Source organism: Schistocerca americana, chromosome 8 (genome assembly GCF_021461395.2).
Source record: "Schistocerca americana isolate TAMUIC-IGC-003095 chromosome 8, iqSchAmer2.1, whole genome shotgun sequence".
Classification (NCBI taxonomy): Eukaryota; Metazoa; Arthropoda; class Insecta; order Orthoptera; family Acrididae; genus Schistocerca; species Schistocerca americana.
In genome coordinates, this window is record NC_060126.1 from 196774174 (window position 1) to 196846262 (window position 72089).

A 72089-nucleotide genomic window follows, 5' to 3' on the forward strand; every position below is an offset into this window, starting at 1 on the left:
GCTTCACCAGATGACAAGTGTGACACCTGTCAAAAGTCAGTGTTTCCAAACACTACCACATAACTGGAAACCCAGGGTCTTTCATCAGTGTGTACTATCTGAGGGACTTTTTTGTGTCAAAGGGTGAAAATCAGCAATTGGTAATGCCTTAAACCTATGAGCGTTGAGGTGTGTGATCTGTAAGTACAAAATATAAATTCTGGTAGAAAAGCAAATGAAAAATCACAAAATAATTTCCTTTACAAATTTTCAATATTGTCTCACTAAGAATACATAATAAAATAATACAGCAGTACTGTGAAAGAATACAAATCAATGAACATGGAAATTATACATTTCTTTCAAATATGAGCATCTTTGAACTGCTACCTGGAGTGTGCACACAATATATTACCTAAAAATAAATAATTTATCAGCATGCTGTGAAAATGCGAATCAATTCTCTCTCTCTCTCTCTCTCTCTCTCTCTCTCTCTCACTCACACACACACACACACACACACACACACACACACACAATTATAAGTGCAATAATAAATAAATATAGATTTGGCAACAGATATGGAAATTACTGCTGCCATTTTACAACAAGAGAACCCTTCCTGACAGAGACACTGTTCAAAATGCAAGTTAATGAATGACATATGACATCACATATGACCAGGAAATTGTGCATAGGACCACTACAGTACTACATTCTTACAGAATAAAATAAAAACATCGACAGTTAACTAATGTTCTAAATTTTTATCTTGTTCTGCAACACTTGGTTCTATTTCCGTTTCCACTTTGATCTGCTGAAGCCAATGCTCCACCTGGGATGGCCTTCGTTCAGTTGCATTCTCTGTGCAATCCTCATTCTGAAAGGAAAGAAAATGACTGCTACTATTATCCATTTCAACTTATTTTCTCCTTTTCTCTTAATTGCCACGATATCTCAGAGCACAATTCAAAGTTTTAAGAAGTTTTACTTCTCAATTCCAAGCAATATCATTTGAGACTGATGATGGAAACATATTGAAAATCTCAAACTTTCACCACCCATACAGCAATTAAAATGTATCTTCATAATAAATACTCTGTATTAAAAGTATAATGGAAAAAAATTAATGGGAAGAAGAAAATGGTGAGCAATCAATTTATAGTGACACCTACAATTAAAACAGCACCTGTTCGACAAAGGTGCTTTGTCTTCTCTACCTGTAATCTCAGTATCTGCTTTTCAAATGTATTAAAGGCATTTAATGCAGAAACATACACAATCTTTAAAGCACCAAAGTCGCAAGATTAAAAACATAATGGACATCTTTTGTACCACCAATAATTAAAAGCAAGATGAAGGAGATAGGGAAGTCAGCAGGTGGGCGTCCCCAGGGCTCTGCAAGCGACAGGAAATGTCACACCCATAGCTGTTCCACACCTGATCCATCACAGCCAGGAGCACCCACTTGTCAACAAACTGCATCCAGAATAGAAAACTGGGTGTGGAAGAAAGGAGGCAAACTGAATCTAAAAGTGATTAAAATAGAGTAAAAGATGAATAAAAGAGTAGCCTGGTCAAGGAAATAGGGTTGGGGAAACCCCCAGACCTAGCATACAGCAGAAGATGCCCCATCTGCACCCATCCTGTCCCTGCTCCGTACATAGATTAAAACCTTATAACTGACAATAAAAATCACTTTCACGCAGAAAACCGAGGGAACCAGTTCAACTTCTGTCAATTGTTCACCAATATTAGAGGTAATGAGTGCAGAAGTCCATACTTAGCACAGAGGGCCAAAAGGAAGTGGAATTTCACCAAGATGTGAGCTACTGTCGGCAAGGCTCCACAACCAGAATGTGGGAGTGACTTGTTACATACAAGAAAACTATGGTTTGGCACTGTATGACCAATGTGCAGATGATATAGGATTGTGGATTCCTTCCAAGAGAATCAGAAGGAAGAGCACCCTGCTGCAGTTGCCTCCTTGATTGCGCAGCTTATTAGAAGGTGCAGTAGCTCACCAAATGTCGTGCCATTTCCGAGAAAGTAGACACCTCAAGTGTACTCACGTATCTGCAGTGGCAAAGCGAAATGGGAGTGAGTAAACGCTCCTCTAGCCATTTGTTTGGCCAGTTCATTCCCCAGGATACACATATGAATTGGGACCCAGAGAAAGACAACTGAGCAGGCAGCACAACACAAGTCAGCAAGAAGGTCGTGGGTAAAGGAGACCATAGGGTGGCATAACCAGTATCAGTCAGTAGTATCTAGACTGCTTGTTGTTGCTGTGGTCTTCAGTCCTGAGACTGGTTTGATGCAGCTCTCCATGCTACTCTACCCTGTGCAAGCTTTTTCATCTCCCAGTACCTACTGCAACCTACATCCTTCTGAATCTGCTTAGAGTATTCATCTCTTGGTCTCCCTCTGATTTTTACCCTCCACGCTGCCGTCCAATACTAAATTGGTGATCCCTTGATGCCTCAGAACATGTCCTACCAACCAATCCCTTCTTCTGGTCAAGTTGTGCCACAAACTTCTCTTCTCCCCAATCCTATTCAATACTTCCTCATTAGTTATGTGATCTACCCATCTAATCTTCAGCATTCTTCTGTAGCACCACATTTCAAAAGCTTCTATTCTCTTCTTGTCCAAACTATTTATCGTCCATGTTTCACTTCCATACATGGCTACACTCCATACGAATACTTTCAGAAATGACTTCCTGACACTTAAATCAATACTGGATGTTAACAAATTTCTCTTCTTCAGAAACGCTTTCCTTGCAATTGCCAGCCTACATTTTATATCCTCTCTACTTCGACCATCACTAGTTATTTTGCTCCCCAAATAGCAAAACTCCTTTACTACTTTAAGTGCCTCATTTCCTAATCTAGTTCCCTCAGCATCACCCGACTTAATTAGACTACATTCCATTATCTTTGTTTTGCTTTTGTTGATGTTCATCTTATATCCTCCTTTCAAGACACTGTCCATTCCGTTCAACTGCTCTTCCAAGTCCTTTGCTGTCTCTGACAGAATTACAATGTCATCGGCGAACCTCAAAGTTTTTATTTCTTCTCCATGAATTTTAATACCTACTCCAAATTTTTCTTTTGTTTCCTTTACTGCTTGCTCAATATACAGATTAAATAACATCGGGGAGAGGCTACAACCCTGTCTTACTCCCGTACCAACCACTGCTTTGCTTTCATGTCCCTCGACTCTTATAACTGCCATCTGGTTTCTGTACAAATTGTAAATAGCCTTTCGCTCCCTGTATTTTACCCCTGCCACCTTTAGAATTTGAAAGAGAGTATTCCAGTCAACATGCTAGAAACATAGGTTTGCCTATCCTTAATCTTTCTTCTAAGATAAGTCGTAAGGTCAGTATTGCCTCATGTGTTCCAGTGTTTCTACGGAATCCAAACTGATCTTCCCCGAGGTTGGCTTCTACTAGTTTTTCCATTCGTCTGTAAAGAATTCGTGTTAGTATTTTGCAGCTGTGACTTATTAAACTGATAGTTCGATAATTTTCACATCTGTCAACACCTGCTTTCTTTGGGATTGGAATTATTATATTCTTCTTGAAGTCTGAGGGTATTTCGCCTGTTTCATACATCTTGCTCACCAGATGGTAGAGTTTTGTCAGGACTGGCTCTCCCACGGCCGTCAGTAGTTCCAATGGAATATTGTCTACTCCGGGGGTCTTGTTTCGACTCAGGTCTTTCAGTGCTCTGTCAAACTCTTCACGCAGTATCATATCTCCCATTTCATCTTCATCTACATCCTCTTCCATTTCCATAATATTGTCCTCAAGTACATCGCCCTTGTATAGACCCTCTATATACTCCTTCCACCTTTCTGCTTTGCCTTCTTTGCTTAGAACTGGGTTTCCATCTGAGCTCTTGATATTCATACAAGTCGTTCTCTTATCTCCAAGGGTCTCTCTAATTTTCCTGTAGGCAGTATCTATCTTACCCCTAGTGAGATAGGCCTCTACATCCTTACATTTGTCCTCTAGCCATCCCTGCTTAGCCATTTTGCACTTCCTGTCGATCTCATTTTTGAGACGTTTGTATTCCTTTTTGCCTGCTTCACTTACTGCATTTTTATATTTTCTCCTTTCATCAATTAAATTCAATATTTCTTCTGTTACCCAAGGATTTCTACTAGCCCTCGTCTTTTTACCTACTTGATCCTCTGCTGCCTTCACTACTTCATCCCTCAAAGCTACCCATTCTTCTTCTACTGTATTTCCCCCATTCCTGTCAATTGCTCCCTTATGCTCTCCCTGAATCTCTGTACAACCTCTGGTTCTTTTAGTTTATCCAGGTCCCACCTCCTTAAATTCCCACCTTTTTGCAGTTTCTTCAGTTTTAATCTACAGGTCATAACCAATAGATTGTGGTCAGAGTCCACATCTGCCCCTGGAAATGTCTTACAATTTAAAACCTGGTTCCTAAATCTCTGTCTTACCATTATATAATCTATCTGATACCTTCTAGTATCTTCAGGGTTCTTCCAGGTATACAACCTTCTTTCATGATTCTTAAACCAAGTGTTAGTTATGATTATGTTGTGCTCTGTGCAAAATTCTACCAGGCAGCTTCCTCTTTCATTTCTTAGCCCCAATCCATATTCACCTACTATGTTTCCTTCTCTCCCTTTTCCTACACTCGAATTCCAGTCACCCATGACTATTAAATTTTCGTCTCCCTTCACAATCTGAATAATTTCTTTTATTTCATCATACATTTCTTCAATTTCTTCGTCATCTGCAGAGCTAGTTGGCATATAAACTTGTACTACTGTAGTAGGTGTGGGCTTCGTATCTATCTTGGCCACAATAATGCGTTCACTATGCTGTTTGTAGTTGCTTACCCGCACTCCTTTTTTTTATTTATTATTAAACCTACTCCTGCATTACCCCTATTTGATTTTGTATTTATAACCCTGTATTCACCTGACCAGAAGTCTTGTTCCTCCTGCCACCGAACTTCACTAATTCCCACTATATCTAACTTTAACCTATCCATTTCCCTTTTTAAATTTTCTAACCTACCTGCCCGATTAAGGGATCTGACATTCCACGCTCCGATCCGTAGAACGCCAGTTTTCTTTCTCCTGATAACGACATCCTCTTGAGTAGTCCCCGCCCGGAGATCCGAATGGGGGACTATTTTACCTCCGGAATATTTTACCCAAGAGGACGCCATCATCATGTAATCATACAGTAAAGCTGCATGCCCTCAGGAAAAATTACGGCTGTAATTTCCCCTTGCTTTCAGCCATTCGCAGTACCAAAACAGCAAGGCCATTTTGGTTAGTGTTATAAGGCCAGATCAGTCAATCATCCAGACTGTTGCCCCTCTTCAGGAACCACATGTTTGTCTGGCCTCTCAACAGATACCCCTCCGTTGTGGTTGCACCTACGGTACGGCTATCTGTATCGCTGAGGCACGCAAGCCTCCCCACCAACGGCAAGGTCCATGGTTCATGGGGGGGGGGCTAGACTGCTTATTGAGTAAGTATATATTACAACATTGTCAAAGGAGGCCGTATAATAAAATGGAGAGCTCTGCTAATACGTGTCAGCTCTGCCATAAACACACTACACATTCCTGGCAGGAAATGGCGTCCCATACTGGCAAGAGATGTAAACACATATCCCATCTGATCAACAGTTTTAGAGGCATATGTCATAAAAGATAATGGAGCCTGTAACTCTTGAAAAACTGGACACAAGAGGAGCCAAAGAGATTGGTCATCATTTGTCACCTGGGCACCACTCACAGGGGAGCACACAAAAAAAACACAGGGAGCACAATCCACGGAGGGGAGATGGAGCTCTTGGCAGAGGCAACGAGGTGCATTCCAACTCATAGTCCCACCAGAGAGCGGATATCAGGATGATGATACCCCTCATATGTAAAGAAAATGTTGATTGTCGAATGGTGATTGCATAGGAGACCAATAGCTGGTACCATTGAATCTTAAGGGGGAAGAACCCTGTTTCAGCAAGGAGGCTGTCTATGGGACTAGTTTGAAAGGCACTGGTAGCCAGATGCATGCCATGATGGTGGACTGGGTCTAACAGTTTTAAAGCTGAACAAGCTACCGAGTCACAAACCGTGCAACCATAGTTCAGGTGGGACAAAACGAGGATCTGGTAAATACAGATAAGAGTAGCACAATGCGCACCCCAATATGTGTGGGCACATAAGCAGAGAGCTAGTCTTCAGCTAGATGAATATGGGTCAGCTTGGTCACCTTTCTATCAGAAAGGAGGGCCAAAAAACAGGACTGTGCTACAACATTCAGATGCTGAGTACCTAGGTAGGATTCTGGGTCAGGAGGTACTGTGGTACAATGGCAGAAATGCATGATCAACATTTTTGTAGGAGAGAACTGGAAACCATGGAAAGGGCCCATGCAGAGCCCACTGCATTGCACTTTGGAACTTGCATTCAGCAGTAGCTACCAAGTGGAAGCTACGACCAAATGCAAAAATTGTTGATATACAACAGAGGGGTGACCAGCAGCCCAACAGAGGTTACTAACCCATTAAAATGGATGATGAAAATAGTGACACTCAACACAGAGCTCCATGTGATGCTATTCTCTTAGATCTGGGGAGTGAAGTGCCAACTCTAATATGTAACAACAGGTGGGATAAAAACTGTTGTTGTTGTTGTTGTTGTTGTTGTTGTCTTCAGTCCTGAGACTGGTTTGATGCAGCTCTCCATGCTACTCTATCCTGTGCAAGCTTCTTCATCTCCCAGTACCTACTGCAGCCTACATCCTTCTGAATCTGCTTAGTGTATTCATCTCTTGGTCTCCCTCTACGATTTTTACCCTCCACGCTGCCCTTCAGTACCAAATTGGTGATCCCTTGATGCCTCAGAACATATCCTACCAACTGATCCCTTCTTATAGTCAAGTTGTGCCACAAACTCCTCTTCTCCCCAATTCTATTCAATACCTCCTCATTAGTTATGTGATCTACCCATCTAATCTTCAGCATTCTTCTGTAGCACCACATTTCGTAAGCTTCTATTCTCTTCTTGTCTAAACTATTTATCGTCCATATTTCACTTCATACATGGCTACACTCCATACAAATACTTTCAGAAATGACTTCCTGACACTTAAATCAATACTCGATGAATAAAAATCGGTAGAGATGGCCTTGAAAGCCATAGTCCTGAGAAATGAGTAAAGTGTGATGATGTTGAGTAGTGTCATACGCCTTATGCAGGTCAAAAAAGGCTGTGACAAGGTGTTGGTGTTTATAAAAAGCCTATGAGATTGCTGTTTCCAACCTAAGCACATTGTCAGTTGTGAACTGTCCTTCCAGGAAACCACACTAATAGGGAACAAAAGGCCTGGAGATTCGAGAACCCAGCATAATCTGCGGACAATCATCCTTTCAAGCACTTACAGAGAGTGTTGGTCAGACTAATCGGCCATTAACTAGCAAGAGGTTGAGCTCTTGCCTGGTTTAAGGATTGGAACATCTATACATCTCGCCATTGTGAGGGGAAGGCATCTGAAAGGTAAAGACTGCTGAAGACCCTGAAGAGATATTACCTTTGGGGAACATTCAGGTGTTGGATCATCTGACTGAATTTAATCAGGGCCTGCAGCTGTGTCATGGAGTGAGGCAATAGCCTGAAGTAATTTGCAGTCAGTGAAGAGTTCATTATAGAATTGAGGTTGGTGCAGGGTGGAACATAAGGGGATGTCTTCAACTTGACACTTCTGCAGTAGAAAGGTAACTGCATGGGAAGACCGTGCCAATGCTGTTGCAAAGTGGGTCGCAAGCTGTTCTGCAAGTACCACTGAATTGGTACAAAGACAACCCTGTAGGACAAGACCTGGAGTAGATGTTGAACATTGGCACTCCTAAGACCACAGAGATTGGCCCACACCTGACATGAAGATGCATACATCCATGTGTTCCAGCATTCCTACTGACTGCATCTGATTAAATAGCGAGTCTTAGCACAATGTCGCTCAAAAGTGATAAGGTTGGTCTCGTAGGGCATTGTTTGAAACTTTGCAGGGCTCATCAGTGATCCTGAATAGCTACTGCAATGTCATTGGTCCACCACAGCACTATCCAATGATGGGGTGAGATCAGTAGAAAGGAGAATACCAGTTCCAGTGGCACAGATGATTGCGCCTGAAATGACTTGCACAACCTCATGAATACAATCTGACTGAGAGGCATACAAAGGCCAGTTGACTCTTGTGAAGTGCCCAGCATGATACTCTGTCTGTCTGATGGTGGCATAGAAACAAAAGACACTTGATAACTGGGACAAATTCCAGGCTGAAATGGAGAAAATTAGCAGCAAGTCTGCTTAGCATAACAATTTAAGAAAAAGGCCAAACATTATGGGGAAACAACACAGTGTAATATACAAAATGTTTTGGGCCTACGCCACACTGTGAATCTGAAAATAACAGAAGTTGACAAAATCTCACACTTAACGAAAGGAATTGCAGGCGATATGAACTAAGCATTCCTGGAAAATGATGCCATGACAAAAGAGGAATTCATCAAATGGTGCCAGTGTATTGAGGAAATGCAACAGATGATGAATTAGACAAAAAGAGGCATGACTGACTCCTAAATTTGTTTCCTATGGCAGTTGCAGAAGACCACCACAAAGTCTCCTCTCTCATGTGTCAAGTAGTAAGACAAGAGAGACAGCAGTTTATGGCAGTCAGAAGTGTTAGACTGGATATACAAGAGATAGCAGCAGTGAATGTCAGGCTTATGTTCCAGGATGTAATAGAGAATACTGAGGAAGATTTGTATCGACCTTTAGCACCAGTCCCATCACCAGTCGAGTGGGACACAACGAATGGATTTGGCCAACTTGTACTTATACCGCAGCCATCAAACAACATCTAGCATATAATCAACACAAGTTCAATCAGCTCTTGGGCCACGTATAACACGCTGCAGAAGCACAGGCATTTGAAGCACAAAGGACAACATGCCAGTATGTTTTCACTGTGGACGCCCTGAATGCCGTAGAGAAAGAAGATGAATATCAATAACTATCACACCACAAGAAATCAACCATTATAACAGTCAGCCAACTGAAGACGATTATAATCTACCTGCCAGACATAGCACACCATTGTACCATGAACGAGGTCACATGCTGTAGGCACTGCTTGTCACTGTACAGAGTTACCAGCCATTCACCTAGCCGCTGAATTCAGGAAAACTACACAAGGCGATCATCTATGGAGATGAGGCTGCCACAGATGAAAATAATCCATGGACAACAATTACCACAATGTCACGAAATCTGATCGATGTCATCGACAGCCAAGCTCCTTGTCGACTAGGATATTTTTCTTCTGTAGCATCTAATGCTTATTGTCACCAGCTAACAAAGACTATATTCCATGACAGAAAAGTGACTGTGCATGCGTGCGCGCACGCACACCCACACCTACTCTGCCTTGGATAATTGTTTGACACTGAAGACACTGTTATCCTACCATAATAATTGAGACAACTTTGATTCATCAGTCTACAGAAACAGGTAAAATATAAAGCTTTTCTCAACTGCAAAAAGCTACCCAGGCTCCCAAAATAAATCTACATAACCATGATGATTATAGGGGTCACAAGTAGTCAAGAAGAACTGTTGATCACTAATTAACAGAAGTAGCCATAACTTACCTCTAATCATATGTGCATAGGGACAGCCGAACCAGTCCAGGAAGGGTGGCTTAGTGTCAATAATGAAGAATCACATTCTGCTACTATAACAGCCAACACAGTGAAGGAAGCTACTATCAAACTGCCAATTTGGATCTGGAATAATCCAGCAATAATGTCAACGAGTGACAGCCATTCTGCGACAATGTTGGGATACTTTCAAATTTGGAATTGAGGAAAGATAGACCAAGAGGTCCATAGCAAAACACCATACAAACACTGGGTATCATCCATCAATTAATCAGCACTTGTATAGGTTGTTGCCAACTGAACAACATATAACTCTGGAGGAAGTGGAGGAGAAGATGCTGCAAAATTACATAACTAAACCTTCAGTGAATCCTTGGTCCTCTCCTTTGGTCTTTCTGAAGATGAAAGATTTCAGTGTTTCTGTGTCAACTACAAACTGAACAAATTCATAATAAAAGATGTCTTCCTGTTGCCATATACTGATGACATCCTAGACTGCCTGAAAGGGGCAAACTATTTCTCAATTATGGTCATGTGATAGGCTATTGGCAAATGATGGCACAGGCCAGGTAGAGACTGCCTTTACAACACCTGACTGCTTCTATGGGTTTACTGTTATGCCATTTTGATTATGAAACACTCCAGCCACCTTTGAGTATATGATAGACAACCTCCTTTGAAGCCTTTAATGGATGATGTGTCACTGCAATCTGGATGACACTATCATTTTTAGAAGACATCTGAAGAACATCAAGTCACCTGACAACCAAGTTGACGTGTCTTCAGACCACAGAACTCTGCCTGAATCCGAAAAAGTGCTTCTTGATCATCCAAGAAAAGAAATCTTGGAGCACCTAGTTAATGGCAATGGGGTCTGTCCCAATCCAGAGAAAGTAAAAGCAGTCAAAGATTTTCTAACTCCTTGGTACATTCATGATGTGAGAAGTTTTCTCAGAATGTACTCATACTACCGGCGATTTATAAAACAGTTATACATCAAGGCACATTCCTTGCAAGAATTACTGCATGGAGACATCAAATTTTCCTGTGATGATATGCAAGAAGGATTTTTCTTTGCCCTTGTGGAGGCACTAATCTCTTCTCCAGTTCTGGCGTTATATAATGTTAATGCTAAGCACACCTTCACACAGAAGCTGGGAGTTTTAGGATAAGTGCAGTTCTAGTGCCAAATCAGGAGGTGCTTTTGCTTCCACAGTACTCTCCCAGTCCCAGATGAACTACTCTACAACTGAAAAAGCGTTCCTTGCATTGTCTGGGTCATCGATAAGTTGAGTCATACACTCCTGAAAATGGAAAAAAGAACACATTGACACCGGTGTGTCAGACCCACCATACTTGCTCCGGACACTGCGAGAGGGCTGTACAAGCAATGATCACACGCACGGCACAGCGGACACACCAGGAACCGCGGTGTTGGCCGTCGAATGGCGCTAGCTGCGCAGCATTTGTGCACCGCCGCCGTCAGTGTCAGCCAGTTTGCCGTGGCATACGGAGCCCCATCGCAGTCTTTAACACTGGTAGCATGCCGCGACAGTGTGGACGTGAACCGTATGTGCAGTTGACGGACTTTGAGCGAGGGCGTATAGTGGGCATGCGGGAGGCCGGGTGGACGTACCGCCGAATTGCTCAACACGTGGGGCGTGAGATCTCCACAGTACATCGATGTTGTCGCCAGTGGTTGGCGGAAGGTGCACGTGCCCGTCGACCTGGGACCGGACCGCAGCGACGCACGGATGCACGCCAAGACCATAGGATCCTACGCAGTGCCGTAGGGGACCGCACCGCCACTTCCCAGCAAATTAGGGACACTGTTGCTCCTGGGGTATCAGCGAGGACCATTCGCAACCGTCTCCATGATGCTGGGCTACGGTCCCGCACACCGTTAGGCCGTCTTCCGCTCACGCCCCAACATCGTGCAGCCCGCCTCCAGTGGTGTCGCGACAGGCGTGAATGGAGGGACGGATGGAGACGTGTCGTCTTCAGCGATGAGAGTCGCTTCTGCCTTTGTGCCAATGATGGTCGTATGCGTGTTTGGCGCCGTGCAGGTGAGCGCCACAATCAGGACTGCACACGACCGAGGCACACAGGGCCAACACCCGGCATCATGGTGTGGGGAGCGATCTCCTACACTGGCCGTACACCACTGGTGATCGTCGAGGGGACACTGAATAGTGCACGGTACATCCAAACCGTCATCGAACCCATCGTTCTACCATTCCTAGACCGGCAAGGGAACTTGCTGTTCCAACAGGACAATGCACGTCCGCATGTATCCCGTGCCACCCAACGTGCTCTAGAAGGTGTAAGCCAACTACCCTGGCCAGCAAGATCTCCGGATCTGTCCCCCATTGAGCATGTTTGGGACTGGATGAAGTGTCGTCTCACGCGGTCTGCACGCCAGCACGAACGCTGGTCCAACTGAGGCACCAGGTGGAAATGGCACGGCAAGCCGTTCCACAGGACTACATTCAGCATCTCTACGATCGTCTCCATGGGAGAATAGCAGCCTGCATTGCTGCGAAAGGTGGATATACACTGTACTAGTGCCGACATTGTGCATGCTCTGTTGCCTGTGTCTATGTGCCTGTGGTTCTGTCAGTGTGATCATGTGATGTATCTGACCCCAGGAATGTGTCAATAAAGTTTCCCCTTCCTGGGACAATGAATTCACGGTGTTCTTATTTCAATTTCCAGGAGTGTATTTATTTGGCAAACCATTCACCATTGTGACGGATGGCCATTCTCTATGTTGGCTGACAAGCCTGAAGGATTTTCTGGCTCAAATGCCGATATGGGTGCTTTGGATCCCGGAGAATGAAATCACAGTAGTATACAAAAGTGGACACAAACGCCATCACACTGATTGACTACATGGAATTCTTTGGATGAACACAGCAGCATGGATGACATCTCAGTCATCACTGCATTAAATGACATTGCTGCTGAATAGGGGGAAGATCCAACACTGCTGAAAACCAAAGGAAGAACTGACCAAAGGACAATTCCATTGTGTATGAGGAACTATGACCCAAGAGGGTTGGAGGGGGGGGGGGGGGATGGTTGCTTATAATTCAAGCTCATCCAAGCCTGGTTATCCTGAAGTACTTCCACAAAGCCCCAACGTCTTATTACCTTGGATACATGAAGATTTGAGGCAGAATTAGATGCAGGTGTCACCGGTCAGGTATCTACCTGCCTGTAAAGACGCTACATGGACCATTGTAAGGAATGCCAGCAATGGAAGTATGTGCTGCATAATCCATCAGGTCAGAATTGACCTCTTGGTGGTGGTTTCTGAAGTCAACAAATGAAGATCTATGGATTGACTACCTCACCCACTACATTGTCATCAAAGCTGTGTCAACTGCCGCAATTCAAGAAATTTCAACGCTCCATTTTGAAGCACACAACATTCTGTATGATTATCCCCAATCATGGAAAACTTTTCCAATATAGTCTGATATCACTAGAAATTTCACAATGCAACATCAACCACAGGATGACAATTGCATTCCACCTACAAATGAATGGCTTCACAGAACACTTTAAAAAGACACCAGTAGATACGCTCTCTATGTACATTGATACTGAACAGAGAGATTATGATAAAATACTGCTGGTCAAGATGTTCACATTTAACTCTGAGAAGCAAGACACTACAGGCTTTACTCCATTTTTTCTGCTCCATGGTGAAGAGGCCGAAACAACATTGGATACACTGTTCTTGTTTCAACTACAAAATACTCAGGATGACTACGTGAAACCCATCATCACCATGATCAAAAAAGGCAGCTGGCTCTCTTACAATGCCTGGATGCCTAGGAAATGGGCCGAGAGCACTATAACAGACATAGTCCAGGAGACTCGATATGAAATTTGACGTCTTCGCAGAAAATTGGCCCATCTGGAAAATTATTGAAGCACAACCTTGGGCGTATCATCACTTGTCAGATGTCACACACACAGTCAAGGATTATGACTCTTCTCACAAAGACAAATGCACAGACATATTATCCATGTCCATTTGCCCTGAGGCACATATTGTAAAAGAGGGTTTCTCGTTCAAGGAAACTGAAGGCCTGCTCGATGATCACAAAGCTTTGACTGGAGGTGCTGCCTTTGAAGCTCTTCACAGCAAAGAGGATGTGACAACATGACCAGAACACAAGGATTCTCCAGTTCTACCATACAAAGGACCACTGACAAGATCTAGAACAAGTATATTGTCATCAGGTCCAATGATACCTTCTGAAACAGCATGTTGCTATTTACCCAGGAGATGGAAGAATGCCACGAGCTGTGCTGCAAGGAGCATAGAGTAATGGTTGGTGCTGCTAGCTGGCTTGCTATGGGCAGCCAGTTCAAATCCATTCACTAGAAAATGTTGATTTAGTACTTCTTTCTAGAAGGTTCTCAAATTTTCTTATGTTTATAATATTTGCATGTTTCAAATGTTCGACGTTTGTATAAACAGCAGCACTCTTCTTCTAGATGGGGGTTCTGCTCTGTCTGTAAGTTGCTATCCATAATAAATATACTTTCAGGCTGTGTGTTAACTGATTACGCTGCTTTGAATTTATATTTGATTGTGATTCTGATGTGGCCATCGGTACCCATTTCTAAAAACTGTTCTCAAATAAGTCCCTTTCACAGACATCTTGTCTGCCTTTTCAACATTAAAGTGTTACATAACTCAACTAGCTTGATTACAACTCTGAATGTTTTCTGGACGTGAAATAAGGATACAGTGAACAATTTTCTCATGCATACAATTATTTCAACCACAAAAATTTTCTACAATATTTCACACTGAATACATTATTGTTGTTATTATTATTTCTTTCCTTTCTCAGACGTTATGTCTGGTTAAAAATGGAAAGTGACGCGGACCTTGATCAAGCGTGACTTCCTTTTAACTGTACGGTATATGTTACATTGCATTTAGGAACTTTCGGGTAATTGAACATGTATCAATAATTACAGATTTCTGTAGTTGTATATATACGTTTGGATGTAGCTGTATTGCATTGATGTACTGGTGGATTTTGTGTGGTATGACTCCTGTAGTTGATAGTATGATTGGTATAATGTCAACTTTATCCTGATGCCACATGTCTTTGACTTCCTCAGCCAGTTGGATGTATTTTTCAGCTTTTTCTCTTGTTTTCTTCTGTATATTTGTTGTATTGGGTATGGATATTTCGATTAGTTGTGTTAATTTCTTCTTTTTATTGGTGAGTATGATGTCAGGTTTGTTATGTGGTGTTGTTTTATCTGTTATAATGGCTCTGTTCCAGTATAATTTGCATTCATCATTCTCCAGTACATTTTGTGGTGTATACTTGTATGTGGGAACGTGTTGCTTTATTAGTTTATGTTGTATGGCAAGTTGTTGATGTATTATTTTTGCTACATTGTCATGTCTTCTGGTGTATTCTGTATTTGCTAGTATTGTACATCCGCTTGTGACGTGATCTACTGTTCCTATTTGTTGTTTGCAAAGTCTGCATTTATCCGTTGTGGTATTGGGATCTTTAATAATATGCTTGCTGTAATACCTGGTGTTTATTGTTTGATCCTGTATTGCAATCATGAACCCTTCTGTCTCACTGTATATATTGCCTTTTCTTAGCCATGTGTTGGATGCGTCTTGATCGATGTGTGGCTGTGTTAGATGATACGGGTGCTTGCCATGAAGGGTTTTCTTTTTCCAATTTACTTTCTTCGTATCTGTTGATGTTATGTGATCTAAAGGGTTGTAGAAGTGGTTATGAAATTGCAGTGGTGTAGCCGATGTATTTATATGAGTGATTGCCTTGTGTATTTTGCTTGTTTCTGCTCGTTCTAGAAATAATTTTCTTAAATTGTCTACCTGTCCATAATGTAGGTTTTTTATGTCGATAAATCCCCTTCCTCCTTCCTTTCTGCTTAATGTGAATCTTTCTGTTGCTGAATGTATGTGATGTATTCTATATTTGTGGCATTGTGATCGTGTAAGTGTATTGAGTGCTTCTAGGTCTGTGTTACTCCATTTCACTACTCCAAATGAGTAGGTCAATATTGGTATAGCATAAGTATTTATAGCTTTTGTCTTGTTTCTTGCTGTCAATTCTGTTTTCAGTATTTTTGTTAGTCTTTGTCTATATTTTTCTTTTAGTTCTTCTTTAATATTTGGATTATCTATTCCAATTTTTTGTCTGTATCCTAGATATTTATAGGCATCCGTTTTTTCCATCGCTTCTATGCAGTCGCTGTGGTTATCCAATATGTAATCTTCTTGTTTAGTGTGTTTTCCCTTGACTATGCTATTTTTCTTACGTTTGTCTGTTCCAAAAGCCATATTTATATCATTGCTGAATCCTTCTGTTATCTTTAGTAATTGGTTGAGTTGTTGATTTGTTGCTGCCAGTAGTTTTAGATCATCCATGTATAGCAAATGTGTGATTTTGTGTGGGTATGTTCCAGTAATATTGTATCCATAATTTGTATTATTATTATTATTATTATTACTATTACTATTACTATTACTATTACTACTACTACTACTACTACTACTATTATTTCCAGTTCCATAGTTGAGCGGTCAGGGCAGCAGAATATCGTGCGCAAGGGGCCCAGTTTGATTCCCGACCTGGTCAAAGATTTTATCCAATCAGGGACTGGGTATTTTGTTGTCTTTATCATCATTTCATCCCCATCAACACACAAGTTACCAAAATGGTATCAACTAAAAAAACTTGCACCAGGCGACCGGCTATCCAACGGGAGGCCCTAGCCACATGCACATATCATATCACAATACTAGTACTAATACCCTGTATTATTATAAATCAATTTATCATCAGGAAAGCCTGAAGATGGTAAGAAGTCAGCTTGCCAAAATATCACCATCTGGACATGGCCATACGGCTGAAGAAGTATTCGATATTGCTATTATTATTACTGAAACTGCGATGAAGAGTTCTCTCATTGCCAATAACTTATTCTTCCTGTACTTTACAGATGGAAGGACGACTGCCATCACATGGGGTAATGACAGTAAATGCTGCCAATGAGTGTTACCAAAGTTTACCCTTTGTGATTCATATTTAACACAACATTGCAGAAACCACTTGTACAGTTTTTCATAAACAACCTTGTCACTGCAATCACTAACCAGGCCTAATCCTTAACTTGACAATTACATTTCAGAATTTTTAGATCCAGAAGTCTGCACCACTGGCAACACTGTAGGTAGCAACAACTTGTAGGTGGTGTACTCTACCATTCACACAGTATGTTTTTGGATGTGCCAGTGGTCTATCAGTAACGGGAACATTAAATTCACAAAAATATGTGACTATTACAGAGCATCCATAATTTATGTCTCTTTTTGACATGCCAGCAGCACCAGTTCCACCCAAAAATATTTCCGTAACATATATCTGACTGACTGTTCATATATGAACACCTCTTACTCCACAGTTTTACAGGACCTCCAATGACTTAGACATTATCTTTGCAGTAACCACCCCTCCCAGTGCCTGCTTCTAGCTTATCAGTTTGACAAGAATGAAGAGCTTTATTACTATGTACTTCACATGGGTAGTGTGTACTGCAAGGACAGTTAATACTGTATAGAGAAAGTCTGATAGAGATGCAGACATGACATTCGCTTTTGGGACACACGACCGGATGTGAATAACTTTAAGTTAATTACAAATGATATGGGAGGTATTAAACTAGCTTTTACTCAGAACTATCTATTTTGAAAGTTACCTAGTGTAGAAGCATGCGAAAATTTTGTGGCTTTTGAAGTCACTGTCAGCAAATTTCAACAGACGAAACACTTAACTACTGATATGTTGATGTCTCTTGCAGTATACGGTAGGAGAAATCTGTAAGCATATAAACTGCTGCATTGATTACAATAGACTTGAAAATTCTAATGCATTAACATTTGGCATTATTAGCTTATGTGGAAAGTAACTACAAGATGTGCTTACTCTAAGCATTACAAAGCAGTAATCTATTACTAACTGATGACTTCAAAACGGATTGTGTCCATGTGCAATTTTGTGTCATTTGAGTAGACAAGTCAGAATAACTTCTTATTGAGACCAGGTTGCCACAAGACTTACCAATCACATTGGAAACAAAATTTCACAACAGGTAATTACTCGGCATAGCTCTTATCTACTTTACTACTTACTCTATCAAGTAACATGCAAAGAAGAAGACATGATTTTCCTAACTACAACAGTGCGAAGCTTCGAATTTTAATGTACAACAGACAAGACGTGTCAAACTCTATGTGACAGTCAACATTCTGAATCTTATTGGTGGATGGACTGAAATTAATTTCCATGTTGCCCAAAGAGACATATTCAGCTGCATAAAGAGCACTACTAAGGCCACAGTCAGTTTTAAGAATTACACCACAATAATTCTACATAAATTCTCTGTAACTGTGAAATTTGTCTTTAGTGTGAAGTGAGTAAGATGTAAATTTCAAACTATATGAGCTACACAGTTCAGCACTACTTGTCTAGTTCACATTAGTAAATCACTACAGGCAGGCATCAGTCCATCTGAACACAATTCCTAGCTACACTTCTCTACACTTACCCTAATAATAAAGTTAAGTAAGATTTCGCTAGATATCTTCTCAATATTGCTTCATTCAGCTAAGCTGCTGACCACAGTTCATCTCAAATTGTACTTAGCAGTGCAAGATTTTTTGGATCCATTAAAGAAATAGATTGACCATGGAAACATTATTCCTGTTATCAGTAAAGCTGAGACTTGGCAACACTAAGGGAAATGTTCGGCAACTCTTACCATCTACCAATTTCCTAGTGTGGATTTAAATTAACTTGATATTGTCTTGTGAATACAAGAAGATGATACTCTGAATAACACACATAATTCTGACCAAATTTTGTCAGAGAGAGAGAGAGAGAGAGAGTGCAGAATATGAAAGTCATCGGGGCACGACTCAATCTGACTGAGCAATTTACTATAAATTAAAACAAAATATGTTTTGTGTCACATCTGGAAAGTAATCATTACAAGAAAATTGCTATTGTTGTGCAGACAATCTCGGCTTCTATCTACGTTATGCTTGGCTGTAAAAACTCCATTCACTGAAATATATCATCATAATTTCTGTATGCAGAAGTCAGACTCTCAATGATCTTCTAGGTCATTGAGAGTTTTAGCATACCTCCACAACAGACGAACCACTTTCTCAACTCACAACCAACTCTGGAGTGATAAATTAAGTACACATTATCATATACAATGAGGTTCTTTCACACAGTATGGTGGAGGACACAGCGATTCAATTGTTGAGCCAAAAATCTGTAGAAAAAACAATCAAACCTAAGAGGATAATATACTAGTTCCTCCTCAGTGTGTTTCAGCACTGTCCACTTGGTTACAGAAACCAACAAGAAATGTTTTCTATCCAGCTGCTTTTCAGTCTATTTGAAGTATCTGCACAGCCTTCGGACTACCTGCACTAGAGAACTCGTGTAGCTGTCTGTGCAAGATGTGCACATTGCTACATGGCCATCTTCATACGCTTCTATGACAACATCGAGTATTAAGCCAATATTACACTTGTTGGTGAAGAAAAAGCAAGACTATTCCTCACACCACATTCAAAGGATTTCCTTACAAACCTTCTTCACGCAGCATGTTGATGTTCATAAGAGGGGGTTGAACTGGTCTTTGTAAGGGATACCTAGAGGCTAATCTGATCACGTGGGCATAGTTGCATATGGTCTATGTCAACACTTCCCTCCAAGTTGCCTTTGAAAAGTCAGTACGCACTTCTGTTGCAGCCTCTTGGGGATACCTTGGAGCCATAATTTATAAGTAGTGGACACAGGTATATTTGTTAATCATAAGCATCATTATGAGAGGGATCTTTGATGTTGTGTGTTTCACAAAAGCAGTGGAATGTTCAGATGATATAGCTATGGCAGTGTCATCTGAACATTTTGAAAGTTACCTAGTGTAGAAGCACGTAAAAATTTTGTGGCTTTTGAAGACATTGTCAGCAAACTTCAACAGACGAAAGACTTAACTAGTGATATGTTTATGTCTCTTGCAATATGCAACTTCTTTTGCTCACAACCCTTCTTTCTGAAAAGCAACAATGCACCACTGATCTAAGCACAAAATAGCACTTCAAGGCATTCTGACAGCCTGAACAGTGCACATTAGCTGTAATGTCCCATTTACAATTGGGGACACAGTGCGCACTATTTACTTTTACCTTTATTACTCACTCTTTACAGACGAATGGAAAAACTAGTAGAAGCCAACCTCAGGGAAGATCAGTTTGGATTCCGGAACACGTGAGGCAATACTGACCTTACGACTTATCCTAGAAGTAAGATTAAGGAAAGGCAAACCTACGTTTCTAGCATTTGTAGACTTAGAGAAAGCTTTTGACAATGTTGACTGGAATACTCTCTTTCAAATTCTGAAAGTGGCAGGGGTAAAATACAGGGAGCGAAAGGCTATTTACAATTTGTACAGAAACCAGATGGCAGTTATAAGAGTCGAGGGACATGAAAGGGAAGCAGTGGTTGGGAAGGGGGTGAGACAGGGTTGTAGCCCCTCCCCGATACTATTCAATCTGTATATTGAGCAAGCAATAAAGGAAACAAAAGAATAGTTCGGAGTAGGTATTAAAATCCATGGAGAAGAAATAAAAACTTTGAAGTTCACCGATGACATTGTAATTCTGTCAGAGACAGCAAAGGACTTGGAAGAGCAGTTGAACAGAATGGATAGTGTCTTGAAGGGAGGATATAAGATAAACATCAACAAATGCAAAACGAGGATAATGGAATGTAGTCGAATTAAGTCGGGTGATGCTGAGGGAATTAGATTAGGAAATGAGACACTTAAAGTAGTAAAGGAGTTTTGCTATTTGGGGAGCAAAATAACTGATGATGGTCGAAGTAGAGAGGATATAAAATGTAGGCTCCTGATCCTATATATTATTTCTGGGAATTGTTTTTCCTTTGTCATCATAAAAAAAATATTGAAAGCACTACTGCTAAAACATAATTCTGATGTCACATATGCTTTCACAGGGAAACAGTGCAATGCTGTTTTCATTTAGGACATGAAACTACTTACTTGGTTATTAGAATTCATATCCTCTACCGTTACTCCTGCATCCGCTCCTTTTGAAGGCATATGACAAAGATTCAGACTCGTGCGAGGTGTGAAGCCAAATCGGATCACTTCCTGTTCAGCAGTGCTTTCTGACAATGACTTGTATGATGACATGTGATCCTCATTTGCATCTTGATAATCTTCCAATCTGCAGTAAGTGATCAACATTTTTAGACAGTAATATCAATACACAAAACATTCTTGAAATATTGAACAAAAAAATTATTAGCGGCAGTCACATTTTTTACCTGTAAGGTGTAGAGTATGATGCTTCTGTACTGTCCATGATAATTATGGTCCCTCGGTTTACACTGACTTTACCAAATGATTGTATAGCATTGAGCAGTACTTCCTCTTCTTTCAAATCAGCTTTCACTTGCATAGGGGGTTTAGGCATATCACCTCTAAAAACAAATTGTTGATGAATGTGTCGATAAGCTGACTTTGCAAACATTACAAGTATCTTATTTGACAGAAAAGTACTACAGCTCACAGCTAAAAAATTCACAGACTCAGAAAGTGACCCAACATACTGCTAATATCAGAAGTCTCATTGTTGGTAGGTTTCTTAGTATCACAATCAGCAATAGAGAATATCATTTTTTAAACAATCAAGAAATATCAGCATTACAAAATTGTGGCATAAGCACTATAAAAACAACAGATAGCAAAAGGAGAATGTGGTAGTACACCACCACCACCACCACCACTACTACTTCTGGGAACATCAGCAGCAAAAGTATGAAGGCACTCATAATCCAAGTTATTAACATCACTGCACAAAAATTAAGAAAGGTGTGATTACAATTTTTTAAATAATTAAAACTGCTTATGGCATACACGCGCACATGCCCCCCCCCCCCACCCCTGTACACATTACTGTGATCATCCATTCCATTGCTGATTCATAATTATTGAAGGTTTTTTAAAACTGTTTGCAGAACATAAAAATATGTCCTTTTGTCGAAAATGTGCTTTTGGTGACAAAAATATGGATTAGCTTGTAGTTGCACGGAAAACTTCAACAACATACATTTGTATTTTATTTCTTTATCATGTACCGAAGCTGCTTGGTCATGGAATGAGTTAAAACATGGTTTACAAAATGCTGATTACAAAAGTTGCAAAAAATTGAAGAGTTAATAAAATATGAAAAATAACATTACAGAGAAAAGTTCTTGACTACAACAAGAAACTCCCGTACAAAATTGAAGTGGTGCGCCACAAGGAACCTTTGAATATAGACATGAAGACTTTATAATTATCACACTCTTTTTGTTGTGCTGATAGATAATGAAAATGAACCCTACCAAATAGTGCAGACCTTTCTGTTCAATACTCTGAGTGTTATCCAAGTGCAAATTATTTTTCTGTCTAGCACTCACCGAACATCTGAATGATGTAGTTTCTTCTGATTCAGTCAATACTGTCAACAACAAATCACATGATGGAGTACACATATAGGGATGAGAGTCAAGACTTCTAGGGCACTTCAAGAATGGTCTCTACAGAGTTAATGACCTGAGAACATTGATCTGCTTGATTACCTATTTCTGGGCTCAAAAGATCTGGTGTTGCACTGTTGTTGTTGTTGTCATAGTTTTCAGTCTGAAGACTGGTCTGATGAAGCTCTCAGCACTAGTCTATCATCTGCATAACTACTCCAGCCTACACACATTTGAACCTGCTCACTGAATTCAAGCCTTGGTCTCCACAACAACTTTTCCCTTCCTCATGTCCCTCCATTACTAAAATTCCTTGATGCCTCAGGGTGTGCCCTATCAGCCGAACCCTATCTTTTTGTCAAATTGTGACATACATTTCCTTTTTCCCTCAATTCAATTCAGTACCACTCCATTAGTTATTTTCTCTACCCATTTGAAAGTCTGCATTTTATATCCTCAGTACTTTAGCAACTATCAGTTATTTTGTTATCCAAACAGTAAAATTCATTAATATTTTTACTGTCACATTTTCTAATCTAATTGCATTAGCAATGTCTGATTTAATATGACTGCATTTCATTATTCTTGTTTTACTTCTGTTGATGTCCATCTCACAACACCTTTTCCACACACTATCTATTCTGATATAACTAAATCTTCCTTGAGACATTTGAATCTCATCTTTTATCTACGATAATGATAGGAGCTGAAGAAATGAATTAAAATTTGTGCCATGGCTGGGACTTGAACGCAGGTCTCCCTGTTCACTGGGCAGGTGTGCTAGACACTACACAACCACAGCATTATAGCTATCACAGCTGCATAGGCTATTCAAGTCAAATGCCTTCCCTAACACAAACTCCAATTCACATCTTAAGCTTATTTTCCCCTTCTTAGATCATCACTGTTGCCAAGGCTCTCCAGTATTGGAATAGCAACCCAGTGTTGGACACAATGGGGAAATCCTTCCTGTTCAACTGTCCTTCCAAAATCTTTGCTGCCTTCAACACAACTGCAATAATATCAGCAATTCTAAAAGTTTAATTCCCATTTCAAATTTCTCTCTCTCTCTCTCTCTCTCTCTCTTTTTGCTTAAAAGCACAGCACAGATTGGATAACATCAGGGATAGGCATCAGCAGTGTCTCACTCCCTTCTCAACTGCTGCTTCCATTTCATGTCCTCTAAGTCATAAGTACAATATGGTTTCAGCACAAGTTGTAAATAAATTTTTGATCACTGTATTTTAACCCTGTTACATTCATAATTTTAAAGAATCAAAGAATATGTTCCCATTAACAGTGCACAGAGTTGCCCCAAAATATATAACTGAAAGATGTCCTCCCCTAAAATTAGTCACTATAAATGGAAGAAAATACAGCTGGAATTTAACTAGTACTGCTAACTCTGCAACAAAAATATTGTCCCTAAATAATATGCAGAACAGTTTACACAGAATATAAATCTTGAAAATATGTACTCGCATTTATATAATAAAGAAAATCATGTTCTTCACCTACAGCTAAGGACAAATTATTTCCTTCTGACTGGGAGGGTGTAAATGTGTCATTGCTGTAGAACTGATTTAGCAGAAATTTGCTGATACCCATTTCTGAGCAGTGTTTCTTTTTTCTTTCTTCGATTTAAAGGATTTTCTCCTGAACAATAAGAAAACAGACTGCAAAGGGATGGTTTATTATAATCGTTTGTTTGTCTCTCACCTCCTTGGCAGCCATTCAACTTTGTCATTCCTTCAGATTCAGACATCCCCAGTACCCAGCAGGATGACACTGTCTTACCATTCTATCACAAGAGCAAGAGAGAATAATAATTACTTTAAAGGCACCTATGGAATTGTAAATATGGCACAATTCACTCCTTGGTAAATTCTTGACTACTCCTGCAACTGGGCACTTCATGAAAACTTAAGATTTACAATAATGGAGGTGGTGGTATGGCAGTGAGAAAAATGACTTGCTTTTGTATCCATCAAGTGAGAAAGCATACCAGTTTTTCATCAAAATAAGGCCTATAAATCTCAATGCATTTCTAAACATTTGAAAGTCTAGGATATAATAACAACAATAATATGCGAAACATAAATTGCTATTCACCACTCAGAAGAGTCATTGAGTCACAGACTGGCACAATGGAAAACAATGGTAGAAACATTCAGCTTTAGGACAAAGTTCTTCTTCAGAAGTAGGAAACACACACAAGCACAATTTACGTACATGAAGCCAATGTTGTCTCTGGGCACTAAGGCAGAACTGCAATTGTGTCAGATGTGAGAAGCAGTCTAGTTGGGGGTACAGAAGAGGTACAGGTTGGGGAGGGCAAGGGGTGGGGGAAAATGCTAGTGCTGTCTGTGGGAGCATACAGGGATGCAATAGTGACAGGATAGAGCCGCTATGTGCAGCACTAGGAGGCCGTGCTGGGTGGGGAGGGGGAATGGGAGGAGGAAAGTGGTGAGAAGAGAAGTAGACAAGGACAAAGGTGTACATATGCATGATGGCAGGACAGAAAGCATGGAGTAGGAGAAGGAAGTATTTGACACCATTCCCCATGGCAGACTGCTAATGAAGGTACAAGTACATGGAATAGGTTCACAGATATGTGTGTGACTCCAAGACTTCGTAAGTAACAGAACCCAGTATATTGTACAAACAGTGAACAGTCAACAGACACATCATCAGGACTGTCCCAGGGAAGTGTGATAGGACCACTTTTATTTTCCATGTACATCAATGATCTGGCAGACAGTGTGAGTAGCAATCTGTGGCTGTTCGCTGATGATGCTGTGGTATATGGGAAGGTGCCATCATTGTGTGACTGTAGGAGGATACAAGATGACTTGGACAAAATTTCTGGTTGGTATAATGAATGGAACCTAGCTCTTAATGTAACAAATGGAAGTTAATGCAGTTGATTGCGAAAAACAAACACGTAATGTTTGAATACAGCAACAGTAGTGTGCTCCTTGATGGGCCACATGGATTAAATATGTAAGTGTAACATTGCACAACAATATGAGATGGAATGAGCATGTAAGAATTGTAGTAGGGAAGGCAAATGGTCAACTTCAGTGTATTGGGAGAATTTTAGGAAAGTGTGGTTCCTCTGAAAAGGAGACCACATATAGCGCACTATTTCGACCCATTCTTGAGTACTGCTTGAGTGTTTGAAATCCACAGCGGGTTAGATTAAGGGAAAACATTGAAGCAATTCAGAGGAAGACTGCTAGATTTGTTACCGGTAGGTTTGAACAACATGCAAGTGTTATGGAGGTGCTTCGGGAACTCAAATGGGAATTTCTGGAGGAAAGGAATCATTCTTTCAAGAAACATTATTGAGAAAATTTAGAGAAACAACATCTGAAGCTGACTGTCGACTGGTTCTGCTGCCGCCAACATACAATGTGCATGAGGATCATGGGGATAAGATATGAGGAATTAGGGTTCATAGGGAACCGCATAGACAATCATTTTTCCTTCGCTCTATTTGTTAATGGAACAGGGAAGTAAATGACTAGTAGTGGTACAAGGTACCATCTGCCATGCATCATACAGTGGATTATGGGAATGAAGGATATGTTCCAGGGAGAGCTTCCAACTGCATTGTTCAGAAAAAAACTTGTGGTGGCGGTGGTGGTGGGAAGAATCCAGATGGCACAGGCTGTGAAGCACTCATTAAAGTGAAAGACATCACGTTCGGTCGCCTACTCAGTAACTGGGTGCTCCAGCTGTCGCTTGGCCACAATTTGATGGCTGCCATTCATTTGGACAGATAGCTTAATAGATGACATGTCACACAGAAAGTAGCACAATGGTTGCAACTTTGTTTGTAGATACCATGAGCATTTTTACAGGTAGCACTGCTTTTGATGAGATGGAAGATACCTGTGACAGGAATGGAGCAAGTGATTGTGGAAATATGTGTTGGACAGGTCCTACATCTTAGGATTTTGCAGAAATATGAGCCATGACACAAGAGGCTGGGAGCAGAGGTAATCTTGTCCATCTTACTCCACTCCTGTGTTCTCGAGCAGCACTACCTAATAGGAAATTGCTATTAGTCTCAACAAACAATGACTCTTGTTAAACATAATCCTGCCACCGATCTCTTCAACTGGTTTGTGCAAGTCAGGGCGTTTTCCCTGTAGCACTTTGTAGGTGATTTTATTGGGGTGCTAGAAGAACAAAGAAAAGTCTGTGGAGTTTTCCTTGAGCTCTCAAAGAGATCTGATTGTGTGTGTCACAGCACACTAACACAGAAAAAGAAGCATAAAACAAGTGATACTCTAGTTTTCAGTTAGTAAAGTTTGGTGTACTTTAGGGATCAATCTGGGGCCGCTTCTTTTAAATTTGTATGTCAATAACATGACAGCAGCAGTAGTTGAGACTGCAGTAGTGTTCACACATGATACTTCAATCACAGTAAAAAATAACTAGCTAAAAGGCCTAGATTAAAAATTCCGGTGTGTAAGAGAGAGAAAATTGGTGAGTGCACAGTGTACACTACAGAAGTAAAATGAGGAAAGTGTAAACTTCTGATAACGTGAAGATGAGAGTGTTAACTTCTGTGTCGATAGCAACATGTTGGGATTAATGTTTCTATCTCACCCACCTTATGTAAAGGAAATCCTGGACTAGTATTGGGCATTTTATCTAAAGGTGAGTAAATTAAGTTTTGATTAAATTAGGTATCTCTGTGTACATTATATGCATAAAGATAATCAAAATTGTATGTGCCTTGAATACACCTACACAGTGGAAATTGTCTACAGATAAATTAATTTATTAAGAAGTAACAAACTGTGTACAAGCAGCTAGTGTCTTTACAGATCCACTATAAATGGAAAGCATTCAAAGATATGGTCAACATAACACATTGACCTGCAAGGCTTTGCCTGCTCTGTCACTCAGAATATTTTACCATTAAAATGACAAATCACAGGGAGATGTAGTCAGACTGCATGCATCTGGCAACAAACAATGCATAGTCTTAGACAGATGGGACCACAAGGTGAGAGGCCATGCATCAGTTACACAAATCTGCAGCATTTGCTCTATTTGGCCATATACTTGTTATTAATTATTTACTTACACAAATTTTCAATGAAATACACAAATCAAGATAGTCCTAAAAGAGATTTTTTTTTAAATAAGTATTTTCTTTCCTGGCTTCCCAGATTCTGGCTAAGATAAGCCTGTTCTGGTTCACCATACCGTTCTTGAGCTGCCCAATAACCACCTTTCTGAACTTTTGTAGTGTATGGCCTGCTTCACGATTTGGTCCCCAAAATAAACAGAATGTGTTCCTCCTATTTCTTTATTTCATGCACTTTTCTCTGTTATATATTTAATCCAAAATTCAGCCATTATTGGGATGTTGCTGATTTAACTCTCTTCTGCTGTAGTCTTTTACAGCTCTAAAGAACTTCATCTCTGATGTTGCCAACTGCCTACGATTCATCCTACTTGGAGCTAAACATTCTGCTTTACACAAAAAGGTTGCAACTGCCATTACTTTCTGTAATTTCATTTGTACACCTTTCTCCACTTTCACTTTATGGGTTTTTATAGTTGTCCCAACACCAAGTGTCAGTTTTGTTTGCTTATATCCTTATCTTGTTCATAGCAATATTATTAGAAGGAAAGTTGCATCTCACCATATAGCAGAGATGCTGAGTCACAGATAGGCACAACAAAAAGACACACACAATTATGGCTTTCAGCCGTTAAGACCTTCGTCAACAATAGACACACACACACACACACACACACACACACACACACACACACACACACACACCTGCAGTAAGGAGACTGGAGTGGGGAGAGGGAGGGATAGTATGGTGAGGTGGTGGATAGAAGTGCTGTAGGTTAGACTGAGGGTAGGGGAGAGGTGGTGGGGGGGGGGGGGTCAGTAGCGGAAAAGGAGAGAAATAAAAAGACTGGGTGTGGTGGTGGTGGAATGATGGCTGTGTAGTGCTGGAATGGGAACAGGGAAGGGGCTGGATAAGTGGGGACAGTGACTAACGAAGTTTGAGGCCAAGATGGTTATGGGAACGTAGGATGTGATGCAGGGAAAGTTCCCACCTGCGCAATTCATAAAAGCTGGTGTTGGTGAGAAGGATCCATATGGCACAGGCTGTGAAGCAGTCATTGAAATGATGGACAATCTCTGGCAGCGTGTTCAGCAACAGGGTGGTCCACTTATTTATTGCCCATAGTTTGTCGGTGGCCATTCATGCGGAAAGACAGGTTGTTGGTTGTCATGCCTACATAGAATGCAGCACAGTGGTTGTAGCTTAGCTTGTAGACCACATGACTTGTTTTACAGGTAGCCCTGCCTTTGATGGGCTAGGTGACGCCAGTGACCGGACTGCAGTAGGTGATAATAGGAGGATGTATGGGACAGGTCTTGCATTTAGGTCTATTACAGGAGTATGAGCCTTGAGGTAACGTATTGGCAGGAGGGGTTGTCTAACGATGGACGAGTATATTGTGTAAGTTCAGTGGATGGCAGAATACCACGGTGCCAGGGGGGGGGGGGGGGGGGAGGGGGGGTTGTGGGCAGGACATTTCTCATTTTAGCGCACAACGAGAGGCCTTAAAGGCCGAAAGCTATAATTGTGAGAGTCTTTTTGTTGTGCCTATCTGCGACTCAGCACCTCCAGTATATGGCGAGTAGCAACTTTCCTTCTCATAATATTGTTACGTTCCATCCCGGATTTTCCATTGTTTGATTGATCCTGTTCATAGGTCATGTAGCAGCTCAGCTACAAGCAATAATGCCCTTGCTTCAATGTTGTGCAATTGGGGCAGATTGCTGATCTCATTGATTCCTTTCCTAGGAGCACACTACCTAAGTTTTAGTTGCCGAAATCTTCAAATATAAATGCAGATCCCACAGAGATGCAGCTCATATCCTCCACAGTTTGTCTTAAATTTTTTAACCGTTATTTGACTGTCTGCATACGCAACATGTTCACAAATTATTAGCTTTCTAATTTGACTCCAAAAGGAAATGTCCTTGGTTCACATCAAGTCAGCTATGTAGATCCAAATTCTGTGGCTGATTTTATACCTCTAACAATGGCTGCTTTCCACTGTCTTGATTCTGATACTGGAATAAATATTCTGAACTAATTTGATCACGTGTCTTAGATACCCTCTTTACCACATTTTCTCCCAAAACGTATTCCCATCAATATTAACAACAGCTTTTTCAAAATCCTCCAAAGCTAGGTCTATCTCCAAGCTGAATTACTTTTTTTTTTTTTTTTAACTATCTGTTTCACTGTGAAAACATTATCACTTCAGGACTGGCTTTCTCAGAAGCTTCAGATATTTATGAATATTTCACTTACTACTTTTCCATACACTTTGTTGGCCATATTTGAAAGATCCAAGCTTTATTGAGAGCCTTCATCTTTTCTGTTTAGAAAGCAGAGAAGACTTCTTGTATTCCATTGCCCAGTATTTCATTCCACCTGCAGCATGCGTTGAAAACGATGCAAAATACACGCGGGACATCCTAATAACCACAGATCAAGGAAACTAGGTACATGCAGTATTTTTTGACTTCAAAAAAGCATTTTACACACCACCGCAGAAACATTCGTGACTGGATTGAGGATTCTTGGTATGGAGTATGCAGCACGTTATCTTGGATGGAGACTCACTTAAAGAAGTGGAAGTAACTTCAGGGTGCCCCAACTAAGTTTGTTGGAACCCTTTTTGTAGATGTACATTAATGACATGCCAAACAATACTAATGGTAACCCAGACTTCGTAGATGATGCAGTTATCTATTACGAAGCACTATCTGAGAAATGCAGCACAAATTTTCAAGCAATTTTGATAATATTTCAAAGTGCTGTGAAGATTAGCAACTTCCTTTACATCAAACAACGTAAAATCCAGGATGGAATGTAACAATATTGTGGAAAGGAAAGTTGCTACTCACCATGTAACAAAGATGCTGAGCTGCAGATAGGCACAACAGAAAGAATGTCACAAATACAGCTTTTGGCCAGTAAAGCCTGTCGTCAAAATTAGACGACAAACTGACATATACATACTCACGCAAACCCAACTCACACACATGACTGCAGTCTCAGAAACTTAGGCAGGTTTAGAAATGCAAATAGTGCATTCATAAACTGATAAAATTAAGTATGCTATGACTACAACAACAATTAGTGATAATTACAATCAGTCAACTTATAAAAATACCTAGGTGCGTACATTTTTACAGGTATGAAATTGAATGACCACATAGGCTCAGCTGTATGTTAAGACAGGTAGCAGACTTTGGTTCATTGGCTGGATACTGGAAAATGCAATCTGTCCACAAATGGGACTGCTTATGAATCATTTGTGCATCCCATTTTAGAATATAACAAGTATTTAGGGACACATACCAAAAGGACTAATAAGGATTACTAAACATATACAAAGACGGTACAAATAGTCACAGGTCTATGTGACTTTCAGGAGTGTGTCACAGAAAAGCAGAAAAATCTCAGTTGGCAGATTCTTAAAGACAAATTATCCCATGAAAGCCTACCAAAATTAGACTAATTACAACATACACAGAGGCATTGTACATGTATATGCAGAGACAGATAGAAAGTTTTCGGGAAAACACTTGTATTCCATGAATATATTTACTCCATTGTTTCCTAATTTCTTTCTGGTAATGAAAATAATAATGAGCAACAGCAGACTAGTTTATGTAAAGACTTTAAAAAATATTGTGAATTATTAACAGATGATAACATTAAAATATTTTTAACAGTAATTTGTTTAGTTTGAACAGTTTGATTAGTGAAGATTATCTGACATGAGAAGTCAAATTAATTAAAAACTATTACACAATTAAAAATAAATCTCTACAATCTGTCACATTATATACACTATAATAACAACAAAAACAATCAATTATTGACAAAATTATTTAATTGGACGGATTAAAAAAATCTATCTACCAAGTGGTGGCAGAACACACACATAAAAGACTGTTGTAATTGGCAAGTAGCACCTCGTTCAGGCAGAAGGGTTGAAGGGGAAAGAAGAAGGGTGAAGGAAAAGGACTGGAGAGGTCTAGGAAAAGTGGTAGATTTCAGGAAAGTCACCCAGAACTGCGGATCAGGAGAGACTTACTGTACAGGATGAGAAGGAAAGGTCTTGCCTTCTCATCCCATACGGTAAATCTCCCTGAAGGAAAGAAAGGTCTTTCCTTCTCATCCCGTACGGTAAGTCTCCCCTGACCGGTGGTTCTGGGTGACTTTACCGAAATCTACCCCTTTCCTTAGACCTCTCCAGTCCTTTTCCTTCACCTTCAACCCTTCTGCTTGAAGAAGGTGCCACTGGCTCCCAAAGCTTGCCAATTACAACAGTCTTATGTGTGTGTTCTGCCACCACTTGGTGAATAGATATTTTTATCCACCGAATTAAATATTACACTATAATAAGTTTGAAACACTCACATGGCACAAAACTAGTAATTGCTGAAATATTAATAATGTGCTTCCAGGTTTTCTGCTCAATTGTTATTTCATTTCATCCAAAATATTTCATGACCAACCCAGCCATCTCCTTCAGGTGTTGCAAGTTTTGTGGTTATGTGTATTTGCTACCTGGACTCCAACCAGGCTGAACTATTGTTGGTCTCATACTGCTGTTTACAGCCAATTTCGATTTCTGACAACAACTACTCAGCAGAACACCTCACAGCACACTATCAATCAATCATGCTGAAAAAACCTGAGAGATAACATCCCTTCACTCTCATGAAATATACTTTGCTATTACACAAGTACTTACTATTTATCAGTCTCAGCTACTGTGACATATTCTCTCACTGTGCTCTGGTTACTTCCTGCCCTTTGTAGGTTAGTGAATAGTTTGTTGGAGTAAAACTAATAGCTGATCAAGGGAAAGTTTTACGTTGCAGAAAAGCGCTGTCTGAATATTGTCATGTGGCTCATTGCGAGCCCCTACTTCGAAAGTTTTGTGCGCTTACAGTACTGTCCTTTTACATATTCAAATGTGTATTGATAACATGACCTATGTTGGGGTCCTGCAAATTAATAGCAGTTAGCATAGTTACAACACATGCAACTGTTGGTACCTCCACACAAAGTGTGCACGAATGAGTCACACTCAAAAACATGAGGGCCAGTTTGGTGTCACTTGTTGTAATGCAATGACAACATACTTAAGGAGGCTGAAGAAGGAAACAGCTTTTAAAACGGAGTTAAAAACATATCTTTTTGAGAAGTGTTAATACCGTGGTGTGTTAGCTTGAAGAAATACTAGGTCCTTGCTTACTGATGAGTAGTTTTTAATCTGTTAACAGACGTGCCATCTATGCTTTGTCTCTTTGAACAAGAATGTTTCTGCTGTTGACTTCCTGTTTTCTCTGTTTCAGATGCAGTACAACCTCCCTGCATTCAGAGAAGGGGGTCAGTTCCAAGAATAGCTGTGATGGACATAGTGTTGGCAGATGGTTGTGCGTGTATATTTCTCATAAGTTTGACACAACAAGTTTCATGTTCTAGTTGCATAACTGATTATGCGCCTTGTAAACTAGGTGGCCACATGATTTCCTTTCAGAATTATACACTGAGTAAAGTGGTTGAGGCAGTGTTAATGAAATGGACTCGCATTGAGGATGAACGGGGTTCATACTCTATCCACTGTGAGTTGAGTTCTCCATAGTGTCTCCAAGTTTCAAGGTTAATGGTAGGATGGTTCCACTGGTAAGGTCATGGCCGATTTCCTGCCCTATCATCATCTAAAGCTGCCCTACTCTGTATATGTTTTACGTATGCATACACTATTTTTGTAATGGGTATTTCACATCACAGATACTGTTTTGTTGAATGATCAAATGACAACAAAATAAATAAGTAAATACTTATGTACAAGATCCAATTATGCTAATATTACTAATGCTTTTACACTAGTGTATTTTAAAACAACCACAAGTTGAACGAGCCAAAAATATTCATTTCACACTTTTATCACTTCCGTAACGGTAACATAATAACCTTTCCTGTGTCCTGAAATGTTCAAGTACGTTTTGTATCCTCTGTATAATCCGCCAAATAATTTTCTGATGCGTGTTACCCACATATATAAAACACATTTTGCTAAACTGCTGTAGTTTGTTATCTTACCCATATATATAAAATTAGCGTCTCTTAAAACAAATACAACTTTGTTTACAAATATTGTATTGAGATATTTCTTACATTGAACGCTCCAGGAGAACACTTTCATGCGATTGTAACAGTGCCAGCTGTTGGCTCTGCAAAGCGTCTACTTGGCGTAAGAGTTGTTTCTCGCGAGACCTCAGTGCTTCTGCCAATCGTGCAAACGACGAACGGATTTCCGACTGAACCTGCAATGCAACATAAGTGCTACACTTATGCCAAGCGGCTTACCAGAATATAAGTACTAAGTAATATTTTTATGTGGAAACTGATTAATGACTATCTCATTCCAAATGCTAAAATTACTTGCCGATGCTGTATTCGTTTCTAACAACTGTCTTGATTGTGCCAAAATAGCAGCAGCCTGGCTAGGTGATTTCAGGTCAGTATTTGTAGAAAAGTCATCATCTTTCTTGTCAATCATTGTGCAGAAAATAAATTAACACCTTTATAAAAATAAAAAAATCTCTCTCTAACCTACGAAAACCTAACTGTCACAAGATAATTCGGCGAAAATACCGTTAGTATATTTAGAACGCTTTCGCTCACTACCGCACACGCAGCCCTGCCATCAACAATGACACTATCGCGTTATACTACACTGTACAATCATGACAAACCAATGTCGCTATCGCTATGTTGTCCACCTGACAGCTTCGAGCAGGCGACACAATCATTTTGTTTTCCCAGCGTTACTAATCCTCGACTTTATACTTCGATCTCAAAGTTATCTCTATTTACTACACCAGCGATACTACTAAACTGTCTGCGACAGCGACGGGTATAAATTGTCTGCGCACATAACTTCTGCGCAAACAGATCGTTGCAAAATAACAGGAGTTTGGCGCTGGTACAAAATACGCGCAAACATGATAGTCAAAGTTTTGTACAAAATTTTTCAGAAGTGTTACCGCGTATCATCTCTGCGCAGACAGATCGTAGTGTGTGTATAGGAATTAGCCTCAAATCACTCGCGAAACTTGTTTTAACTGAACAGTGAATTCTAAAATGGCTGTTACTTGTGCATTCATCGTAGAGTTCGTTGCTGAATTTATGGTAAAGCTGAATACAAATTTTCTCCCCATATTTAGTTTTTAAATATTCACAGCCTCAATGTAATACAATTCATTTACTTCTAGATCATTAATCTTCTTAAACCAATTAGAACTGCTTGCATTATTGAGCTTCTTCAATTGAGTATCCATTTATATAGAATAAAAAATAATAATATTAAAAATTTTCACTCAAAATTCTGTGCTGAGCATCATATGTTAAATTTTTCTTACCATACACAAGGATGCAGGCAATTGTATCTTTCGGAATTTTATGGTTAAAAGTGACAACTAATTACGTTGTAGTTTTCTGTGTGGCTAATAAATTCCTACTTCTAGACTTAATGACATAGAGATGATAATTTTCAATAAAACTGAAGGGACTTACATTGACATCACCATGCAATTGAGTGACTCTTTAAGTCTAGGAAATCATCATATGCTTTCAGATAGTTATTATGTGGATATAGATTCCAAATTTCTTGAGGGAAAACTTCATTTCATCCATTCTTTACATAGACATTCTGTAATTTAACGTGGCTGAATAAAGAATAATCAATTAGCTGATTATTTTTTTTATTAGTTTGAAATACAACAAAAATAAATAAGGCATATGTATCAAATTCTGAAGAATTACAATAATTACCAATATCTAGTTCAAAATTTCTTTTTCCATCTAATATAGCTATTTCAAATGTTTGTGACTCAAAGAAAGAAACTGGAATTTTTGGATCTTTTAGTCTTTCTTCTTCTAGCTACAATGAATATTATGGCTCACATTTTACGACTGGAACACGAATTTCCATAGAGTCTACTACAGTTTTACCTTCTTATGGAAGTGTATCTTTTATTTCAATTCCATCATCGCTTTTATTAGCCCAACTAAGAATAGCATCTGCAGCAGTTGAACTCGAAGTAAAAATTACTGTTAAACTCCTTCTCACATCATTTTTTTATCTCTAAAAATTCACCCAAAAAATCTAGTGGAAAAAGTACTTAATTTTTTTACTTTTTATCTTACCATTATTAAGGATATGTGCTTTCATGGTTTACTCACGAGCTATAGTCGAAGACAATCGCATAAGGACATATGAAGAAATGAATGGATGTTATATTCTAGACAAAATATTGTTCCCTTCCTTTATAGTGATGATCTCAAACAGTTTAGACACATAGATATCAATTAATTTTTTTATTGGATTTTCTGTTATATGATGGATAGTCTGTACCATCAACTCCAATAGTACTAAAGCTCATGTACAATAGAGTATGATTAGGATGAACCCAACAATCCCCAATATTTATATTAATCTCTGTGTTCTTAATGGGTAGATCTAGATTATTTTTAGTCTTCTCATTCACTGGGAATGACTAAAACTAAAAACTCTATTTTGTCATGATTTAATAAGAATAAAATATACTAAGACATTTCTAAAACAACTGTTACAAAGCACAATTACAGTCAGTCAAATTATCATTTTCAACAGTTACAGTAACTTCCAAATATTCAATAGGTTTAATAATTGGAATATAAACAGGATAATTTGGTTCATGAGTTATTGGTCCAGTTCACAGCTCGTGGTCTCGTGGTAGCATTCTCGCTTCCCATGCAAGGGGTCCTGGGTTCAATTCCCGGCGGGGTCAGGAATTTTCACCTGCCTCGAGATGACTGGCTGTTATTGTGTCATCGTTATCACCATCATTCACCCCCATTACAGTCGGAGGGAGGCAAAGTCAAATCACCTCCACTAGAACCGTACCTAGTACAGTGGTGCGGGTCTCCCACATTGTGCCCTACACTCTGTTACGGAGTTTGGGACTTCATCATCATCATCAAATTCTGCATTAGGCTTGAATAAAGAAACAATATTAGTTTCTCTATGAAAATGATCAGTGGGCTTTACAAACATTCCATCAGCCAGATTAAAATTTCTATTAATTACTTAAAATAGAATGGTTTTAGGAACATCATTAGCAAATTTTTTTTCAATTGCATTAATAATTTGATTATTACATCCTAGCACACTCGTAATATTGTCTTCTTTTATATCTATATCCAACTTTACATCACTTTCAAATCGGTTTCAGTAGTAATTCTATTTCAAATCTCATCTTCTTTAATGTGAATATTTGGCCTTTTGAATGAATAATTCTTCTAAATGTTTTAAACTATACTGGCCTAGAGGAATTTTTTCTCCTTCACAACACAGTTTATTATTTTTCGATGTAACATTTGGCGTTAAAAAAGTTGAATAAAAACCAAACAGGGCAACATTACTACAGCTGTCTCATATAGGTAAACTCAATCTTTTTTCCAGACCAGATGACTTATCACTTAACTGAAATAAATTTTTCAATTACTATTAAAATTTTTTATTAAATTAATGACAGATTGGGGACCAAAAATAAGAATTCCGGAAAAGAAATTAAAAATAAACATTCTAAACTTTTAACAAATTCTATTTGATGTGCAATAATAGGAGAAAATGGCTGTGGAAGAACAACATTAATGATTGCTAATTATATTCTGGCATCTGGATGGTTGAAGTGGAATATAATGTATCATTTGTACATTTATTCTAAAGGTATAGATCAACCAATATATAAAGAATTTATAAAAAAAGAGGAAGAAATTGAAGATAAATAAAGTATACCAGAAAAATAGTACTTTTATTGAAAATAATGATGAAATTATTCCATTAGATCAATGTGAAGATAATTCAGATGTAGTTTTTGATGACTTCATTCTTGAAAATCTAGATATAGTTAGAGAATATTTTACTAGAGATAGACATAAAGGAATAGATTGTTTTAATTTAAGTCAAAAATGTTCAAAAATTCCAAAACAATTAGTCAGAGATAATATAATTTTTTTTAAATATTTTCAGACAAGATGACACAAAATTAAACCATATTTCTCATGAGTTTGTTGGAGGTGATTTAAAGTTAGATAATTGTAAAGAACTGTGTAGTAAATGTTGGAATGATCAATTAGGTTTTTTATGATAGTGATTACTAGAAAACCAAAGGAAGGTAAGTTCGGAAATAAAATACAGAATTTCATAATGTTAAAAAAAAGTTTAGGTAATGGTTTTTGATGTCTAATAAATGTATGCAAAATATGACCCAGGAGTTATTAACAATCTGGAAGAAATATAAAAATTAAAGAACAGTTAAAAGGGAAATTTAAAAAATGGAAAAAACAATCATGAGTTATTGGTCCAGTTCACAGCTTGTGGTCTCACGGTAGCATTCTCGCTTCCCATGCAAGGGGTCCTGGGTTCAATTCCCGGCAGGGTCAGGAATTTTCACCTGCCTCGAGATGACTGGCTGTTATTGTGTCATTGTTATCACCATCATTCACCCCCATTACAGTCGGAGGGAGGCAAAGTAACAGAATATGAAAAATATAAAAAAGAAGATCAACCAGTTTTCTATACAATTCGATGAGTAAAACAAGGAATTGAAGGATTAGGTGATAATGTGTCAAAAGCATTTGAAAAAAGTAGAGAAGTTTGATAAACAAATGATTCCTTTTTATATCATCAGTTAGAAGAGTTTAATATATACCACCAACTAAACAATATGAAAGTCCACAGAGCAACTATATTTTCAGTAAATCAGGTATACAAAATTTATTAACAAAATATGAAGAAGACAGAAAAACTTGTGGTACTACAAATGAAAGTGATGCTGGAAAAATGAATGTAAGCGAAGGAATTCTAGTATACACAAACCATACTGAATATAAAGTTTTTGGATTAAGGCCTGGTGGCCCATTTAAATTTTTTGGTAAGTTACAAGTAGAGTTGAATGGTCATAAATTAAAACTTGGTGATAGGATATATGAAATTACAGATGGATTAATGAATTTTTTAACTAAACAACAAATAATTATGGAAGACATAAATGCACTACTTGCAGGTTCTGGTTTATCAAATTGTGCAGATATACTATACCATTAGGGACCATTATATTCTGAAAAACATCAAAATAAAATGAAATCAAGTAGATATGTTAAATATAAAGGTTTAATAAAAGAAGTTGTTGAGGTTTAGCCTCAAGTATAGATGAGAAAACAGGTAAAGGTTTAATTTAAAAAATATTCAGAAAAAACATTTGAATATCCATGGAAGGATAATGTCTATCAATTAATTGATAGATCAGCAGTAATCCATGGAGAAGAATAAGCATGAAATAAAAAATACCATCATGAAAAATTCGGAATAATGCAAATCTTAACAAGTAAATTTAATGATTTCATCACTAACAATGCAAAAGAAATTCTGTAATTGATTAGAATTTTGAATAGTGTTAGTACACATTCTGGAAGAGTGGAAAACATGGTAGAGGTTTAGTCAACTGATTTTGAAATAATTTATCTACCAGGATATTTGTACTGTTGGCCTTTTACTAAGCTAGAAGAAAGACTAGTATATGGTGATCCAGGAATAAATAAATTAGATGATAAATGTAAAAGCACGGTATTGCATATAGAGATAATAATGATTTAGAAAAAAGGCTCAAAGCAGATAAAGAACTTCAATTAGCTGCAAAAGAAAGAATGCATGCAGGTGATGCTGCATTACAAGAAAAATTAGTGGCAGCAGCTTTTAGAGGAATTATTTATGGAAAACGAAAATTAGGTATGGGTTTAGGTGTGAGTGGCAATGTTTGTGGAGAGTAAAAACATGAAATGTTACAAGTTTTTAATCTACATAAATGAATAACTTTACAACTGGTTACACATTGCAATCTAGTGGCAAAATTAAAGTAAAAGGAATTAAAATTAGAGCCAATAATTATCAACAACATAGTATTAATCAATTTTTAACTGATGCCAAAGAAAGGTAGAGAGATAAGAAAACTGACAGAAATTTACCCATTACATTAGCCATACCCATGGCGAAAAAAATTGAGCATCTTATGAAAAAGAAAGATACAAAACATGAAGGTGGATTTCTTCCATTATTATTAAAGAAATTAAAGAATTTATTTGTTTCCTTCAACTGTTCATCTGCAAACAAGCTCTCAAGTAAATGTAAAATTTGTCAACTAGAATATAAGCTAAACAGAAAAATGGTGTGTAAATGTGAAAAGAAATATTTAATTAAAAGTGATCTCGAAAGACATTTACAGTTTGTCAAACATTTTAAATTAATTCAAGGTAGAATTTAATTAATTAAGACATTTCATCGTTTCAGTTCTCTTTTCTTCCAAAGCTAACGTTTGTTATCTTTATAAAATAAGGACAAAAAATGGAAGATTTGCTGGGAATGATTACAGTCGCTCAGCTTCGTGATTATGCAGAACGACTAATTTGAGTGTGTATATCAGAATAAGAAATGATGATTTGATTAGTTTAATTATTTGTCATGATTTGCCACCATCTGCCAGGGCTCTCGATAATTTGAATGTAAGAAAACTCAAAGCTACGAGCCGAAAATCATGGTATTAGAGGACACAGCAAATTTAAAAAACCAGAGGTAATTAGTGATGTTTGGTTCCAGGAGTTCGTTTGATCCATAATTATTCCATATGACTAGATCAAGACGAAAACGAGTACCTAATGCAAATTAGTTCTACAGATTTGTGATAATGTTATTGAAAAAATCTTGAACACCTAGAGAAGAAAAAACAGTGAGACTAGATCGATTTTATCTATTCAGTATCAAACAATTTGAGCAAGAAAAAAAGACTGCGCCACCTATAAAGCATTTACTTGAGATTAAACAGGCAAGATCGAGATTTAATAAATAATTTGAACTTGGTATGTAGACTATAAAATTGTCTTTAATGATGCTAATATTGCTAAACTCGATCTCATTAGTGAGAAAACAGATTATGTCACGATAGCACCAATGGTTAAAGTAGAAAAAAGAAGAACAATTTTAGAAAAGGAGGTAAGTTGAATATAACATCCAAAAATCCAAAAATGTTTTTTGCAATTTCTACAGGATACAAGGCATCCAATGCTTCTCAAGAAGCTGTTCAAGTTTTGTGCAATAAAATCCGAATATATTGACATATGATGAAACTATAGATAAAGCAGATATCTCATTTAATATTCAGATGATAACAATTCCTTGAGGCAGGGAAGGTAAAAAATAATAGATAGAGCTGATGATAAAAGACTAAAACCTGTATCACAAGAATTAATAATAATGACAATCTATGCTGTTCTAGAGCAATAATAGTGGTATTAACATACTATACAAATAATATTTTCGGTATAGAACTAATTACAAATGAGATTAAGAAAATTGGAGATAAATATAAATTACAAAAAGACTTAACTGATATATTATGTAATGAATTAGGTGAGTACAATGAAGAAAGTTGTACTTTAGATGATATCAAAAATGTTAGTATACTAGTTTTCCAAAAACATTTGATTTGAAAGAATTGAAGAAAGGCTAGTTCCTGTATTTATTCAATACACAAGAAAATGAACATTACATATGACCAATTCCATATACACGATATTATTGTGTTGACACTATGAAACTGGAAGATAGAAGCATTTGTCAAATTATGTGTTAAACATAATGAAAGGAATTAATGAGTACTTTAATTCTGATGCAGTTATATTAAGAAGAGGTTTTTGGAACTAAGAAATTAATTTCTAGACATACCTAATATTGATTCATTCTGTTATTTAACAATTGCTGCAGTTTGTATGGCCATTTACAGGTCTAAATATTTACCTGAACATACAATCGCTGTATTGGATTAAGAACAAAAAGAAAATTACAGTAGAGAATCCATAGGCTGTTTAGACAGTTTAAACAATAATAATACTTCACATGCTATTAATGGTGGAGAAGTAAAAATAGCTGGGGCAAAAGAAGTGGGTTTGATAAAGAAAGTAATACTATTTATCAGTACCACAATTGTTTTTGGCATGATTGTAAAAAAAGTTTTACAAGTGAGACGATTAGCAATAAAAATAAGGAAAGAAAGGATGACTTTAACAAGAACTGTAGAAATACGAAATGCAGGATCTAATTTATTGGAATTTTATTTGCCTAACTCTCCAGAGTATAAGTTGCTTAAAAAATTAAAACAGTTACTAGAAGTCGTCGAACCATTGAATCCAAGAACAGCTTTTTACAGTGGTCAAACAAATGAGATAAAATTAAGAGCTATAGCAGATTGTGTTAACACAAAAATAAAATGTATTGACTTATGTACTCTGTATCCTACTGTGTAATTTTATCCTGAACAACATCTGAGGTACACCAAAATATTATTCAAAAACTTGGTGTGGTGTAATAGAATGTAAAGTAGTGCAATCTAAAGGACTGTATAATCCTGATGTACCAGTAAGAATAAATGAAAAATTGTTGTTTCCTTTGTGTGTCAAATGTGCCAAGAAAAAATAAATAAATGCAAGGAAAGAAGTTTTATCGGAACTTGGACGACTACTGAAGTGAAGAAAGCTGTTGAAAAGGATATAACATTTTAGATGTCTATGAAGTATAGGATTTTACAAATAAAAGCAGCATGTTGTTTAAAACTTTTGTGACAGGTTGTATGAAAAAAAATTGGAAACCAGTCCACATGATTTTGTAACTGAGGCAGATTGTATCAAAACAGTTAAAGAGAAATTACATATTGACTTAGATCGAATAATGGAAAATCTAGGAAAACGAACTGTTGCTGAGACTCATGACATTGTGCATCAGTGAAAATGTAAATCGAATGAGAATAGCCAATTCCTATCAATTCTAATGTGCTGAGCTCGAATATCATCACAGAGACAATCCAAAATTAGCTCTAGATTTCATTTTACACTGATTTACTAAGGGGAGGTAATTATATACGGATTTTTATATAAAGTTTAAAATCGAATATTATAATGGTTTGTCAAAATCATAATAATTAGTAACAATGGATTATATTATTTTTCTTGGTCTTACTTGTGTGCATTGTTTTGTATACAAAACATTATGATACCAATTTTAGTGAACTTTTGTCTCCCTTCTATTCAACTTCAGTGACTTAATTAATGCATGTAATAATTTGTTTCCAGATTTACTACCAGTTGTTGAAGTTCACTGCTATTGAAGTGAACAAAAATGCCACGAGTTTGCGTTAACAGTGCTGACACATTTTGCTATATGTGTGGAGAAGTGACATTTGATTCACAAAAACAGGAAATAACTCCACTGATTAAAAAAGTTTACTGTTGTTATTTTGGATGCAAAATAGGTGATCAGAATAAAGCCTGGCAGTGGCCAGCGGAGCGTTATCCCGGACGCGCACACTAGGTGTTCTAGAGCGTGCGCGTCCGCTGGCGCGCCGCCGAGGCCAAGCGTTGAGAATGATTAGGTAACAAAACTGTTGCATCCTTGAGCACCCGGTTCTAGATGCACCCTTGTCCAGTTAGTGGCTGACGCTACAGATCTTTATTTATGAAAATATACAGTACTATCACCAACAAATTTTACATATTCACATACACCTTTACCTTTTATGCAAACAAATACACCGTTGCCATAGTGAGAGGTGGTAGTGGAGTTTCTAGTGTACCTGGACTGGGAAGTTTTAATGATAGAGATGTAATTGCCTATCGTACGTACCATATGTTTGAAATTGCTAATAAAGACTTTGGTAAATCTGCCTATGACTCTACATCTCCACTTGTATTGTATACACGTAACAAAGAAAACTCAATCCTAATGAACTGCATTCCAGTGAAGAGTGCTGCAGCCCACGCCCTCATCGATGGACCCTGTGTATTTCTTGGATGTTCACTTAATTCTAGCTTGGATATAAACGACACATTCTCACATGGAAATGGATGTTTGCTTAATTTTAGCTTGGATATAAACGATACATTTTCACATGGAAATGGATGGTTCACTGTTGCTATAGTGAGAGGTGGTAGTGGAGTTTCTAGTGTACCTGGCCTTGAAAGTTTTAATGATAGAGATGTAATTGCCTATCGTACCTACCATATGTTTGAACTTGCTGATAAGGATTTTGGTAAATCTGCTTATGACTCTACGTCTCCACTTGTATTGTATACACGTATCAAAAGAAAACTCAATCCTGCAACACTTGTTCCAGCAATAAATTATAAGGATATTGTAGATAAGATGCCATCTTATGAAAAACATGGTTGTAACAAGTCATTGCAAATGCATTTCTTATATAGTCTTCTTGACTTCTTCCCCAAAGATTGTGGTGCAGTAAGTGATGAACATCGGGAGCAATTTCATCAAGATATTGTCACATTTGAGAACTATTTTAGCATATTACTACTCGGCTGTCATAAGGATTGTTCCCGAGTGTGTATACAATCGTCAAGCCAATCAAAAATGGCCATCTTCTGAATTGGTTTCTGAACAAAGTAAATAATTGTATACACTGTTCATATGGACATTTAACATTTGTAATCCGTTATAAACATTTGTGACCAATTAATTTATGTATTTTCTTTTGTGCTTTACATAGTTCTGATACAAAGAAGATTTACAAAGTATTTTCATTAGTGTAATATTATCTTCATTTTTTCTAAGTATTTTATTTTTATACTTCCAGAATGGCAATGAAATTTATCAATGCTTAACACATAACATAATTCAAGTAATTCTTCACATAAAATTTGCTATGCGGGATGTTGGAACATGAATGCCTATTTAGTTAGTGAGTCATTTATACAGAAATGCAGATTAATTTTTTGAAAAAACTGGAGCTAAATATTTATGAAGATCATGATTTTGTATCTTTTTATACTAAAATAAACATAATTAACTCAAAATCTTGCAATTAGCACATTTTCACTTCAAATTTGTTGTTCAGTGTTATGGGGGAAATTTGGGTGATGGCAAAATGTGAGTCAAAAAAATTATTTAACAGATTTACAGTGATTTTACAAGATACTATTGGCTGATCGATTAGATAATGTAGATATGAATTTTATGAATGATATATGGTTCATACGAAGTCCAGTTTCAAGGATTATTATATCGAGAATAATGCAGTTACAAATATTTTTATAGCTCCATCGTTACATCAAATTCATGGTTTAGATTGTATGATAGGTTAGATAAACTGTAAGAATCTGTTATATATTTTCATACAGATAGTATAGTTTATATTGATAGTGCTGAAAATACTGTGGAAACAGGTTGTATGTTAGCCAAATGAGGTGGTGAATTAGGAAATTTATTATTATGAGAATACTGATAAAAAAACAGAGTTGAAGATAAAGGCATTCACTTTGAATAATAAGAATATTCCAAAGCTGAAAGGCAAATCTATAAAATTAATCAAGAGTGAAGAGAAGGAAAAGGTACAATTAGAATACAGCCAGATCGCAGGAGATTTAGACACTAAAAATCTACTGAAGAAGCATAATAAGAAAGAATTATCATTGCAGTACAATAAAGGAGTAGTTCTAGAAAATTATGATACACTGCCATATGGATATTAAAATTTATTGATTATTTAGTAAATTTTAATAAGATTAAAATATTTTTTTCTCTATCTTCTAATACAAGAATAAAATTCATACCACATTTGTTGCACCAATGATATATGTTTGTTAGTTTATTTTTATTGTACTCTCCATCTTCTACAACCATAATTATTGAGTGAAAAATTATTAAAATTAATGAACAAGCTTTAATATAATTTTGTATTATGCTTGGTAAATTACTTATTGGTAACTTATAATTTGCTACTTTTTTACAGTCATAATAAAGAGAGATTCTGAGTTTTCTATTTCCTCAGTCATTTCTGTTCAGTTTCATCATAACTATTAAGTTTCATTTTGCATTCTTCTGTATAAATTGCTTAAATACATTCATACATTACATACATACATACAAAGAATGATACATTGACACATTAATACTAACTTCTCAAGTGTTCTGTGATTAAAGATGGTTCAAAATATTCTTTGCAGGAAATACATTCAACTTACTTCTCTCATGGTTTATTATTTCTATGAACAAAGATACCAAATTTCAATTCATCCCACACATTTGTTATATTTATGTAGATTAAAAATTCATTATTTGAGTAAATTTTTTATTTATTTTTATTGATTCAATTTTTATATTAATTTTTGACGGTGGGGATGTATTTGATTGTTAAATAATCCTCTAGTGCGCTCAAGGGACCCACTTACTACTCACTTGTTTGTGGAAGCTTAAGACTAAGGAATACAGTGAACGATATAAGAAGGCAGCTGCTTATAAACCTTAAATAGAGAAAGAAGAGTAGTTGAACCTATGGCAAACAGGCAAAGTGCAATAAAATAAATCATCACAAACTTAACTAAAATAGTTTTACTGCCTACTTTGCACTATCACATTACATTGACCTGCATTTAGGATTCCTAGCATACCTTCACTCATCACGCTATAACCTCTTTTGGGCATGAAGACAAAACCAAAAAAAGTACTTATTCTGCTGAAAAGTACAGTCAAAGTACTGTGTATTGTGTTAAGTTGCTCATGGAAAATCTTGCAGCAGTGTCTTCAGTGACTTAGGGTTCCTTATACTTATGAGTCAGTCATAATAAAGAGTGATTCTGAGTTTTCTATTTCCTCAGTCATTTCTGTTCAGTTTCATCATAACTATTATGTTTCATTTGGCATTCTTCTATATAAATTTGCTTAAATACATTCATACATTACATATATACATAAAAAGAATGATACATTGACACATGGAGTTACTCCACAATGAAAAATGTATTCATAAGAAGAGTTAATTTAAGGTGAACCATGAAACTCAGTACCATAACAATAAGTGTAGAATGTTTCCAGAATGAGATTTTCACTCTGCAGCAGAGTGTGCGCTGATATGAAACTTCCTGGCAGTGTGCCCGATGGAGACTCATACTCGGGACCTTTGCCTTTAGCGGGCAAGTGCTCTACCAGCTGAGCCACCGAAGCACGACCCACGGCCAGCCCTCACAGCTTTACTTCTGCCAGTATCTCGTCTCCTACCTTCCAAACTTTACACAAGCTCTCCAGCGAACCTGCAGAGCTAGCACTCCTGAAAGAAAGGATACTGCGGAGACATGGCTTAGCCACAGCCTGGGGGATGTTTCCAGAATGAGATTTTCACTCTGCAGTGGAGTGTGCTCTGATATGAAACTTCCTGGCAGATTAAAACTGTATGCCCGACCGAGACTCGAACTTGGGATCTTTGCCTTTCGGGGGCAAGTGCTCTACCATCTGAGCTACCCAAGCATGACCCGTGCCCCATCCTCACAGCTTTACTTCTGCTAGTTTTCTATATCCTTGCAATCCTTGGGAGATGCAATATCAGATTATGACAATTTCCGCTGAATCCCATATTTTATGGGATTGTAACCTATGTTCTATGAATATACATGAGAGAGAACAAGTTATTCTCTCACCTACTTTTCGTGTATAGAAAATTATTTAAGATTTTGTTACAACCTGATGAGCCTCGAACAAGACTCTAGAAATTTAATGGCCTGAGCAGACGTTGATGGAGCCTGGTAGGACGCTAAAAGCATGAGATTTCTATGGTTCTTAGCTCATAGAAACGGCATGTTGGGAGTTGGAAGCCATTGGTGAGACCATCGCTCAGTAAATCTTGCCAGACAGGCCCACAGCCGTACAGAGCAGACAGAGCAGCCCCTCATTGAGACAGGTTTTCAGCAGAACAATGCTGTGATACCTGAATTGGCACCAGTGGGGGGCGACAGACTGAACGCGTTTAACAGTCGAGTCATTAACTGGGCATTGTGTGCAGAACCACATGTAATAAATATCCACAAGTTATCGTGTTCGCTGATACTGCAAATAGGCCTGTGACAATCTTCGATTGGCCACCTCGGTTGTATAAGAAACTCCGGTGTCTGAGAAACGTTTAGAGATAGAATCTTCATTACACCTTATGTCTAGGACTAACGAGCTCCAAGGCACAGGCGACTTAGATAAAGATCTTTAGAATTGTATCTCTTCGCTTGTTGCCTTGGGAAGCGATGCGACTTCGGAGAAAATCATCTTCCCCCTCCATAAAAACTTAAAAAAGCCGGTAATTGGCGCTTTATTTTTTCCCAAGGATTCAGGTTTCTTAACTTTTGCCCTGGTTGGACAGGAGTTTGTGCTGCCGTTGGGAGGGGAGATTTAGCGCCTCTAGAGCCCTATGATCGGCTCAAGCCGGCGTGAAATCGGTGTCGTTCGCGCACTTTGTAGGAAGACGGATTTTCTTTCTGAAGAGGTGCAAAGCACTCGGATGTTGGACTTTGGTCTGGTAAGAGACTTCTGGTCAATGCTCTGACACATGCGGTTGGTACTTGGGACCTGTCCTGAGACTGACTTCACTTGCGAGTAGTTAAGACTGGGGAGCCTGGGGGGAAGTTCTTACTGTTCTGACAGTGTGACTTCAGACGTCTCAGATTACTCGTTTGCCAAGGGCGCACTTTTTCGTTTTTGGTTTACTAGTCTTCACGTTTGGTACCATTGTGCGGTCTGTTGTATAAGTGAGCCAAATTGGTCCTTGGTACGACCAGTAAATGGATGTGTTATCCACTGAAATCTACCGGGAATTCAGGGCTCTGATAGGGAGTAAATTGCGATCCAGCTGCCTGATCGCTAGACCGTGAGATTTTTGCATTTCTTTCGCAGCTGCTGTCGATTGACAGGTGCCGCCTCCCGTCTCACCTCCACCACACATCGCCAGCTACAAGTTACATCGCCACACGAAGAAAAAGGGTAACATACTGCTGCTACAGCATTGTCAGGGTGTACAGACCTCAATCGCCACTTTCTCTCACCTGCACCTATGTAGTGAAACGACACTAGGTTTAATCAATCAAAGTCTGCTCAGTGTCAGATCAATTCAGATTGCGTTATCTATATTTTTAGGGCCACCTGACTCACTTCTGCCACCATGATACTTGTCCATTGTAATCTTAAACCAACTGTTAGTTGTTTACGCTATGCAATCAATAACTTGTTTAGCATAATTTATGTCTGCCTTTGTTTTGGGAAAATAAATGTTATTAGAAAACTAAATTTTGCATACGGTCTCAATCATTTTTATAACAGCCTCAAAGGATCAACTTTCATGTTTTCTCATGGTACCAAACACTGAGGTTCTCTCGAACATGCGTCTTTTTGATACTATTTATTTTCATGAAACGATGTGAAATGTCAAATTGATGCTTAAACGTTTTTCCTATTTGTTTTTTTTCGTATTATAGCTTGCACGTAATGAAAGTATAACATTTCAAGGCAACAGAGCATTTATGAAAAATGTACCATCCTTGGTATGATTTGTTACAATTAAATTCAATTAATAACTTGTCAGTAAATAAAATCTTCAGTACATAGTAACATCAAAGACATGGACTTAGAAAACACAAATTTGTTGTAATGTAATGTTAGAAGTGCTGTGTTGAACCCATAGCTGTAATTCGTTTGGATGGCTGTCTGACCACCTGGGAACATAATGTGCTGTTGGCAGACTGTACAACCAAACGTAGTTGAGACATACTGGCAGCCCCACCATTGATGGCTGACCAACCTTGTACTATGTCACCTGGTGTGGTGGATGCTATGTGAATTGCAACAACCTTCACACTGGTGAGTACAAATGTCTATTTTTGATATTTGCTCTTATTTGGAAAGATCATGGCATCCCTCAGTCGTTTGAACAGTTTCAGACTCCATGGTTACAAATGTGTCTGTCTTAGCCCCCATAGAGGTATTTTTACGCAGTGGAAAGCTGATGTACACATTTGTGAATGTTCAAACTTATTATCATGTGCAAGTGCTGCCAACTGTTAAGCATCACCATGAAAATATCAGCAAGTCAATGTAACAGTGTGCAGCAGCTCATGATCACCAACACACAGGGATGTGGTTGGTTCACTATATTCCATTGTATAACTGAATATTAATACTGTTATTCTGCATAGTGATTACTCAACGATCGTTTTAAAATGGAGAATATTTCGTAGTTAGTTATTTTCGTCCATAAAATGATGCCAAGTGTGTAAAACATGTTTTAGAATCAGATATATACATTTGTACAGATCTTGCACCTAAAATCATTTTAAAAAAATTACCTAAGACCATTACCACATAAAGCAAAATATTCCAGGCTCCAGAATATCGTACAGTGTATGTTGGACCATGCTTTTGAAAGCCCTAGTATTTACAAGATACTTCACGGGATATTAGAACACTTGAAACGGCATCTAGAATGCATCAGTGGACGTCAATTAGACTTTACACAGTACTTGATGTTTGTAAAAATGGACAGCATGGAATAAATGAAATGGTTAGTTAGGAAAAATAATGCTATTTGGAAATTTCGTCACGGGGACAGAATAGTAAGCAATGTCATGACACAATACACAGGATACTGCATTAGGGATATGAAAGTATATGATTTGCTATTTGAAGTGCAAGATGAGGAAATTACAAATACGTTTAAAGGGTATCGAAATGTTCTCTGTCTGACTTGGTAGAAATAGTGAAATGCCTATAGGATAAAGGTAGAGTTGGGCATACAGACTGAAAAATGGACCTATGGAACTACCTTCCATCCTTCACTATTATCTGTGAAGACAGAGGTTTTTTGTTGTATAGTAGAAGCCTCGGACCTATTCAATATTCCAGGTTGCATATTACATACAGAACAACTGCTGCTGCTCCTTTAAAAGATATATGTTGGCCGAAGCACCTGATTGAGTCCATGTTGGGTTTCATAAAGCTTGTATTTGGAGTAGTCACTAATTGGCCGACATCACTGTGGTGAAATAGGTAACATCCTGTATAATGAATAAAGAAGTACAATTGCAACTTTGATAATTTCTTTTGTGTCCTATTATTGGTACAAAATTTTATTATTTGCCTTCACATTTCTGAGAGTTTCTGTAACTCGTCATTGACAATAATTTATAAATGAAGCAAGAAACATGGAAATGCGAGTGAATATTCAAAGCATGTTGATTATCTGCTAGTACTTTTCCTCATTGTTTCAGTCACTTTCAAGATCAAAGGAAGAATTTACTTTCCTGCCAGTAAACTATAATATTTCACACAAATTATAACATGCTTCACACAGCCACCACGTTTATTTAGCATTAGGGCAGTTCCTTAAGACCTTTCATACTACGTACCACTATGTAAATAACGAGTGTGAAGTGGGCAGCTTCTCACTTTCAAAGAAAGAAAAGACAGCATCTGTTTGCAAATTTGCAGTGAATGAACCAGCTGAATACATAAAGAGCTTCTACTTTAATTCGTCTACTGCAACGGCTGCCGCAGTCACGATGACATCTTGACACTATATCTACTCTATGATTGGTATGAGAGACATCGGTCGAAGCCTTCGAGAAAGCCAAAGTATACCTTTGAAAAGAGTGTGGCCACAGTACCTCTCTTGAAGCACTTACAAATAAAGGAATGTATATTCCACAGGAAATCTTTAAGACTCCTAATGCTTCTACTTCTCTGCATTTTGTTCTTGTGGACTCTGTTCTTATGCCTTATTGAAGGGCCCCTCCCCCCTCCATTTCCTTGTAAAAAAACTGGGAAAAAGAAATCATCTGACAGTGGTTCCTGTTGGGCAGAATTCAGCTTTTATCGCCAGTTATAAGTTGTGAAGGGACATATCTATGTTAAAGAAATTTGTATAGTTGTTGTTTGCCAGTGTTTCACATTTCACGTCTTCTTTGGTTCCCTTCTTATTGAGGAATTGTTTTATCGAATCTGGTACTGTCTTAGGTTTGAACCGTTATATGTAAAGTGAGGACATCTTATTTGCATCTTGTAGATTTGTGTCCCATGATCCAACACAAGTCCATGTCTTATATTGCTTAGATGAACTCCTCTCTTTTCTAGAGGTAGCTAGAGTTCATTTTTCTTCATTTACATTCGTTTCTGTTCCTTGATCCTGTGTCATATCTCTTGTCTGTGTATGTCTTCATTTGTGTGAAACACAGTTTGTGTTTCTCTCTTCGTGGTGTTGGGTCTTTATTGTGGGTTTGGCGTTTTTTGTCTTGTATTTTCAATTTCTTCCTTTAACGAAATATTTACATTGTACCTTTTTCTGTTATTTTTGCCTTTAGTGTTGTGTCGTGGTCAAGAGGCTGGCTGTCGTTGTTATAGGTTGTCCAGCTAAGTGTCAGTATGTGATGGTTGCCACTCTCAGTTTCTTGTAGAGGTGGCAAAAAATAACGTAACTGATAGAAATAACCGGTTACTGAAAACTAACGGTTACTGCGATAACCGTTCCTCTGATACAGGCAGTTATTTCAATAACTGTTTAATGTCAACAGTGCCTCGCGTCATCTGTTGACCGAAGATCGTATTACGCTTTCCCGTCAACTCATCGGAGAAGTGGCTAGGAACTAAGGAGAGGATAGACCATTTGGAAGGCGTTCTATAGGCCATGGGAATAACTGTGAGACTGCGCGCCATCTGTTGATAAGAACTGTGTACTATATCGTGCGCCTTCGTTACTTTTAGCACAAACAATTAAATAAGATTAATGTCCGAGAGGTGGCTGATAGGAGCTGCAGTACAGGCATTAACAAGTACGGTCGTTCCCTTAAGCCACCGCCTCATATGTCAATTTAGCTTGGACGGGTTGTATAAAGAGAGGTACCATAAGGAATTCGAGCGACTATGGAAATAACTGTCAGAGATAGGTATTTTCCTCTGGCAGTTATCGTTATTGGCTCACAGTTCTCGCTCTCTGGCAGTTATCGGACTACCATTACAAGTAACCTGGAAGTTGGTAACGGAATAACTGTGTGTCTGTGTTCCTGGTACAGTGACTCCAGTCTTAGACCCCGGTGATATTACAGAGACGATAGTTACTGGAGCGAACAAATATTTACGTACTTCTTCGGAAATAGCCGCTGGCCATCGCGAATGACAAATAACATGTCAGAACGTATAACATAATACAGTGGAATATAATAATTATTATCCTCATCATTTGTCAGGAGATTGTCAAAATATGTGAATATATCACAGTAACTGCTAATATTTACTGAATTGATACACTGTCAGAATAAAACACAGATACGCACTTTCAATAAATTTATCATACACAGAATACCCGATCTTGACTGTTGCAACCAAGTGCTGTCAAAACTGAAATATAGCAGAATTTTTACCTAAGTTGGTCTATCAGTCTCTGTTACGATATTCATCTACAGAGTAGAAGGAGTGGGCAATGGAAGCGTCTGATTCCAACCGTCTGCTTCGACGTAAAGGTGTTGTGGTGTGTGAATTTCATTACGGCACGGTGTTTATGAGTTGGTTTTTGTGTGTGTCGATCTAGGTTGCAGTGCCAGAATTTGCTGGTGGTAATAATAATTTTTTTTTCTAGCTGTGATGTTTTGTGTATTTATGAAATATTGAATGTGATTTAATTTATGTAGGGATGATTGATTTGTGGACTTTTGGGATTGTGGTTTTATTTTTCGCAGTTGTAGGTGTTGGTTTTTTGGCATCAGTAGCTGTGGTGGACCTATATAGGGCGCCGGAAATGACTGATTCCCATTTCCATAATTGTATGTCCTGATGTTTTAGTATCGTCATCTGAGGTTGACCTATGTAGGTCAAGGGAAATGTCCGATTCCAATTTTCGTACTTTTAGTTGTGGGTATTGGTGTTTTGGTATGGTCACCTATGGTTGACCTATATTGTTCAAGGGAAGTGTCCGATTCCTGCAGATTTTTGTTGGTGTAGCAGAATGCTGTATTTTTTTCTTTTTGTTCTTCATTTTGTGTTTTGGGATCATGGTGTGTTTTTTTTACTAACTTGTCCTCACTCTAAAACCCCCAACTTCCCGCAGTTGTCCCGTTGGTTTCATTGTATTTTTGGTGGGAAATGTTATTGTATTATTTATATGTATCTTCGTGTTTGTTGCCATGTGTATATAGTAACGTCACAGACACACTTAAAATAGCTATTTCCGGCATATTGATGACGGGTGGAATCAGACACTTCTGTATCAAATAGTCTTTCAAACACACTGTAAACCGTGCTTTATCTGAAACCAAGTTTTTAATGGTTGCTGACTTGCTGGTAGTTTATTGAAAATGCATGTTCCTGAATATTGGACCCCTTTTGGACCAAGGTAAGCGATTTTAGGTCTTTATGTAGATTGCTGTTCCCATTTCTAGTACTGATATTATGTATTGAGCTATTGGTTGGAAATACTTGCAACAAATTTCATTAAGGAATAAATATACTAGGAAGCAGTGGTTAGAATACAAAGTTCCTTGAACAGGTTCCTACATGATGTTCTTGAACTGATATCACAAACGATTTTTATTACACGCTTTTACATGCGAAAAACTTTTGCTACGTTTGATAAGTTACCACAGAATATGCTCCCTTATGAAATAATTGAATGAAAAAATGTGGTATGCCCTTCCCAACTGAATTTATTATCGAGTTGTAGTCCCAGAAATGTAACACTGTCAACCTTTTCGATCTGCATGTCTTCATATGTTATAAACATGCTGTAGCTGGAGAAATCGAGCAGTTTCCAAATCTGACATAAAACTTGGATTAGCGTATTCACACTTTCCCCAATAGGACTAGCTTTTACAGCACAAGAGTAAACGAATCTGTCACATTACGCATATTTTTTGTTGTATTACAAGCCTGTACACTTTATTCTGTTATGTAAGCAGCACAAGAAATTAAGCTTCGAATTTAACCTACAGTACTCAGTTTACATATTACTTCATACTTAAAAAGGCACGTTGTTAACATTTTACTTAAACAGTGCTTTGGCGAAGTTCCGCGTACTTTCTGTCGCATGTGCGAAGATAATATTTCTAATAGCGACCGATAACCTACAAACATATAATCTGAAACACTAATAATCGTTCTAACATCAATTAAAATGTACCCGGAGTTAATAAGCTGAGGTTATGACACGATTCATACGACATTCCTGCTATTTCACACTACTCGCAGTTATACTGATAACTAAACTGATGGATTCCAACTATGTCGTTATTTAACTGTCGGAGTTATCGGTATTCGCTAGCGAAAAATAACTTGGCAGTTATTAATAACCGTTAACGATAACGGTTATCAAAGAATAACTGGAACTGTGATAACGGTTACTCCAGAATAACCGTTTGGCCCACCTCTAGTTTCTTGCATTTGGTCAACAGATGGTACCACTTGTTCCACAATGCTGCAGTCTTCTCCCCTGTCTGGGGGTTACTAACCTCACTTTTTGAGATCATATTGTCTTAATTTTTAAAGTTTTCCGAGCGCACATCCAGTTTTATTACATGCATTCGGTTTTACTACACTGAAACATAACATCAGAATTTAAATATTTATTATCATGCTTGCTACTGGCATGCTTACATTTCTTTTGTAATAAGTTGTTGGTTGACGAAGCTACAATCAGATAAGAATCTTTGATAACTTTTTGTATTTTTTACGGAAATGTACATCTTTTTAGTGACTTTTAGTTAGTGTTTTTGACAGGGTCATGAAACTTGTACATTTTAAAATAATAATCAACATCTTTGGTATTAAAGTTATAAACTTTGGCAATGTATTTCAGAAGATTAATTTCTTTTGCGATCTCATCTGAATCAAGAGGAAGATGTAGAATTTCGTGACACACAGATTGAAGAAAAAAATTTTTTTTTAATTGAGAGGATGGCAAGAGGTGGCATAATAATGGTCTCTGTTGCCACTGGCTTCCTATAAATTGCAAAGTCATTTTTTCTGTCAAATGTGGAAATAGTAAAATCCAAAAAGTTAAGGCTTTTATGACTTTCTTGTTCCACACTGAATACAAGTTTGTGGTGAATATTACTTAAAGCATTTGTTAATAAGTCAGTCTCATCATTGAAACTGTTGTACAGCATAAGGATATTGCCAACATATATTCACATTGTACCTGATTGGCTACTACTGATGTGTGGAAGATGGGAGGTGGAGCCTCTTATAATTAACCTGCAGCTTTCTCATGCTATTCAGCAGATGACATCCTTGTCTTTCACATACAGCTTCTGCTTAGTATCACTATCTCTACCTGCCACCTTCAGATATATTATCAATTAATTTATGTTGTTACATTTACATTTAAATAAAATTGTTTGCCGAATCAAGAAAGATTTCTAATGTTTATTGAAAAAGGTACAAGTGACAACAAGGACCTAAGGTCTTTTCACAAAACCAAAAAAATCACAAATCTGCTAATATAGCGACTAATTTACAAGAAACAAATGGAAGTGAATACAATATTTCTTGTTGTTATTGCTGGAAGTTTTTAGATGACAAAGTGGAATGGTTTCTAGACTAATGTGCAGTGGAATAATTAGTTAATTAATATGAGGGAACTGTATGAATGAAATTCGCCAAAGCACACGTTTTTGTTTGCCAGAAATGTTTGAGAAGTTTATGTTGAATGCACAGTTTCTGGGAAGAAATTTCAAACAAAAATAAAAGATATTTTTGCAGTTCCAGATTTGTTAAGTAATTTGTTGTCAGTATGTAATCGAGAAATACCTGGATACCACATTGGTTTTGAAATCTTAGCAGGATTTGTTGTAAAACGTGATAAAGTTATTGCTGTAGCTCAAAGAAAAGATTTAAACCCTTTCATTCAAAATTATTGTGTTTGCTATGTATAGTGCTTGCGGTTCAGACAATGATTTAAGCTTGTAACATAACTGCATAGAACATTTGAAATTTTAAACAACGAAAAAACTTGGCTATGTAGAAGAGGGACTGGACAAAGTAAAGTTTTTCTGAATCCCTAAACAAATGTTTGACTTGCATAAAAGATTGACTGACGCTTTTATCACATATTCAGTCTGATGTTCAAGATAGATGACTACTTGAACTGATACACAGAGATGTGCCTGGTCCTACAGCGCCAGTCTCATTTGATGAGAAGCTATGTATAATGCCTTTCATTGACGATTATATTCGCTTTTCTGTGGGTTATACTCTTTAATCCGAGTTGGAAGTGTTTTATTATTTAAAAGTATCCTACATTATGAATTGGTTACTGCTTACTATAAGTTGAAAATCAACAGATTTAGATGTAATTATGGTTGCAAAACATTTCAAATGAAATTGACCACATCATATCACTCACAGGTTAGTACGGAGCCTTCTGTCTCAGTACCAAGTGCATTGCTTATGCGTTCGGCCTGCCACACATCAAGACTGGGTGCAAAGCAGTGCGCCTTCCGAAATAATGCAATGCACTGCATTCTCATAACTACCAGTCCACCAGTTCATGATAAGCACTTCACCTGGCTCCAGCCCTTCTACAGTCAGAAAAAGCAACGGTCGATGAACTGCTACAATCGAGTACAGTGCAACCTTCAGACAACTGCTGAGCCTCGCCCATCAAACAAGTTCCAAAAAAGGACGATTCTGTTAGGCTCTTTTGGGAGTACAGTCCTCAACTCTTGGACAATATATGACAGTTACCCTATCCGTAACATTCAAGACTTTACGCATTTCCTTAAAGCTGCGACTGCCTTTAGTGTTATCGATTTCAGAAATACTTATGTTCAAGTACCTCTGTATTCAGACGACATTTCTAAGATGGTTATCATTACAACTTTCGGCCTCTTCGAGTTCCACGTGATGCGCTATGGATTGAAAAATACAGCCAAAACCAAGTGACAGCTTCTTGGTAGCAATCTCTTCAAAATGGGCTGTTGCTGAATGTACCTTAACGATATCTTAATCTTCCTTGACAAGCCCTAGTACCATGCACAGCATCTCAAACTAGTTCTCACTGCTCTCCAAGATGCTGAAAAAGACAAATCTCAGCTGTGAAGAAGCAAAGTGACATTTCTTGGACACACCCTCAACACCAATGGCATCAGGCACACATCTGAGCGAACAAAGCTCATCTAACAGTTACCACCTACACAGACTTATCACTACCTACAACGTATTTATCTGCCGCATTCAGTGTTGGTACTCAGCAATGCCATAGCCTGGCTGACTAAATAGGGAAATAGGTAACTTGTGTTGACATCTAACACACGAGTTGCATTTGACCACGCCAAAGACTGCCTCACAGAAGCGTCTGCCCTGGTGTGACGTCCATTTTTATGACATACATCCCTTTTAGCGTCGCATGTTTCTGCTGTATGTAGCATCCGTAACAACTGTGTGTACGCAAAATGCCAAAGGAAAGCAATACTTCAATGGAGGCAAGTGCTTTTTCCTTGGACTAATTATGTTGTTGTAGCTGTCAAACAAGAGCGTTTTTATTGGTTACAAGGCAAGGCACAATAGATTTAATGCTTAAGAAGTATTAATTTATCAACTAAAAATCGTAAAAAGTAAAGTGACATGACATGTGATTATCCAGGTAACTTATGCTTATTTGGCAACTGATTGGAGGAATACATATATAGTGAGTTAAAATGAGTCTGTTGTGCTATAATGGCGACACCGCTAATACTGAAGAATGATGTTTAAAGTGGCTAATGAACTTCCAGATTGTACAGTCATAGAGACATGATTCAAGACTAGTTAACCATTTCTACGAGTCGACATTTATTACATTCTGTATGAGAAGATGATATGTGATTATTCTATATAATGTGTAACACTTCTGTCACTAAATGTAACTGGGTTTCCTCTTTTAATGTCAGTCAATTGTCAGGATGAGCATTCTAAAGCATTATGTCAGGGTGAAAATACTAAATAAATTAATTTTTCTCTCTTAAAAACATGTGGTCAGGGTGGGTTCTTCCTTGGCTCGGGTATGAGATAGAATGAAACAGCATTTTTACATAATATAAGTTTTATTGAAAATTTTGTATAACTGTTTCCTTACTCGATGTTCTGGCTCAGAGAGTGGCAGCTGTGTCGTTTGCGAAGCCTTCTGCTACAGCAGTGGCGGCGTCTTATTACGCCTGGTGGTGTGTATCTCGTGTCGCCGTCTCGCCCAGTTGACTGGAGACGCGCATCGTGCTGTGGCCCGTTTAATTATTGAGAGCAAAGTCGTGCATCAGACGGTGATACCTTGGATGTGGCTGGCGTGCCAGTGTCTCTCTTCTCTAAGCGACCGCGTGTGTTGTGCGTCGGCAAGCGCAGCGGCGCGGCGGGGGAAGGCCAGTGTCCCAGACTCGAACAACGGACTCCCACTTGCCAGTCTTCGGCTGTCAGATCTTCATCCCAGCTCACAGGTGACTGCTGATGTGGGGCCATCTTCTTCCTGTCCTCACGAGTCACCCGGGTACGTAAAAATCAGACTTCAAATACCTTTTAACTTCTGTCTTCTGGCGCCGAGGCTGCTGCTTGCTATTCCATTAGAGCAGCGGACTTGGTGTGTCTGTGTATGACGTAGCCTCTTCTTGCATGACGGTCTTCAGCACCGCACCTGACTGAAAACTACTGCTCTCTTCTTCTTCCTTTTTGGGCCCACTGCGTCTCGCGTATTTATTCACTTCAGTTCACTGGAGGTGAACGACTTCACAGTCATTGCCTCTCCTGTCACGCTGAAAAGCTTCTCGAAGAATCTTCTTAACGTCGGTCATTGGCTCTTGGAATGTAGGCGAGGGCATTTGATCACATGTGACGACTGAGAAACACGTGAGCCGGTCATTGCCTCTTCTGTTACGTTGAAAAGCTTCTCGAAGAGTCTTCTTAACGTCGGTCATTCGCTCTTGGAATGTAGGCGAGGGCCTTTGCTCACATGTGACAACTGAGGAACACGTGAGCCGGTCGGGCTCACGGCTGAATCGACAGCGTCCGCTTATGTGGAACTTGCTGACTCCACAGTCATTGTCTCTTCTGCTCTGCTGCTCTGCCCGCTGTTTGCCAGCGTGTAATTCTTCTAAACTAAATTAAGTTTTTCATTTATTTTCTAATTTCTACTTCACTTCCATTGCTTTCACTAATTTATTTACTTATCTTAAGTACCTCTCAACAAATGGACCTTACATTACAACGGTTGACTGAAAAGTAATGCCTCCACCTTCGTAACTCTTCAACAGTTGACAGCATTGGTATGCGGCAGGTACTTGCTTGTTCCGTAGCCTCTTCTCTACAGCTCCAGTTTCAGGAAGCCTTAGCATTGAACGATTGCGTTGTTACTGCATAAAGTATGGAACCCTATGCATACGCTCGGTCAATGCGACGACGTGCTGTCACTGAATTCTTGACAGCAGAAGGTGTCAGCCCAAAGGAGATTCATCAGAAAATGAGAGCATTTTATGGTGATTGTGTTGATGCGAGTACTCTGCGCCATTGGGCGAGTACTTAAAGATCTTGAGGCGGGAACATCTGACCTGCGTGACAAACAAAGCGTTTGACGGCCTGTGACAGCAGCCACCGAGTTTCACAAGCAAAATGTTGACAGATTGAGTCAGGACGATCGCCGTATCACTCACAGAGAAACTGCAAGCACAATCAGCATTTCACAAGAACGTGTGGGTCACATTCTTGCTTTGCTTGGCTATCAGAAGATCTGTGCAAGATGGGTGCCACAGATGCTGACTCCCGAAATGAAAGTGCACAGACTAGAAATTTGCCAGGAACTTCTCTCGCGTTACGAGAATGAACGTGACACCTTTCTCCATTCAATTGTGACAGGAGACGAAATGTGGGTACACCATTACGACCTTGAGACGAAACATCAGTCTATGGAGTATCGACACAAAGACTCGCCCCAGAAAAAGAAATCCAAGATGCAGCCCTCAGCTGAAAAAATCATGGCCACAGTGTTCTGGGACGCAGATGGCGTCATCCATGTTGATTTACTTCATCGTAGAACAACAATAAATTCAGAGTATTACATCACAATGCTGTGAACTCTGAAACGACGGCTAACAAGGATCTGAAAGGAAAAGGGAAATGTTTTCCTGCAGCATGACAATGCCAAACCACACACTTCACGTGCCACCACAGCAGAACTTCAGAGACTGAATCTCACCACCGTACGGCATCCTCCATACAGTCCAGATTTAGCACCGTCTGCCTTCCATCTGTTCTCAATAATGAAAGACGATCTGCAGGGACATCATTATGCTTCTGCTGAAGACGTTGAGAGAACTGTGAGACTGTGGTTGCGGAAAGAGAGTATTGGCTTCTTCCACGACGGCTGCAGAAAACTTGTTCATCATTGGCAGAAATGTATCCAGTGTCTCACTGAGAGAGACGGAAATATCAGTGTCTTTTTCCAATTTATGTCCCTATGTAGTTAATTGACATTTGAAACAAATCCTATTTGTTGCTAATGCTTTGACAATCAAACAGAATAAATCTCATTTGAATACCTGTTCCTAAGTGAGCACAATATTTCATTCATGTTTTATTGATTTCTCTTACTGAATTGTACAGGAAGAAAATACCTGTAGCTGTCAGAGTGTGTACAGGCATTTATGTTGCCTGGAGCAATCTTTAGGATAGCTGAGAGAGTAACAAATGTATCTGAGGTTGTGTTTACAAAAAGTTCGACATTATTCAACAGCTGTGGAATTTAGTAATGCCAGTAGGGAATGGAAGCAGTTGGATGACTGAATATCAGACCCATGTACACTCAGATAAGCCCATCATTGGCTTTCACAGTTATTGAATATGTAAAACAAAGTAAGTAATTCCGGCACTTCCACTGGCACACTCGATATCAGATGCACAACACACTGTCACAGAGGATGCTAGCAATTTGGCCATCAGGCCAGTTTCACAACAAGTTGCAGCAGGCGAAATACAACCATTTTGCTTCTTCTCCAAGAAACTCATGGTTTCACAATAAAAAAGGTCCATGTTTGAACACTAGTTACTTGCAGTGTATGAGGTAATTCAATATTTCAGAGAAGGTACAAAAGACAGGCATGTTGTGATCTCTACAGATCGCAATCCATTCACCAATGCAATATATCAGCCATTAGAAGATGTCAATCCCCTCCACCTTCGCCAACTGGATCTCATCACGCACTGCACAATGGACGTCTGTCGTTTGCATGGAGTTGAGAACATGAGTTGACACACACACTCTTTCCTCTCTCAACCACAGACCAGTAGTTTGCCAACCGTTACAAAAGGAAACAGCTAACCAGTATGTACCCTAGAGATGGCCATCTTGTTGCCTGTGCCCCACTTGGCACCCAAATGCGACTGTTATTTGATCTTTGTACCCACTTTCATGGAAGGTACAATGACCCTCAAATTAATAGCCACAGTGTCACTTCCATACCTAAATAGCATTTATAATTTTTTATGACAGTATCAAATATATGTGACTCACTTTATTTCCACTACTGGTGTGACTCGCAGGTTAAGGTATCCTTGGCAATACATGATGTTAAACCAGGTTCACACACTCAATTAATGTGGCTTTTGTAGTGGTTTTGTGAGTTACCAATCACACAGGACACCACAGATTTTTTGTAGTAGTGCAGCTTTCAAAATGACATCAGTTGAATCATATGGGTTGGCATTAGAGCTGTGGCATTAGACCTGTGGCAAGAGTTAAATACAAGGGAAAAGAAACCCAAATATTGGAACCGAAGATAAATTTCACACAGGGACAAATCACACCCCACAAACAGATACACACACACACACACACACACACACACACACACAAACACACACACACACAAACACACACGCACACACATTGTCAGTCGTAATCTCCATGACTGGAGAGAGCTTTACGCTGTTTAGCACTTAAACTGCATATTTTCATAGTATACAACTATACCTCAGAAAACAGCAATGCATTACCCCTCAAAGTGCCAATTTGAGAGGGATGAAGATAACATGTCATATTCTATACTGGAGAAATATGTTCAATATTACTGATTGGTTAGTGCAGCTTTCTATTACTTCTGATCTTGGATCTACTTGAGGTAACACCCCACTGGCGGTTCAGTAAATGAACTTTTATCAGCTGACGATTTCAGGAGTTTTTTCGTAATGTTTCGGCTCACCAAGCACCATTTTAGTCAGGAAGAAAATAATGCATCAGGCTTCACTCCAGAAAACTGTGAGTGATTTTACTGACCAGTAAATATGGATTTTTATAACTTTAGATCTTAGGCTTGCTTGAGGTTATGTTACTAGTAACGAAGTGATAGGAAGACTGCAATATAAAAATTGGTACTATGGTGACAGGGCTCTCTTAACTACGTTTACATTCGACACCTCTTCTGAAAGAAGAAAACCTAATTAATGACATCAGCATATGGGGCGAGTTAGCTAACGTTTACATGGCGCTGTACGAATTTTGTGACGTTGCTTCCTCCTATTCCTCGTTGAAAAGCCATTTCGTCAGGTGATCACAAAGTAAGTACTGCGATATTTTGGCAACGTGTCATAATGTAGAATCTAGAGGACGCAAGAACGCTCTCTACGTCACATGCAGGGAGCAAGACACCATACTGCATTTGTCCTGTTCAGCAGAAGCCCATATTCGATAGGTTTTATGTTATAGGTTAGATCCTAAGAATACATGGCCTTTTGTAAGTACGTCGAATGTCTCGAAAACGAATCGTTATTGCAACGAAATGTTGTAATCAAGTGATAGAAACGTCAGAACGATGCTTTAAAAATTTTCGTATTTAGTCATTTTCGCGTTATTCCTCACGTGTAATGAGAAAAGCCGTGTAATTCTTATTATGACTTATTGTATAATTAGATGTCAACGACATTTCAGGAACTAAAGTAAGAAAAATGAAGGTCATCAGTAGAATAGTTGATTGGGACACTGTGCCGTAGAATTGGGATTCGATCGGATGAGGCTTCCCGTTCCACTATCAGGAATTTTTTTCACCTTCCCGTTTTCTGGAAGGTTGTCAGAGTTACATTTGAAATTAATTCCTGTAATGTTTGATGTCGTGTAAATATAAGTGTGCTCTCTGTCAGGAGCAAATGTGTTTGATTTGATGAACTTTTTTTAGCTGATGTCTTTCCTGAGTGGACATGTATCTTCCATTTTTGCCTTACCACACGTTCACAGATATTAAACTTTCATTTATGTACACCACAGAGAGAACAACATGACTAGCAAACTGTCAGGAAAGAAAATGTTCAAATTCATAGAGCTAATGTATGAATTCTACATGCATCCATTTTTGTGAACAGATTGCATGGTTTATGAGCCACATAAGTCCGACAACCGTCGCTGGAGTGCTCTGAGAAAGCAAAATCACGTCAACCAGCTCATGCCATGCGCCAACGGCGCTGCCTCTCGTGACGTGGGATATGCTGCCTCCATGCACCTCAACGTTAGCTGCCCCATCCCATATGATGCTGGCTTATGGTCCGAAGCGGATTTGCCAGTCCAGTTAAATATGACGTCTGGAAAACAGCTGATCCAGTGTCTGATTTAGACAACACAGTCGTTATCTCTCTTCACTTAAATATGTTGTGTAGACAGCTTCGTGCTTAGTCTAATATTTCTGCTTCTCCTTCACTGCACAATAAGCTCTTACTAACCAATTATTCTGAAAACAAAATTAACTTGACAACCCAAGCATGTTTCAAAAGCGGTTGCATTTAGATGGGAGCTAAAATCAATTGCGGGCTTCGAAAACCTGAAGTGGATTTCCAGACTCGATTTTGAAACAGTTACATGACCATGGAAACGGTATTGGGAAATTGGTTTACGAAATCCGGTTTTGGGTGCGCCATGTAAATGGGGTGTCTAAGAAATCTACAGAGAGTATCTTCTGTTCCTTATCATAATCAACTACTAAATAATTCCAAGAGCTAATTGCAAAATAAGATCTATGACATCACGTTTCACCAAACCTTAGCATTCCAAAGCATAATAAAAATAACACACTGAAAATATCTTTAATTTGGTTTATCATTTGAACAGCATATATTCATAGCACACAGGTATAACTATTAAAAGCACCAGATATATGTTAGCTCTGTAGACACTCAGTTCAGCTTGATGACTGCTCGATTTGCCAGTTACTGAACAAGATATGTGATGTCACAAAACATGATCGTCCATTGCACAATGTCATAAACATTGTGGACTCTTCCACATGTTTTAGAATATGAATGTAGAACTTTAAATTTACCGCTTGGTCATTAAATGTGGTTACTCCATCAGTTTCACACTCTGAAAATGGCTTTCCTGGTGCCAGATGTACAGTTCTGGGACCATCTCAGTGTGATACAATGTAACTATCTTTTTAAGCAGATCCAAAACACGAATGAAATTTTATAAACAGATTTTTCGAATATCCTCTGATGTTGTAAACATCCTTCGATCCATCATTTTCTGTGAGTATTCCAACATAAAACCATTTCCCATTGTACTTTCATTCCCCAGCTGTACACATATCTTTCCATTTACTTTCTTATATTCTCTAATGCAGTGGTTCTTGAACTATTTTGGTGATGGAACCCTTTTGAAATACTAGAATCTTCACAGACCTTTAAAATAAGGAAATCTGAATTTATGTTCATTCTTTAATTGTAATTGTTAAATGAAAGTCATAAAAGTAGACACATTATTCATTACTGACATCTATAACTATGTACTTAACAACATACAACAATACAATATACACAATAACAGTCTATTGATTCTACTGTAAAACGGTAAAATTGTCTCCATTTAATGGAAGGTACGAAATTGTTTTTCATTTCTGACCAAATGTCTAATGTCAGCCCTGACAGAAGAGAGCTGAAAACACATGTGGCAAGTTGTGGATATTCATCAAGAAGAATGCACCAGAAATCTTCAAGCGACATTGTTATTAAGAAGGATTCCACACTTGAACCTTATCTCATTTCTAAAAAAAGGATTCACAGGTGTCATTTGACATATTTTCTGATTTCTGTGAATTTGGTACAAAAGGATTCTGAGTCCGTCAATTCATTTTCAGTTTTGTATTCTGCTCTTTAAGGAAAGACATTTCAAAAGATGTGCACCTATCATGGAAACACTGGACGAATTCTTGAAATACTTCCTTTGATAATTCTGCTGTCTCACCAATGAGCAAGATCACCATTAAAAAGCTTTCTAGTTCTCCCTTGCCAATACAAAGTATTGGAAAATAAATTTTTAAGTGACTATTTTGTATTAGTGTAAAAAACTATTGTCTATTTTCCTTATAAAGATAGATTTATTTTATTAATCTATCACATATGTTTGCGAAAAAGTCTGTTCTGAACAACCACATCACATCACTCAATGGCTTTTTAATTTTTGTCAGTCGCAAAAGCTTTTAATCCAGTTCTTGGCTCAAATGATCCTTTTAGGATCTTCTGCCAGGATAACCATCTAATCACAGTGTGGAGTAGTAGTGTTTTATGTGTTGTTGTTGTTGTTGTTGTTGTTCTGGTCTTCAGTCCAGAGACTGGTTTGATGCAGCTCTCCATGCTACTCTATCCTGTGCAAGCTTCTTCATCTCTGAGTAACTATTGCACCCTACATTATTCTGAACCTGCTTAGTGTATTCATCTCTTGGTCTCCCTCTACGATTTTTACCATGCACACTACCCTCCAATACTCGATCCCTTGATGCCTCAGGACGTGTATTACCAGTCGACAGTCGATTCCTTCCTTTAGTCAGATTGTGCCACAAATTCCTCTTCTCCCCAATTCTGTTCAGTACGTCCTCAATAGTTACATGATCTACCCATCTAACCATCAGCATTCTTCTGCAACACTATATTTCGAAGGCTTCTATTCTCTTCTTGTCTAAACTATTTAGCATCCATGTTTCACTTCCATGTATGGCTGCATTCCATACAAATACTTTCAGAAAAGACGTCCTAACACATAAATCTATATTCGATGTTAGCAAATTTCTCTTCTTCAGAAACGCTTTCCTTGCCATTGCCAGTCTACATTTTATATCCTCTCTAATTCAAACATCATCAGTTATTTTGCTCACTAAGTAGCAAAACTCATCTACTACTTTAAGTGTCTCATTTCCTAATCGAATCCCCTCAGCATCACCTGATATAATTCGACTACATTCCATTATCCTTGTTTTGCTTTTGTTGATGTTCATCTTGTATCTTCCTTTCAAGGCACTGTCCATTCCATTCAACTGCTCTTTCAAATCCTTTGCTGTCTCTGACAGAATTACAATGTTATTGGCAAACCTTAAGGCTTTTATTTATTTTCCATGGATTTTAATTCCTCCTCCGAATTTTTCTTTTGTTTCCTTTACTGCTTGCTCAATATGCAGATTGAATAATATCAGGGATAGACTACAATCCTCTCTTACTCCCTTCTCAACCACTGCTTTCCTCTCATGCCCCTCGACTCTTACAGCTTCTGTCTGGTTTCTGTGCATATTGAAAATAGCCTTTCGATGCCACTATTTTATTCTGCTCCCATAATCTTCAAACCATATTGAAAACACTCAGCAAAGAAGAAGGCCTAATTTAACATAATTAATTATTTTTACTGCTTTATCAAGAGCCTATTTTCTGTATTGCAAGTGCTTGTCTATGTGGGGTACAGTAGTTGGAACTACAGGATGGTGCTTCACTTTTTTTAGTAGTACTATTCTGCTGTTTTACGTATCATTGCCTTGGCCCCATTTGTACAAATATCGATTCAATCTTTCTAATCAAGATTGGTTACTTTTTTGAAAAAATTCTTAGTCAAGTTGAAAATTTCTTCTCATGTGGTATTACTTAGCAGCACTGTGCACATAAGGAAGTCTTCCTCAAGTGAATGTTTATATAGATATCTTCCAGTTATCAGCAAGATAACCAGTCCAGCAATATCAGTTGACTCATCCACTTGCTAGATGAATTTGTTGTATTGAAGGAAACCAACAAGTTCTTGTTTGATGTAGCCTGCAAGATCGTTAATCTCGTGTGAAACACTGTTGTTTGAAAGTGGCACTGTAAAAAGATGCTTTGCAGATTTTTCATTGAGCATGCATAGTATTATGTCTTCCACACATGACCTACTTTTGAACTGCACTGGCTGACCAAATACGATGCCTCTGTGTCTTTTTCATTCCCAGCTTGTGTTGGACACTTCATGGTTTTTGATTTCTTACTAATTGTTGTTTCTTGCATATAAAAAATTCCACATTCTTGTGTGGGTGTATAGTTTTTAAATGTTGGCGCCTATTAAAAGATGCCATAGAACAATTCAGAAACAGCTTGCTACAAACTGTACAGAGAGGTGATTTGATAGAACCAGCAAATCCAAGATTTGCTGGATCCTGTTTTCTTTTTTTCAACTTTAGTGAGCTGCTAGATATCATACTGCTTGAAACCATGCAGCTTGAAGTTGTCGTATCTCCTTCTTGAATCTCATAGTCTTCATCAGAAACCTTTGAGGTTGATGCCATATCTTCCAGAGGAACCACCTTTGATCTTTCTAAGCCAGATTTTGTTGCAACACCATTAAGCCAATATTACAGTCTACCTTTTAAAATCAAGAATTTAGTTTTAGAATATGTCAAACATAGAATAATTTCGCCAGAAGGTATTGAATTTTCCAATTGTAGTTAATACCAAACTCGAATCGAACACACATGTGCACTGTGTGAATTGGACAGCAGACTGCAGTTACAGACTTGAATACGAACTGTATTCTATGATACACAACGTGAGTTTATGTAGTCCCAGGTGCTGAAGTGTAGTCATAAAAGTGACGAAATTCTTCAAGTCACTTCAATGTATTTGTGGATGAGAGAGAGAGAGAGAGAGAGAGAGAGAGGGAGGGAGGGAGAGAGAGAGAGAGAGAGAGATGGGGAAAGGATATTGGAATGTTCATGGCGTGCATGGAGAAGAGACAGCATGCAATAAGAGAGAGACAGAGAGAGAGAGAGAGAGAGAGAAAGAGAGAGAGAGAGAGAGAGAGGAAGTGTCAACACAGCTGCTGTGTGCATGTATAGTGACAGATATTGAGTTGCTGCATACATATTAATACAAGAAAAATTATTTCATTTGTAGTTTTTGATCATAGCTTTATTGCTGATTTATTACACTCTTGTTGCTTAGTTCTCGACTCCTATGCACTCAGAGGGAAACTGGCTTCTATAAAACCAACACTGATATGATATTGATAAGAGTTGTTTTTCTCAGCATGTGAAAAGACTTGACATGCTTTGTTCTTTAATTTACTATTCTTCTGGTGAAGCTCTTTCAAAGCCTTGCAGACCCTCATAGGCCTGCGAAGCCCACTTTAAGTATCACGGGTATAATATATTGAAAGTCTTCAGATTTATAATTTTCTCTAAGTTCTCCAATGTATGGCCGATTTCCGCGCTATTTGCAATAAATGCTGTTATCTTGTATTCACTAGTCATACACAGATTTTTCCATACAATGTGTTTCAGATAATATGTAAGCTTTGTTAGCATATCTGCCATGGCATTACCAGACTGAAAGCTACGATTTATAAGTACAGATTAGATGGTTTGTTTCATACTGTAGTCCACTGTCTAAGTGTAATAAATTACCGCATACAATATTTATGAGGTGCTCCACTGTATTCTGAGTCAATTACTTCAATGTAGTGTAACCTATCAGATAGTTACAAAATAGTTGCTGTATTATGTTCCACAGTTTTGTACAATGTGTCTATAAGAACACATGAATTGTGGAGTGAATACAAGTAAACTTTCCAGACAATCAGTGACAGGAATAGATTATAAACAATGTTCTATCAACCTATATCACTTGAGGATAACAGAAGTGGACACTACTGGTAAAAATGAGGAGACATATTTGTCTCAATCTAAAATGTTGTTCTCCACAATACCATCAAATACAGAAATTGCCAAATTAGGATTGGTTCCCATGAATAATCTTGTTCTGTAGATCTTAAGAAAATGAAGCTAAGTACTGAGCAGACATAAGGGGCTTCATACCAGTTGAAATCTCGAAAATATCAGTTTTGTGTTTTTCCATTGATCTTAATCTACAGAATTTTCCCTTTCCAATAATGTAAATGTATTATTGTCATATTTCTTGTTTATTCATTCATTTAATCAAAACAATGTCTGGGTGTGACCATTTTCCAAGAATCTACACAATTAATGAGCATACGACAAGTCACTTTTATAACAGATGGGGATTGAAAAGCTTATAATGTAGCTGAGGAGTAGAAACCATGTGGAGAAAATGTAACTATCACTAAACTGGAGTGCATAGGTCATGTACAAGAATGAATTGGTATGTGGCTGCAATGACAAAAACTTTATAGAGGGGGAAAGAAATTGGAAGATGGCAGAGGATTAGATGGTAAGAATAGATACACAGATTCTATAATAGATAAAATTCAAAATTATTATAGCATTGCCATCAGACAAAACGTTAGTAGCACGGAAGACATGAGAAAAGCTGTATGGGCAGTCTTGTTTCATCTCTCTTCAACAGACAATAAATCCTTTCATGGCCTGTGGCCTCCAGGAAGTGACTCATGGTGCAAATAGAACAGAGCACAGTAAAATGGTGAGAAATTTTAAAAAAAACTAGCTACACCTTTTGCTATTGTGGAGGTCTTTAAAGAAACTTTCAGATTTGTCAGGTGTAAGACTATTGAAGAAATGTTTTGATGATCTCACCCAGAATCCTGACAAGTCTTTCAAAAGTGTAATCTGGGCAGAGATCCCCAAAACAATGTTTGTATCAATTAGTACACTACATTTTGTTGTGTTTGATGCAGTAGCAAGGTTCAGTGGAGGAAATGTTGCAAGGTGTAAAATCCTGAAAAGACTGCTACAATCTGTTGGTCGCATCACAGCGAAAAAGATGTTAAATTTTCATAAATAAAGAGTTAGGACATCAGAGGGAACTATTAGAGGCAAGTCTATTAGGGCAAGACAACATAGATGAGCAAGAAAAAAGATATTGCAAGACTAGATGGAAGCAGATGCAGACAACCCATCTTATAGAACTAGAATGTATTGACAACTTCAGTGACTGTTTCCAGTAAGCTGTATATTTTAAAAATAAAGGGTACTTCTTCTCAGCTTCCACTTGCCAGAATTTGTTCAAAATTACAGGATACATTGATCTTTGTATTATGAATATTTTAATGTAGCAGTTTTCCTATTTTGCAAATCTCAAAGTAGTTAAACCCTTATATTCATACAAAAATGTAGATAGTTTCTTATTTTGGTGTCCACTTATTATAAAATAATTATTATCTTAAAACTAATCAATAGTTTTACAAATCCTTCTATTAAAATAGTAAGAAATGTGTAAGCTACAAACCATACTGTTAACAAATTTTTATTCTCAATAGTTTTTGATAAAAGGTACCTTCCATATGAATAAATTTTACATGATTTAAGACAGGAATTACCATCTACCTACATCCCCTTAAACAATTCTCTATGATAGAAGTTACTCCTTTTAATGCAGTTAATGTGTAATGTGTATGTGCAAGAAAATGGGAAATGGAAGATGGTGAAGTAAAATACACTCCTGGAAATTGAAATAAGAACACCGTGAATTCATTGTCCCAGGAAGGGGAAACTTTATTGACATATTCCTGGGGTCAGATACATCACATGATCACACTGACAGAACCACAGGCACATAGACACAGGCAACAGAGCATGCACAATGTCGGCACTAGTACAGTGTATATCCACCTTTCGCAGCAATGCAGGCTGCTATTCTCCCATGGAGACGATCGTAGAGATGCTGGATGTAGTCCTGTGGAACGGCTTGCCATGCCATTTCCACCTGGCGCCTCAGTTGGACCAGCGTTCGTGCTGGACGTGCAGACCGCGTGAGACGACGCTTCATCCAGTCCCAAACATGCTCAATGGGGGACAAATCCGGAGATCTTGCTGGCCAGGGTAGTTGACGTACACCTTCTAGAGCACGTTGGGTGGCACGTGATACATGCGGACGTGCATTGTCCTGTTGGAACAGCAAGTTCCCTTGCCGGTCTAGGAATGGTAGAACGATGGGTTCGATGACGGTTTGGATGTACCGTGAACTATTCAGTGTCCCCTCGACGATCACCAGTGGTGTACGGCCAGTGTAGGAGATCGCTCCCCACACCATGATGCCGGGTGTTGGCCCTGTGTGCCTCGGTCGTATGCAGTCCTGATTGTGGCGCTCACCTGCACGGCGCCAAACACGCATACGACCATCATTGGCACCAAGGCAGAAGCGACTCTCATCGCTGAAGACGACACGTCTCCATTCGTCCCTCCATTCACGCCCGTCGCGACACCACTGGAGGGGGGCTGCACGATGTTGGGGCGTGAGCGGAAGACGGCCTAACGGTGTGCGGGACCGTAGCCCAGCTTCATGGAGATGGTTGCGAATGGTCCTCGCCGATACCCCAGGAGCAACAGTGTCCCTAATTTGCTGGGAAGTGGCGGTGCGGTCCCCTACGGCACTGCGTAGGATCCTACGGTCTTGGCGTCCATCCGTGCGTCGCTGCGGTCCGGTCCCAGGTCGAAGGGCACGTGCACCTTCCGCCGACCACTGGCGACAACATCGATGTACTGTGGAGACCTCACGCCCCACGTGTTGAGCAATTCGGCGGTACGTCCACCCGGCCTCCC

The 72089-nt window shown here is 38.5% G+C and overlaps 1 protein-coding gene across 1 annotated transcript; it reads right to left on the bottom strand.

Annotated features, from left to right (window-relative positions):
- Positions 1-233: 233 nt before the first annotated feature.
- Positions 234-34294, bottom strand: LOC124544754. Its single transcript, XM_047123417.1, has 5 exons — positions 33883-34294; positions 33612-33760; positions 21148-21303; positions 20861-21047; positions 234-859 (listed from the first exon to the last, which is right to left on the bottom strand). Exons 1-5 carry the CDS (start codon positions 33994-33996, stop codon positions 731-733), a joined length of 735 nt encoding a protein of 244 aa, XP_046979373.1. The 5' UTR covers positions 33997-34294; the 3' UTR covers positions 234-730.
- Positions 34295-72089: the final 37795 nt, after the last annotated feature.

What these genes read in the sequence shown, in the direction of transcription:
- LOC124544754 (XM_047123417.1), bottom strand. Translation starts at nt 33,996, where the DNA reads ATGATTGACAAGAAAGATGATGACTTTTCTACAAATACTGACCTGAAA. An exon ending in GTTCTCCTGGAGCGTTCAAT is followed by an intron (nt 21,304 to 33,611) that starts GTAAGAAATATC and finishes ATTTGTTTTTAG; the next exon opens with AGGTGATATGCCTAAACCCC. An exon ending in TCATACTCTACACCTTACAG is followed by an intron (nt 21,048 to 21,147) that starts GTAAAAAATGTG and finishes CACTTACTGCAG; the next exon opens with ATTGGAAGATTATCAAGATG.